Genomic DNA, 65,152 nt, shown 5'->3' on the forward strand with positions numbered 1-65,152 from the left:
CTCATGCACTTAAAGTAAGAAAAAGCCAATGTCATTGCAAGATTAAAGACATTGCAAGCATTATGCTAAGATCAATATTAGCATCCAAAGCCAAAGGAAGAAGTCAAAGGCAAATAAGCAAAATACAAAGAAAAGCAGCCCCATGCCCATTGTTCGAAAAGCAATAAACTAGCTGTCCAAATGGAAATTACAAATAAAATTAAAGGTGGAGTAAGGAAAGCAATCTTCTTCATGGTACGCTACTTCAACATCTCAAGGTTCATGCTTTGTTAAGAAAAAGAAGGGATGGTTAGAAAAATTCAAATAGTCATGCAAAGCGTGCAACTGAGGAAAGGTGAGGAGTTAAGCTCAAAACACCACCTCTTGGAGGAACTACTAAAGGTGCCAGCATGCAACTGATCCGCAACAAGTTGAAGGCATGCCACTATTTCCTTAGAGCTCTTACATACCAACTTCTTCAACTTGAGCTTTTAAACCTCTAGTTTCTTATGTTGCAGCTCAAGAGCATGCATCAACTTGTTGAATTTGATGAATGGGTCTAAGAAACCCTTCTCATTTTCAAGTCCAAACACGGTATCGTGCAACTCTCCCATCTTCTCACTAGAGAACCCACCGCCACACCCAAAGCAGCTACATCACTGATAATATCTCGCCAACATAACAGTTTGTGCTCGATGAGTTCTAATGGGGAAGTGTGCTCCATACCATAAAGTAGGAGCCCGAGTTCTTCGAAGATCACCCCACACATAAAAGGAGATAAACCTACCAAGCTCACATCTGCATCCCCAACACGCTCAAAGAACTAGCCAAGTGCCTCAGCTAGCCTGGAACGAACCTTCACTCCCCTAAAGTCAACCCTGGAAGAAAAAGCCTCGCTGGAAGGAATCAGTTCCTTAATCAAACTTAACACCCTGACTTTATTGGCAATATTATGCTTGAGCTTTTCGAGGGCTTCATGCCATGATGCCCATTCCTTAACCAAAGCCTACTTCTCAGGGGAAAGATCCTCTTCAAGAAAAACTGTATGCTTGGGAAGAACGCAACTAGGGGTTTGAACATTTTCTATAGCCTCTGCAGCACCATTTTTCACCTACAAGGAAAGCAAAGAAAGCACGCACAAGTAAGGAAACATATAAAAAAGCAAAGACGCATAGTATCACGGCTCACAAGAGGTATCCAAGGCAAAATTCCAACAGATCAACATGCTTATACATGCACATGCAAAAACAGGAAGTAAACATGCTAGAAGAAGTTTAGTTACTTCTTACAAACGCATGTAAGCTTAATCAAAATTTTCAAAGGCTTAAAAGGAAAGATGGCAATAGCAAATTCATGCAAGGTTAAGCATTAATATTGAATAGGAAGGCATACCTTTGTATTTAAAAACCCATAAACTTTATCGAGATCAACATCCTCTGCTACCTTGTTGCCATCCTTGCTGCTTGGTTCTCTACCGCAGTTTTCATCCTTCCCTAGGAAAGCTTGATGATGTTCCCCACTCCCAAGGTCAGACTTGGCACTTGTATTGCTACTTTCTTCGACGACTAAACCCCATCCAGTTGCCTCATCGCCTTTAATTTCCCCAGCACTCCGCTCTTCCTCATTTACCTCAGTAATATCAAGGAACTCAGGAGGCTTGGGAGTGCTGGAAGAGGCAGACGCTTGAGCACTTATGGTCATACGTGTAGAGCCAGCGGGAGCTACTTCCTTGGTAGGAGTTTTGACTATAATAAAATTTATAATCAGCACACAACCAAAAACAATGGAAGCAAGAAACAAGGGAATATGACTCATTACCAAGCTTTGGCTTCCCCGAGGAACTTTCACTCTTTGATTTCTTTGGAGTAAGGGAAGCATTAGGCTTATTGTTGGGAAGGTCGTCCTTTACCATGCAAGGCCTGAAGTGTTTCATTGCATCATCTGAGGCATAACATATAAAGTGCTTAGGAAAAACATGCAAAATGAAGATTGGCAAGAGAAGTGAAGATAAGAAATATACCCAAAGCTGCTTTCTTCCCATGACCTGCAAACTTTCCTTTGCCAAAACCTGACGACGTACTCTTCTTAGTGCTCTAGAAAGAGTCACTCGAAGCATTGCTTTCCTCAGCTGCAGTAGGGCATCGGCGCTTCGAACCAGAAGCAGCAGTCATACGCTCTAACACTAGCTTGGGATGGATGACAACGCTGAGAGACAATTGTTGCTGCTTGTCACCATGAAACTTGGCGATAACAGAGAAACACTTCAACCAATAAGCAGCATAGCCGTTAGAGATGCCACCCGAGTCGGTTGGTAATATACTGGAAAAGGCGAAAACATTCCGGAGGCGCATACACAAAACTCCAAAACAGATTGTTGAAAGAGGTCTTAGCTTTAATGGGGAAAGACATTGGCACACCTTGGTCAAAGCCCAGTTGCCGTCGCATCCGGAAAGGAGAGTAAAATGCACTCATTTCCTCACTATCTTCCCCCTAGAAATAAGAAGAATGAGCCAACATAGTCAATGGATTTTTAGTAAATGAAAAGAAATCTAGATTCTCGAAGAGAGGAATTGACATCACACTTAGATCATCATCATAAACAACATTGATAAAAAACATCACGGAGGCAAAACCTTCGGGGATTGACATGTATGGATGGAAAACAAAGCTGTTCATGTCATCTAAAAGCTCCAAGATGTCCTGCTTCTTTGCTGGAATCTTCCCAAACCAGCGACAAGCCAGATGGAGCTTCTCAGGTAAATAAGATGAGGAGTCAATAACAAAATGGTTTTTCACCGTCCGAGAGTGGTAATGAGTTATCTTTAAACCTTTGATACGCTCCTGCAAGAAAATTTGTAGGAAGCCAAAAAAAAAAACTTTTTAACAGGGCACTACCCGTGGCTTGCTCTACCAAAGTGTGAAGCTGGTCCAGTTCATGGTAGAAGAGCCCGAGAAACAGTGAAACCAGCGGAACCACTTGGCCGTATGAGATTGCCATGGCCTAAGGAATCACTTAACGACTGAAGGTATCCTTGTTATCACAGAAGACGAAGTGGCCTAGCCATAAACATAACATGGCCTCGAACTTGCAGTTCAGGTCTTGTTTGTTTTGCCAAAAGTATTTGATCCATTTGCTGAAGTGAAATGCCTTGCTCTGAGAGGTAGAAGCACCTTTCTTCAAAACATAAAAAATGTATGTGTCTGTAAAAGGAATGATGTAACGGAAGGGATTTATTTTACCCGCAATTGGAAGATGCATAATATTGGCAACATCTTCCAGGGTAGGGGTAAATTCTCCCTAAGCACAAACAAAAGTATGGGTCTTTGTACTCCACTGCCTAACCACGTGGCAAAGAAATTTAGGCTCGAGACGAACAACTTGCTTCTTGGTCATGAAGACAACGTTCAAAACCTTGGCCTTTGCTAAGTTTGCACACTGGTTTGCAAAGCTAGGCTTAGTATCCACCCAATTTGCCTAGCCAGTGGCCTCACCACAGAAGAACTCGAAATGGATAGGCACGGCGGGAAACAACCCACTCTCAATGTAGCACTGAGAAAAATGTTTGGGATCAATAGGAGGGACCGAATTTAAGGAAGGCAGCACTGCGAAAAACGTTTGGGATTAATAGGAGGGACTGAATCTAAGGAAGGCTCTTCCCCCTTGAAAGCCTTGCTTTGAGAACCAAGAGGAGGAGGCGGCTTGCCTTGTCAAAGTTGATCCTCAGTAGTAATGGACCCATCAACCGTAGTTAGGTACTTTGCTGACTCCGCAGCCATAATGCACCTATGGAAAACAAACGTCAAACCATAGATATCATAAGCCAGTGCAACATGCAAGAAGAAACGTGCAAGTATACAAGGTGAAACACGATAAGGAATCTACCCCAGGAAGGCAAAATGGTACGTGTATAAATTCAAAGCCCTTCATGCAAAAGTCTAGGACTTTAGTATGGGATTATTTTCCCTACATGATATCACACAAACACATGAATCTTTCCTTGCACATGCCATGCTATCAAAGTCCTAAAATATCTAGCCAGCGAAAGTGCTCAAGTGTGCACCAACATGTAAAGAGGCAAGGCAAAATGACAATTGCATAGCATACATGGAAAGTATGAGAGAAATCGCAGAGGCCAAACACACAGAATTTCGAAGTAGCAAGGCTACCCAAGAAGTTGAGTCTGAGTTCTCGAAGGAAAGATCCACACCCCTTCCACGTCCATGGAGAAACCCCAGAATCTTTGAAACACACAATCAAAAAAGGAAAGATGCATGCCTAATTTCTTCACATGGCAAACGCAAAAGACAAAAAGGAGAAGAAAAATCCGAAAGGGGGTCAAGGGAAGAATTTCCTTACCTGGATAAAGCCTTATCGCAAAACTCGAAGAAATATGAACGAGATGACACAACCCAGCGTAGAAAGCAAAGAAAAATTTGGAGAAAAAAAAAAGCAGTTATGAAAATTTGAAGGAGGAATGAGAATTCAAGGAGGAGAGGGAGAGCAAGGGCAAATTAAATACTTGTACTAGGTAGAAGAGCAGTTTGTAACAGTTACCAAGTGGATGCGGGGAGTACCCAGAGTTTCTCTGTATGATTGGACGTGCACGGGAAGCAAGGGAGCACAACGGCAAGGAGTGATCAGCTGCCAAGCAGGAAGAGGAAGAGTCCCATAACCCGCTCAAAGTATCTTATAGCCCAAATAATCAAGGGGGCTAATGTTGGGGCCCAAAAATGTCACACACCAATCCAATCAAGTCTCAAGGCCCAAATGTCATGCAAAGCCTACATTCAAGCCCAAGCACATGCCAAGGCATAGGATCGATGAAGAATATATTTACAAGCATGCCATGCCGTGGTGATTAAGTGGTGTAAACTTGCAAGTGCACAAGATAGTCGTAATATAGCGTTTGGCAAGTCCAAGTATCGTTCCCATGAGGATTCTAATTCAATCTCCAATTTGATAAACTAAACCAAATCTAATTATATTAAAGACGCCCAAACCTAAAAATATAAACCCAAACAACGAACTAGACTCGATCTTAATTATCAATTCAACCAAAGATGTGAAGAGTTTGTTGTGATGATCTTATAAGTGACAAAAAACATAACCTAAAATTAAAACTAAGATTAAAGAGAAGAAAACGTTGAGTTTTAAGGCAAGTGATGAAAATCTAGGGATTCAGAATCAACTACAACCAATCCAATTCAAGTTCAATTCATTCAATAGGAATATTTCATCTCTTAGATGACAATTCCTATATCTAAATCTGATTAAGGCACTATAGACCATGGTTCTCCATAGTATATGATTCTCTCCGATTAAGGCAGAGATATTATATCCTAACATGCAATCTATCTAGTTTGGGCATAAATTTAACATGTAGAACTCATTACGTACAAGTGAACCAAAGAATCATGCAAACCATAAAGCTAGTTCGAATTATATTGCAGTTATGCCTCAAATCCGCCTTCAAATTACTATATGCAAAGCCCTAAGGTGATCAATCGAAGAACTTCAATGCATTCAAGTCTTGAAGTGAATAAGAATTCATCAAATAAAACTAAATATCCATCAATAGTCATTGAAAACTATAAACATTCATGCTAGGGCATCATCCTAGCCATAGAAAAAGGGTTTAGTTATTCATAGAGTACCAAAACATAATGAAAAGTCTAGAAAAGAACATGAAAAACTTATGAACGATATTGAAATATAGAAGAACTGAACGATGGTAGATGGTTGCTGCTTCCCTCCTTAAAATGTCACAGAGAATCCCCCAAAAGAACGTCCCATGGCTTCATACAATCTCTCCTTGATATATTCGTCAAAATCCTAGCATGATTAGGTCTTTTACAATATTTTCCTCATTTGTATTGGATAACTAACGATGTGGTGAGCAAACTTCCCATGTAAATTACTCCAGACCCATTTGAAACAGGATTAAAGTCATCTCCAACATGTTTCAGTTGAATTGTGACTTGAAAAAAACCAACAGAGTTTGCAATTTCCACTTAGACTTGGCTCACCAACGTTTTGCATGAAATCTTCATAAAATTGTCTAGAAAACATGAAATCGGAGTTCGTAAAATTCCTCTGAAAGCTAACATAGATATCTTTCTAATGGTATAAAGCTCAACATCTCATGGCCCAATCAGAGTCGGGTGTGTAGAAAAAATGTTGTGGAGGAATAAGGGAGTTGTGGGTTGTTTTGATTTAAATTGTTAGCCTTAAATCTCATAGCCCAATCAGGGCCCTACTCCTTCTATTTCTTCCCAATCCCGTGAGACACACACACCTACACACGTGCTCCTTCTTCCCTAACTCTCTCATTTTCTCAAACTTTCTCTTTCTGTACAACCTGAGCTCATAGCTCTCAAAACCCTTCAAAAGCTTATAGATCAAGCGTAAGGATAACACTATTATGCTTCTCTTGACCTCAAGAGTTAAGCCGTACCCTTGGTTTGAAGGGAAGATTGGTAGAACTCGAGAAACCCGAGCTCCGGCAAGGAGTGTAATTTTCTCCAACGTGATCGTCGAGGTTTACTTTCTATTTAGACTTGGAAAGGTATTGTTACAACTCCTCTAGTGTTTTAGACTACTTTTGGTTAAGTTGGACATCAAAATAACCTCGGTAGTGGGTTACAGGTTTAGTTGGAATGTCAAGGGTTTTTCAGACAATTTCTTGCCGTATTTAGGACCCCAAATAGGTAAGATCGTGTTCTTCTAGCTCAGGGCTTCAATTTGATATAAAATTTGTGAAATTTGGTGTTGAACCGATGGAGATATTGAGATTCAAAGTTTTTCCAGAAACTGGCGAGTGCAGCGGCGAAAGCCGGTGAAGTATTTCGGCGAACCACAAGAGAAGACAGAGAATATTCCGTCAACTTTGACGGAATATTCTTAACGGCGTCAGGTATATTTATCGGAATATCCTATTATTTAACGAAATATTCCCCAACGAATTTAGGGTTACCGTCAGCATGCTAGGCACGTGACTGCGAGTGGCCGGCGCATGAGGGTTCGTGGGACGTCGAAATTTTTTTCTAAAAATATGAGGATGCTCGTGGTGTGGAGTAGGCCATGATGGTATATTCAAATACCTTAATTGAGCAACGTATGAGAAATTATTACACGATTTTGGTTATGTACTTAAAATTGACGTTAAAATAGTGGTTCCATATATAGGTAAGACGTTTTCGGAGGACGAGCGCAGCCAGGCGAGACTTGGGGGTTACGACCCAACTACATACCAGTGAGTGGGCTTTTGGTTTTCTATATATACGTATATATGCTTTACATTTTCCCAGAAATAGTTTTAAATGGTCTTTATGTTCAAAATGCCATGTCATAATTGCTTTATATGGGGATGCTCAGGTAAGCCTCAGGTAACCTTCACATGATCATTCACCTCCCACACCACACGCTCACCTTGGATCCAAGGCAAGTGTCAGCCTGTCGTACAGACCGCGTTTGGTGGTTGCAACTCGTAGGTGACTTGCGATACTTCGCACAGCCTTCACGTGATCGTAGCACTTGAGTGTATTCATTTACACCTAGCCTGTCGTATAGAACACATTTGGTGGTTCTGAATCGTGTGCCGGACTTGATTGATGAGTTATAGACTCAGCCGTACAGGTCACGTTAGGTGACTTCGGTTGACATGTTATTTTATATTGAGTTATTCAACCTAGCTTACTTATTCATGGTTGAGATGATTAACATGGGATATATCCGATTCTTGTTACTTTTGAGCAGGGTTATTATATACGTATATGGTACTATTTTCTGGGAAATTATATGGGGTTTTACGGTGAGGGGTTATTATATTTGAAAAGATAAATGGTTTTGTTTTTGCCCACACACACTTTCTATTTTGCGCCCCTCCAGGTTCTTGATGCGAACTAAGTAAGCACACAAATTAAAACCCTCTTGTGACAATTGTAGTAAAGATGCAAGTAGGGATCGTTCTAGACCGGGGATTAGGAGGGATTACTAAATCACTTGGAAACTGACTCAAAAACGTAAAACAAACGTTAAAAACACTAAACTAGACTCAAAGAATGTAAAACTAAACAATAAAATACTAAAACAAATCAAAAGACTCAAAGAATACAAAACGCTTATAAACACAAACTAAGACACTTTCTAACTAAATTGGACACTAAAGTAAAGGGGGATTGAGGTGTTGACGAAATTAAACTAAATGCAACGATTGTAATTTAAAGGCAGAATGTAAATATGAATGTGATGAAAATATGGATGAATGCTAGCTAGAAGGTCCTTCTCCACACATGTTACACTTGCATACAAAATGATTTTCAGTTGGTCTTTCGATAAATTATGAAACTCAACACTCCGGGTTAATTAGGTCCGCTTAAATTAACCGTCAAGTTCTCCTTAAGTTAACGAATTGGATGGGTTAGCGCAACGCAATTCAAAACATTCTCCAAAAGTCCTTTACGTGAAAAGCACAATAAAGATACAATCAAAGATCATTAAGCATCATGAAAACTATAAGTGTTGACGAGGCATTCGTTACTATGATGAGCATGAAACTAGTGCCAAGAATTCATTTAACGCGATTGTTTATAAGCAACCTCCACTACTTGTGAATATAAGTTCATAACTATTAGGTGAAATTCACTTATACTCTAGCATCATATTCATGCATGAAAATTAAGCGTGCACTCTCAATCAACATACATAAATAAGTTATCGAACAAGCAGTTAAACAAATTGAATTCACCATTCATGAAATTCCAACCAAAAATAATCAATTCATATTGCAAGCATACACATGGTTTCGAATCACCCCCTAGCTAACTAGGGGGATTTAGCCTCTCATGTTCACAAAAAGAGAATTACAAATGAATTTAAACATAAAGCATAAAGGATGGATTACACCTAGAACGCCCAACGAATCCACGTGAATTGGTGCGCGTCGAAGCTCCTCTTTCCTCTTCTCCTTCTGCGGCAGATTGGTTTTCTTGTGTTTTTGGTTTATTTTCTGGTTTAGGGATGGATCTATGGTGATAAGGTGGTGCGGCAATGGTGTGTGGAGGTGTGGAATGCAAGGAGAATGGATGGTAAGGCTGCGGACTGGAGGAAGGCTGCACAGTTTTGGGAAAATATGCGGCTGCCAGGTTTAGGGAAGTCACGGCTGGTTGATATTGGAATATGTTGGCTGTTTTTGAATGGAAGATGCGCTGGCTAGGGAAAGGATTTATTAGGGTGTATGGCTGCGTGAAAAATATATGTGAAGGGGGCTGGAAAATATGGGGAAAGGCACGGCAGAAAATGGGATTGTGGATGCTGCGGCAGATTTTGATAAATGGGAGAATGTGGCTGCGGCAGGATCAATCGTAAAATATGGGATAATGGCTGAATATTAAAATATGGCATGAATGGGTGCATGACGGCTAAAAAGGAAAAAGAATGGATGGTGGCTAGGGAAAAGAATAATGGGAATGAATGGATTGAATGGCTTACGAAAATAGGAAATTAAAACATAAATATAAAGGGGCGGCCAGGAAGGGAAATAGGGCTAGGGCCTTGGTTTTGTGTCCTAAAGTGCCTATAAGGCCGTCAAAGTGGCTAGAAAATACGGACGTTTAAGTTTAGGAAAGGTTACCAAAACGGGAAACTTAGGGTTAACTTTCCTAAAATAGGAAACCTTGTTTGAGTAGGATTCCTCGTTTTGGTAAGAATTCATCGTTGGAGTAGGATTTCGTCGTTTCTTCAAGTCTTCAACTCATTCGTTCCTCTTTCGCTCCAAAAGACTCCAATTTGCATCTTCTTGCACACTTTGGCCTTATAATCTGAAAATACACAAAAGTGGCCTTAAACACTAAAACAACTAAGTAAACACAACATAAATGCACGAGAACAAGCTAATTAAGTCGCATGAATATGCTCCTATCAGTTCTAGATAGAAGTTCATGTTGGTGGCTCACGAGGACTTCACCGCGGTTCTGATAGACATCCACTAGTGTAGGGTTTCTTTTATGATATGTATAATTAGGAATTATACTTCTGGACTGCATTCTGATACATGCGCTCTGGTTTTGTGTATGTACTTACACTCTAAGCACTTCCACTCGCACTAATATGCTAGCCTAGTGTCAATTAGCTAGTTGGTTTTTATTTACCTATACTTTTCTATCACTATCACTTCCGCACTGCGCACATGGCTACGTCAACCCCATGTGACGGCTAGCATGCCTCAATTTAGGTCGGGGTGTGTCAACTTAGTATCATAGCCTAGGTTTAGCAGTCCTACATATTTTGTGAGTATTCTAATTATTTTGATGTCTTATATCAGAACTATACCGCCTCATAGAGAGCTTTGCACTTCATCTGAGTCTAACTTCCCCGATATTACTCAACTTGGGAGGCTATTGCTAATGCCATTCAGTCGTCTTTTCGTCCTAACCAGTGGACTCCTTTGGAGACAGTATGTGATTTGAAGTTGAATAATTTTATTGGTACTAAAGGGCCCGAGGAAGCCGAGCGTTGGCTTAATCATGTTGATAAAACTTATCAAGTGATGTAGAGGCAGGGGAACTTCCCTGAGGATAGATGGGTACAGAAGACCACTTGGTTTTTAGGTGAGGAGTCTGCATCCTGGTGGAGGCAAGAATATTTTCAGTTGACACCAGAGGAAGCTGCAGACTGGGAGATTTTTAAGCAACTATTCCATAAGAGATTTCTCTAGAGTATATAGATCGTAAGAAGCCAGAATTCACGCATCTAAAGCAAGGGAAAATGTCAGCTAATGAGTACTAGAGAAAGTTCATTGATTTGTCTCGGGATTGTCCAGAGATTGGTGAGAACCCTACTGAGATGCTACGACAATTTAAATTGGGTACTAGGAAGAAATGGATTCTATGGCGACCATGACTCCCTACACTACCTATTAGGAGTTTAATAAGATTCTATTACGAATTGAGGATTCTGAAAACATGCCCAGTAATAGTGAAGGAGAAGCAGAAAAAGATAACAGCCAAGAGAAAAACGATAATAAAGATAAAGGGTAGTCATCACAGAGACCTCACATGATGCAGAGTTTTAAGAAAAGTGGTGCTAGTTCCAGTTCGTCTAGTGGAGGTTTGAGTTCCACCGCGCAACAGAGGGGGGGCCGTTCAGGCGGTTCTCGCTTCCAGGGTCAGAGAGGTTTTAGTGGTTATGGTGGTCCATTTTGCAGTAGATGTAACAGTCAACATTTTGGGGAGTGTAGGCAAGGTAACATAGGATGTTTTACTTGTGGCCGGATGGGACATCGGGCTATCCAGTGCCGACAGAATCAACAGAAATCCCAGCCATCTGCCTTGCCACCACCAGTTTCTATCCAGCAGATTCAGGGGTCCAGTGGTTATACCTAGATGGGTTATGGTGGAGCCTACCACCATCAGGGTGTTATAGCTCCATATTCTAGAGGACAATATCAGTATCTACATGACTTGTATCATCAGGGAAGTTATCCTCAATAGCTAGGAGGTTATACTCCATATCCTTCGTATTCAGTTGTGGACCACAGTGGTATCCCGGATGACAGTCTCAGAATGTTGAAGTTGCTTTTAGCAGTGCAGGATCATCGAGATAGCCTAACCAGCCTGGTCAGGGACGAGGTGCATAGGGATGTGGAAATCAAGCTAATAGAGGTCATAGAGGATGGCAACAGCAACAAGGCCGTGTTCACCATATCTCCTTACATGATGCTCAGAATAACCCCGATCTGATTACGAGGACGTTAAATCTCCTTGGCCATTTTACTAGAGTATTAATTGATTATAGGGTAACACACTCTGTTATTTCTCATACATTCGTTCAGACGACGCAACCCTACCCTACACCTCTTGGGTATGAGTTACAGTTTTCGATGCCTAGAGGTGAGACGTGTTATGTTAGTGGGGTATATCGGGGATGTCCTGTTTTGGTGGAGGACATCGTTATGCCGGCTAATTTAGTTCCATTAGATATAGTTGATTTTCATGTTATTCTGGGCATGGATTGGTTACACTACAATCGTGCCAAGCATGATTGTTATGAGAAGATAGTCGATTTTCATCGGCCAGGCTTGCCTGTGGTTACATTTGTGGGTGTACGTAGTGGATTAAAGCATGACATCATTTCTTCTGTGAGGGCTAAGCAGCTATTAAGGAAAGGTTGTCAATTTTATTTGGCTCATGTGGTATTGAATGAGGATACTCCTATTCGTGTGGAGGATGTTCGAGTAGTTAGACATTTCCCTAATGTTTTCCCTGACGATTTGCTTGGATTACCACCAGATAGAAAAGTGGAGTTCATTATTGAATTACTCCCAGGTACATATCCTATTTCCTTAACTCCTTATGGAATGGCTCCGCGGAGTTGCAGGAATTGAAAACTCAGTTGCAAGAATTGGTTGATAAGGGTTTCATTCAACCTAGTACTTCACCTTGGGGAGCTCCAGTTTAATTTGTATGGAAGAAAGACGGAACTTTGAGGTTGTGTATAGATTATCGACGGCTGAATCGGGTAACGATTAAAAACTGTTATCCATTACTGCGTATAGATGATCTAATTAATCAGCTTCGAGCGGCCTGCGTGTATTCCAAGATTGATTTGAGATTCGGGTACTATCAATTAATGATTAGAAGTGAAGATGTTCATAAGACAACTTTTAGGACTTGCTATGGTCATTATGAGTTCTTTGTGATGCCATTCGGGTTAACTAATGCACCAACAACTTTTATGGGCCTAATGAATCGAGTATTTAAGCCATACCTCGACATGTTTGTTATCGTTTTCATTGATGATATTTTGGTGTATTCTAAGTCTACAGCAGACCATACTTAACATCTCACTCTGGTTTTGAAGAAATTGAGGGAACACCAATTATATGCTAAGTTTAGCAAATGCCAGTTTTGATTAAATCAAGTGGCATTCTTGGCGCATGTAATATCAACCCAGGGTATATAGGTGGACTCGTAGAAATAGCTGTAGTTGAAAATTGGGAGCAGCCATGAACCGTCACTGAGGTACGAAGTTTTCTTGGTTTAGCGGGTTACTATCGATGGTTTGTTAAAGATTTCTCTACTATAGCTTTACCACTAACGAGGTTAACTAGAAAAGATGTCAGATTTGAGTGGGAGGATGATTGTGATGAAGTTTCCAGCAGCTAAAGTATTGTCTCACCCACACACCTGTTTTGGTGCTTCCAGACAACGGTGGTAATTTTGAGATTTACAATGATGCTTCCTTAAATAGCTTAGGCTGCGTATTAATGCAGCATGGTAGGGTGATTGCATATGCCTCACAATAGTTGAAGCCACACGAGATGAATTACCCTACCTATAATCTCAAGCTAGTAGCCATCATTTTCGCTCTAAAGATTTGGAGACATTACTTATATGGAGAAAAGTGCAAGATTTTCACAGATCATTAAAGCCTTCAGTACCTATTCACCATGAAAGATCTTAACCTTCAACAAAAGAGATGGATATAATTACTTAGTGATTATGATAGCATGATTGAGTATCACCTTGGTCATGCAAATGTGGTGGCAGATGCACTTAATAAGAAATGACACGGTTGACTTAATGCTTTATATGCTTGCCATATCCCTTTCCTTGTAGAATTGAGATCTACTAGAGTTGATTTGGGAGTAATAGATCGGGAAGAAGCCTTACTTGCCAGTTTCTAGGTCAAACCAATTTTAATTGGTCGTGTGCTAGAGGCTCAAGCAGAGGATAAGGAATCCCAGGAATTAGCAAAGGCAATGTCACGAGGGAAGAAGAAAGATATTAGAATTCGGGAATCAAATGGCATGCTTATGCAGGGAAGTAGAATGTACGTGCCGAATATTGCAGAACTAAAGAAAGATATTCTCAATGAAGCACATATATCGGCTTATGCGATGCATCCTGGGAGTACCAAGATGTATCATACCATTAGACCTTTCTATTATTAGCTGGGCATGAAAAGAGAGATTGTTGAATATGTGAGTAAGTATGCAATTTGCCAGCAAGTTAAAGCTGAAAGAAAGAAACCTTTTGGGTTGATGCAGCCACTTTCTGTTCCCCAGTGGAAATGGGAAAATATTACTATGGATTTCATGTACAAGCTTCCTCGTACACGAAATGGATATAATGGCATATGGGTGATAGTGGATCGACTTTCTAAGTCAACACATTTTATATCGGTTCAAGAGAACTATTCCTTAAGTCGATTAGCTGAGTTATTTATAATAGGGATTGTTAAATACCACGGGGTTCCAGTTAGTATTATTTCTGATCAGGATCTTAGGTTCACTTCTAAGTTTTGGGTGGCATTTCAGGAAGCTCTTGGTTCGAGATTGCTTTACAGTACGGCGTATCATCCGCAGACAGATGGGCAATCCGAGAGAACCATCCAAACATTAGAAGATATGTTGAGATCTTCAGTGCTACAGTTCGGCAACGCTTGGATAAGCGTTTAGATTTGATGGAGTTTGCCTACAATAATAGCTATCATTCTAGCATCGGGCTGTCACCTTTCGAGGGATTATACGGTAAATATTGTTGTACTCCTCTTTGTTGGTCAGAAGTTGGTGAGCGGGAATTAGTAGGCCAAGATATTGTGGATGAGACTACCCATAAAGTTCAGATAATTAAAGCTAACCTGAAAGCAGCCCAGGATCGATAGAAAAGTCTAGTTGATAAGCACGCTACTGATAAGGTGTATAATGTGGGAGATTGGGTATTTTTTAAATTATCTCCATGGAAAAGCGTACTGCGGTTTGCTAAGAAGGGTAAGTTGAGTCCTCGCTACATCGGACCTTACTAGATCACCGAGCGAGTCGGTGAAGTTGCTTACAGACTGGAGTTGCCTCCGAAACTGGCAAAAATACATGATGTTTTTATGTTTCTATGCTTCCCCATTATGTTTGTGATATGTCACACGTATTACCTCCTCAACCATTAGAAATTAATCCAGATTTGACTTATAACGAGGAGCTAGTGACGATTTTGGATTGGAAGGATAAAGTTCTAAAGAACAAAACTGTTCGCTTGGTGAAAGTTTTATGGAGAAACCATTCAGTGGAAGAGGCTACTTGGGTAATAGAGGATCGTATGCGAGATCTGTAACCACGTTTATTTTATGGATATTGATATGTTGTATGCTGGTGTAAGAAATTTCAGGGACGAAATTTTTCTTAAGGGTGTGACGACTCGTCCCAAATTAAAATATATTTTATCCTTGAATGTGTGGAAATGGTGAGTATACCCTTGAGTTGTAGTGATGTTGATATACGTTTTTAGTTTTAAATTATTTGTAGCGGGAGTGAGTAAATTATACGCGACGTTACAAGAGCGTGGATGCAAGTTTGGGCCAAGCCGGGTGTGTAGAGAAAATGTTGTGGAGGAATAAGGGAGTTGTGGGTTGTTTTGATTTAAATTCTTAGCCTAAAATCTCATGACCCAATCAGGGCCCTACTCCTTCTATTTCTTCCCAATCCTGTGAGACACACACACCTACACACGTGCTTCTTCTTCCTTAACTCTCTCTCTTTTTCTCGAACTCTGTCTTTCCGTACAACCCTAGCTTGTAGCTCTCAAAACCCTTCAAAACCTCATAGATTGAGTGTAAGGATAACACTATTGTGCTTCCCTCGACCTCACAAGTCAAGCCGTACCCTTGGTATGAAGGGCAGATTGGTAGAACTCGAGATAACCAAGCTCCGACAAGGGGTGTAATTTTCTCCGACGTGATCGTCGAGATTTACTTGCTATTGAGACTTAGAAAGGTATTGTTACAACTCCTTTAGTGTTTTAGACTACTTTGGTTAAGTTGGATGTCGAAATATGCTTGGTAGTGGGTTGCAGCTTTAGTTGGAATTTCAAGGGATTTTCTGACAATTTATCGTTGGATTTAGGACCCCAAATAGGTAAGATCGTGTTCTTCTAGTTCAAGGCTTCAATTTGATATAAAATTCGTGAGATTTGGTGTTGAACTGACGGAGATATTGAGATTCAAAGTTTTTCCAAAAACTGACGAGTGCAGCATCGACCAGCGAAGTATTCTTGCAACCCACTGGAAAAGACAAAGCATATTCCGTCAACTTTGACGAAATATTCTTAACAGTGTCAGGTATATTTATCAGAATATCCTATTATTTAACGGAGTATTCCTTAACGGCGTTAGGGTTACTGTCAGCTTGCCAGGCACATGCCTGCATGACACGCCCCGATCCTAATATTCCCCAAATACTAGGATAGGCACGCGTTGGCCGATACCCGAGGGTGACGAAAGCCATTTATTGAGTGCAAATGCTGAAAACAAGGGGTAGATAAGGCTTATAAATATAAAAGAATAATGAATATACGACTAAGTAAAACACTAAAAGAAATAATATAAAATTGAATGAATTAAAAAAATGGGTCCTACGACGAGAGGACTCGAAGATGCTGATGTGAAAGTCCTTTGACGCCGGGATTGTACGCCTCAATTCTAAGTCTTGAAAGGGGCGCAAAACGAACATGAGTGGACCAAGTTGATATATATATAATAATAGAACAGTTATCAACGTACTAACCCCCAGGTTTTATGAAAACACACATATCATGATAAATATAGGTTTTCCAAAACCTAGCATGTCGTGCAACGTCCCAAATCTTGTATATATACTAATCACTAGTGAATGTTCAATAACCCCCAGGCCTTATGCTGGCTCCCCGTCTCTAACCAGATAGTTAAAGGAAAATAAACTCCAGGCCCCATGCTGGCTCCCATCCTTGTGCTAATAGCCAAAGGAAACACACTCCAGGCCCTATGCCAACACCAAACCATCGCTCGGGATGGACCAGAATCTATCCCTACATCCCAAAGCGGAATAAGGACCACTAGGTAAGTACAATACATATATTGAAAAGCAACTTCATAGGATAAAGTCATCCATCATCTATACTATAAAGAGGTGTTCTATACATGTTCTAAATATCATATCGTCATCCATCAGATATTTTATAAGAACACAGGTTATAGGAAAAATAGTAATAATTCAAACTAGCCTTAGTAAGCATGTTATCTCATAAAACATAGTCATCAAATCATGCTTTTCATGCATGCATTTCTACTATCAAAACATGCATTTTTAGAAGGGCACTCACAGTACTTAGCTGCCAAAGAGCCACACAACTGGCAAAGACGGAAATGCCATAATTAATTGCCCCTAAGCACATAAAGGGTACATTTAGTCAAACTCTACTAAAAAGATTGAATTTCGGAAAAGGGACATCGGAAACAGGTTCAGGACATCGAAATTAGCCTAAGAAGGGTCCCACACGAAAACCCAAAAAGTCAACGGTCAAAGTCAACTCTGACAATTGACTGGGTTAACGGTCAGACCGGGTCAAAGTCAACGGATCCAGGTCAAGGGTATTGGGTTAGACCGGGTTGGGTCAAAGGGTTTGGACTTAGGTTTGGGTTTTGATGGGTTTAGGTTTTAAAAGGGATTGGGCTTGGGTCATAAAGGCCCAAGGTTTTGGTTTAAAAGGGACTTGGGTTTTGATGGGTTTGGAACCTGGGCTGGGCCTACGGCTTAGGTTCAGCCCTAAAGGCTTGGCCCAAGGGCTTGGGTAAAATGGCTGGGTAACCTGGCCCAAAGGCCTAGGTTGAGGGTAGTTTTCAGGCCACCATTTGGTCGATTTCTGGGCAAACTTCAAATGCCCATAACTTCTTCATTACTCAACCAAATCAAGTTATCCGAAAATGAAAGTCATAGTTCTCGAAGAAAGGAAAAGAATGGTACCTTGCATGATGGCTAACTCACGGTGGTTTGGCCAGAAAACACCTCGAAAGCCTCGGAGGTTGCTGGAAACTTGGTAAGATTCAAATGGATATAACTTCTTCAATACTTAATGAAATTAAGTGAAACAAAAAGTTGTAGTACTCCGCAAGACAAAGAGATTGATACCTTGCATGTCGGCCAACTTGTCGTGGTTTGGCCGAAAATTGGCTCGAAAGCTGTCAGACTCACTAGTAAAACTGGGAAAACACCCTTCGAGCTGTTCCTCACTACAAACCTTCACCAAAGCACCTAAAATGAGTCCTAACTAGAGTTTGATTGATCTAAGAGAAAGATTAGAGAGAGAGTCCCGAAACTTACCAAGGTCGAGGGTTCATCGTTGTGGTTCCCTAAGATTATGGGTTGGAAGACTGGTATCTGTTCCTTCCTCCGCTGAGATGGTGACTAGGTGTAACCATGTAAGTATGTATGTGTAGGTATGTGTGTATGTGTTGTTTTCAAAGGGGAGGGGGACAACGCAAAGAAGGGAGAGAGAGTTGTAGAGAGAGTTTTGGGGGAGAGAAAAGAGAGAAAAGTAAGGGAGAGAGATGAGTCCACGGGGAAAGGGGAAACCAAGGACATAAAACAGGGGTGGGCCCCTTGGGCACACCATTTAAGACCCAAAAACCATTTTTAAAAGGAAAATATCCCCCAAGCTTAGTGAAAATACAAAAATACCCTTTTTCTTCCGTAAATCCCAGGATGGGTTGTTACACTGCGCGTGGCCGCATGGGACGTCGGAAATTTTTTCTAAAAATATGGGGATGCTAGTGGTGTTGAGTAGGCCACGATGGTATATTCAAATACCTCAATTGAGCAACGTATGAGAAATTATTACAAGGTTTTGGTTATGTACTTAAAATTGACCTTAAAATAGTGGTTTCACATATAAGTGAGACGTTTCCAAAGGACACGCACAGCAAGGCGAGACTTGGGGATTACAACCCAGCTACATACCAGTGAGTGGGCTTTTGGTTTACTATATATAGGTATATATGCTTTACGTTTTCCCATAAATAGTTTTAAATGGTCTTTACATTTAAAATGTCATGTCATAATTGCTTTATATTTTAGCATATGAATTTAGTATAGCTTTGCATGATGTTGCATGATGCTGGGGACGCTCAGGTAAGCTTCAGGTGAGTATATATTGATGGTAGCGACGATAATGAGTATGATTATGATGAGTTGCATTAGTGATTAATATCCTGCATCTTGGTGTTAATGCTCCACCCGAGGCCAGGGCCTAGCCTTCATGTGATCATTCACCTTCCGCACCACACGCTCACCTTGGATCCAAGGTAGATGCCAGCCTGTCGTACAAACCACGTTAGGTGGTTCCAACTCGTAGGTGACTTACGATACTTCATACAGCCTTCACGTGATCGTAGCACTTAAGCGTATTCATTTACACCTAGCCTATCGTACAGACCACATTTGGTGGTTTCGACTCATATGCAAGACTTGATTGATGAGTTATAGACTCAGCCGTACAAGTCACGTTAGGTGACTCCGGCTGACATGTTATTTTATATTGAGTTATTCCACCTGGCTTACTTATTCATGGTTGAGATGATTGACATGGCATATATCTGATTCTTGTTACTTTTGAGCAGGGTTATTATATACGTATATGGTACTATTTTCTGGGAAATTATACAAGTTTTACGGTGAGGGGTGATTATATTTGAAAATATAAATGGTTTTGAAAAGTTTTTTTTTTCTGCCCACTCACATTTTTTGTTTTGCGCCCCTCCAGGTTCTAGATAGAAGTTCGTGTTGGTGGCTCACGAGGACTTCACGGCGGTTCTGACAGACATCCACCAATGTAGGGTTTCTTTTATGATATGTATAATTAGGAATTAGACTTCTAGATTGCATTCTGATACCTACGCTCTGGTTGTGTGTATGTACCTACACTCTAAGCATTTCCACTCGCACTGATATGCTAGTCTAGTGTCAATTAGCTAGTTGGTTTTTATTTACCTGTATTATCACTTCCGTACTGCGCAGTTGGCTACGTCACCCCCATGTGACAGCCATCATGCCTCGATTTAGGTCTGGGTGTGTCACAATACATGTAGCTACAAATGCCATGCAACCATGCCAACCTTCTCTGTCGTGTAAACTGATAATCTTGTAGCTTCCACACCACTTTTCACTTGAGCAAGTCATTATCTTGATCTTTCCTGCTATGTTCGAGCCGTTGATGTTACCAAGGTATTTCCTAAGACAAGCTATCACTTTCGAGATATCCCGGGACTTGTTGCGAACTCGTACCAAGGGAGATAAGAGGACATTCTCAAAGCTTAAGTCCAACTCGACCTAAAAGTCCTCTAACAAACAAAATCTTAACTCTTTCAACCAAGATTTTGTAGGATGGTGCGGGGAGAACATACAATAGATGTACATTTTCCGCATTCGTGTATAAATCTAAATACATTGTCACTAAACAGCCAAATACATGCACTATAGCATAAAACTGCACATGTACCGAATTGTACAAGTATGTATTTCAGGGCTAAACTACTGATTTCCATTGTATACATCGCAAATCGTATATCCTTGACCTTCACAATATGAACATTTTGCTCCCTCCTCCACCCAATCCAAGAACTTTTATCATTCAACCCAATGATTACTGTGTAAAATCATCTCACATGTTCTTCGATGTTTGGTTCGCCTGTTCCGTCACATTCTACACATGTAAACACTGCCACTTATTAAATGCCATTGTTGTTTAATTTTCTTTTAGAAAGTGAACGAAGATACACACGCGTATGAAGTAGGGTTGGATTGAGTGCAGTGAACTTGAATCGTGACAAAGTCAAAAGACAGGCAGGAAGTACCTGTACATAATATGTCGCCATCCCCTCGACATGTAAGGCACCCTGCTGAGGTACCTGCCATCTTGCCGTCACCACTTTTTTTTCTTGTTGGTTATAAGTCTAGTAGAATCTTCTCAGCGATTCTCTCTTAAGAGGAAAACTTGACGGCGGGATACCTCTACTTCTTACTGCCTTCTTCTTTCACTACTATTTGTTGGATCTCTGATATGTCAGTTGCAAAAGTAACTGTAGCTCCATTTGCATCTTCCTAAATAGCACAACCAACTCAACCATTAGAAGCATCATTACAATGTTTCAAGTTGCTAGCTAAAGCTCAACCACAAAACTTCGTTTCCAATTTAGCGGAATAGTTAGAGATTTATGTCAGTTTTGCAACTAAGTATGAGTGCTTGTTTTTCAAAAAGTACGATTGTTTATTTGGTATATGAAGGCACAATTTGCTTTAAGTTGAACAATCAGACGAGTTTTTGGTTCCTAACGATGCAAACTGTTATTTTTCACTGAAGTGAGGCATGCAAGTAAATGACTTATCAAACCATTATGTTAGTTCGAAGCATGATTCCGATGGATATATTGATACTGAAACTTAAAACATCAGTTGTTTCCTTTTAGTAAAGGTTGATGCAGTACATCCCGTAACTAATGTATGAATGCTGCTAGCCTAGAACCTTATGTTCCCAACATACCTTTGGTGTAGTCGCCCTTTTGTCATCTGCACCCTCAATTTGTTGATCTGCATACACAAGAAGTTATGCAACCACTATTCTGTCTTGAGGAACGTCTAAGGAGGCCTGTTGAACAAGTTATTACAAGTTCAGTAACCCACATAAAACTTTCCACTGCCATTGTTTTATTTAACCTTATTGTTCTGAAATTTCTCTCTTTACAAATGATGCGCAGTCACATACAACGAATCTGAAACTTACTTGCCAAGTCTTGACATCATGTTCTGTCCTGCTTGAGAAGCTGGAAAACTCCATGTCTTCCTCACCCGAATAAAACCCCAATTTTAGCAATGCTTCATGTCATCAACAATTCAAACAATCGAATATTGGAACATGTCTAAATGCAGAATAAGAAAGAGAAACCCAATTGCAAAATTTTTACACCTTTCTAGTTTCTACTATGAAAGAGTTAATGCATTTAGTTAATTGTAAGCTCAGGAATCGTAGAAACCAAAAAAATAAAACTCTCATTTCAAAAGTAAGATGCATTGCTTGAACCTCTTCACCTTCCAATCCTTTCTGCAAAGCACTTCTGCACCTTGTCATTTTCCTCTTAGTAATCACCTCCTCCTGAATCTCCTAAATTTCTTGATGATCCAATTCCACGGTTTTGGGACTCAACCCTGTATCCGCTATCAAATCCTTCTCCTTGAGCATCTGAAACAAACCGGTGACGCTGGCAATGGTGTCAAACTCCGACACCATAGAAGCCCCTCCTCTTAGTACTCTCAGGCGTTCGAGAGCCTGGATTTTGAGCTTAAGCTCAGCAATCTCATAGAGGAGTGTGTTGTGATCGCACAACCAACGTTGTTCCTCCTGGAGCCACTTTTGCTCCTCACAGAGCCATCATAGCTCTTTGCAGAGCCACTGGGCTTTTTGCTGTCGTTGTGAGAATAATTTGAAGAGAAGCAAATGATGTTGAGGGGTTTTAAGGATTTGAGAGAGAGAGAGAGAGAGAGAGAGTGGGGAGAAAGAGTAGTAGTGGTGGCACTTGGGGAGAAGAGGGGGAAGATGAGGTGAAGAAAGAGAGTGAGGGAGGAAGCTGCAGACATCTAAGAGAAATTACAAACAAAAATTGAAATAAAGAAGAAAAAAAAAAGAAGATATGAGCGGGTGAAGAGTGAAAGCAATGATATATTTGAGTGGATATCAATCAAGTGCTCTCCCAATTGTCACCATTTGGCAATTGCCATTGTAACCGTCCAACGGTCTTTTTTCCTCACGACTTTAGCTAGTTTTTTCGGGTCTATTTTTTGCTCACCATCCTTAAGTAGTGTATTAGAACCAAATTCAAGCACTGCTGCAGATGGAGGAAGTGAGCAAGTCCGACTACCTGTAAGTAAGCAAACAATCGAAGTCAGAGCAACAGTAGGTACCAGCCAAAGGCTCTCTAACGGTCAAGTTAGTAAGCAATATTGAGATTCGAGCAATGGGTAAGAGAATAATGAATGCATTATGGAAGTGTTACTAGAGATTTGCCCAAGATGAGGGTATTTATACTAGTCGGGACATAGGCCCTTTATGATTTGGAATTCGTATTAACTGAGAGAATCCAAGAGGAAATCTAGGGTTAGATATTGTTTCCTCATATGAGTGTGATTACTTGTGGCACACGTCAATTCCTAAATTTTAGGAATCTCCAAGAATATTGGAGACCTTTTTGATCCCTAATTGGATTAGGTTTTCATGTGTTGCAGAACAAGAATGGTTACTCTTAGCGAAATCGGTGGACTTCACCTACCTTTCCAGAGTATAGCAAGATTTGGTGGCATTACTAGTCCATTTGAGCAGCTCAACCTGATTTGGAGTTGTTGAGTCCATGACTGGACTTCAGAGATACGCATATTCTGATCTGCCTTATTCCGGCCCTGGAAAATCATGGTTCCACAATTGTCCTTAACTATACATCTGATAGAGCGTTCTACTTGATGATGGATATTTTTTACGACCCATGCCTAATTTTTTCTATTTTATTCTCCAAAGGTGGGAAATGACAAAAATGTCCCTTAGGCTAAGTGGAATCTTATTTGTAGCTCAATTTGTATTTTGTTTCCTTTCCTGTTGTATATTTGTAGAACTCGTCGATCGATACGAACGCGTGAACACAAGTGGATCCAAATTTGAAGCTAGAATGAAGATTTTACAAAATATCGAATGTCAAGGGCAATTTGGTAATTTTACAAAACATGGAATGTTAAGGGCAATTTGGTCTCAACAGCATTGAGAAGAGTGCGTATGGAGTCGCAAAGGGTGATGTCGTCAATGATGAGAAGATAGAAGAGTGTGAATGGTTTGGAGACTCTCGACTCTGGGAGAGAGGATGGGGTCCCGATGGACTAGGGTAGGGAGAATTAACGGTTGAAATTCCATTCATTACATTTAGAAACAGGTCGGTCCAACGTCACTTTATTCTAAATATTAGGACTCAGCCCACCCCTAAATATCAACGCCGTGTCTTGCCCCAATTATCCTCGAAAAAAATTGGACCTGTTCCGTACCCGCCCTAAACCTTGTCTACCCATCCTAACCTACGGTTCCTCTACCCGTTTGCCCACCCCCAATTTTAATGGAATAAGATAGAAAATCGAAGTCTTGACCCCATCTTGCAAATTACAAAAACTTGAAGGGGGTAAAATAGTATGCCGATGAAGTGTGGGTCGAGGCGCCCCCATTACCCGCCACTGAGATTTCTGTAACATCATCCCCCTCCCTGTCCGACTCTCAGATTTTATGCGAAATGGAAGACGATAAAACCCTAATCAAACAATACGATATGGAAGACGAGAAAACCCTGATCAAACAACAGCAGGAACAGCAAGAGGAGCTCGAAGACGAGGAATTCCGAAAAGAGTTTGAATGCTGCATTTGCCTGTCAGTTTCTGAATCTATTTATTCAATTTCTTCAATTCTTGCAATTTCATAATTTGTTTGTTTGTTTCACTGATTAGGTGTTTAATTTACAATCAGTTCGCTTGAAATTTCATTTATTTGTTTAATTTTTATAATTAGCTGCTGGCAAGTTTTGTTTGATGATTTAGCACTTTATGAATATTTTAGTGTATGAAGAATTATAGGCAGCTTCATCACATGTATTTTTTAAAACTGAGTAGAATAAAAGCATGATTCTGCTGTCGGTTAGTCTGATCGAGTGAGCTTAAATTGGCTATACTGGTTGCTTAATTTATAGTTGAATTAACTTTTTATTCTGCGGTTTTTCGTGATAAATCCCTAAAGGCGATTTCTTTTACTTTGCAGGGATCTTCTTTACAAGCCAGTTGTATTAGGTGATGAATCATGCCATTGAACAACATTTTGAAATATATGTTTCATTCCCTTTTCGATGACTTTATGATGTTTGCAGGTTGTGGCCACATTTCATGCTTCTGGTGTGTCTTTAACACCATGAATGCTTTTCATGAGTCCTATTGTCCCATTTGTCGGGACCCATTCAATCATTTTCCGAGTATCTGTCAGTTGATGCATTTCTTGCTCCAGAAGTTGTATCCTGGAGTGTACGAAAGAAGAGGAAAACAAGTGGAAGGTGTGCTTTACCGAATCTCTTGAACATTTACCGTCTTGAATCTCTTACCATTTTGTATGATTTACTATGCTCACTACTTTCTATCTCTACTTATAGACTCACTTTGCCTTTGAAATTGTCTTCATAAAAAGTAGTTTTTTTATGAGCACGAATCCTTTAGAGTCTACATTGGTTCCGCAGAGTGTTAAGTAATATGTAAGGGCTGCTTGTGATACCAGTAAAATGATGGAGAATATAAGTGAATTTTTAGGTCTTGGTTCACTATGTGGGCATCACACTGAAGTTCCCTTCAAAGGAACAAGTCCAAAAAACTTCTGATAGTAGTTGTATTCATTCATCAGCATTCTCCATTGAATTCAAGGGAAGAATTTATAAAATTAATAGGCGTAGTCCTGCTAGACAAGGGAATTTAATAAAGTAAATGAGAAACTAATGACAGAAATCTGCTCCACAGTCTAATCCAACCACAATGATAGGACTGAATAATGTAGCTTCTTCTTCCATCAATTTTGATGGTGTTCTGTTATCCTTTCAGGAGTATAAGTGATCATAAAAAGGAAACCTATTAGTTTTGCACCAAAGCTCTCAAAAATCCATGATTGCAACAAATGGTTTTTACCTCTATGCCTTGGAGAGTGGCAGCATGGCATGGGATTGACTGGGTTTTGGCATGGGATTGACTGGGTTTTCTGGAATATGGTACTTTGCAAGTGCAAAGTGGCCTTTCGTTAAACTCAAAATTGTGCATTTTTACTCCTTTTAGACTGCTGTAACGTATAATATGTGTATATCTTCGTAAGTAATCTCTGGAAACTGATATGGTTGTATCCAGATCCGTTGTATCCAATAAGACAAGACATCTCTATATTTTGTAGGAGTGGATAAAGGGTCACATAACCTTCAACAAATTATAGTATTTATAAATAAAATTCATATTAGAAGTGCAATAATGGTTTGGAAACCTTCAAACAATGGTTAGGCTATTTTAATGCGAATTGCTGGTGGATAGTAGATTTGGAAGTGTTACATTGTCTTTTCTGTATCATTTGGTTCTTCTGTTTGGGGTTGACACTTAAAGAATGATGTTCTTTATATTGATGGGTGTCCATATTATTTTGACATTCTGAATAATCATACTTTGTGCTGAAGCTTTAGTTGATTTGTATGGCAGTTGCAATCTCACAGAGTATGTGTTAAATAATTTATTGTATTTCTTCCTTGGCTCTACCAGAAGAAGAAAAGGAAGTTGGTTTCTTCTCGCCTCAATTTGATAATTCACTATCCGGGTCACATCGTATTGAGGAGTCAAATATTCTGGGCAATGTTCACTCAAAGAACTCTGAAAGTTGTTCTTCTGGGGTAGGACAATCTTCCTGACTTGTAAATTCTCCAGGAATAATGTTAGATTATGAAGTTAATATTTCAAGCCCTGCAACAGAATGAAGCTACTGGAAATGCAGCAATCCAAGAAGGCTGTTCACGTGATTGCAATCTTGGAAATGGAACTCACCAGAGAGTTTCTGTTTCTGATCTACTGTGTGCTGCATGCAAGAACCTGCTCTTTCAACCTGTTGTTCTCAATTGTGGTCATGGTAACCATATCATTTAACTGTATGTTGTAGTCAGAGTTATGTGCATGTGAATATATACTAATTTAGACTTTCTTTTGTGCAGTATATTGTGAGTCCTGTATCAACATTCCAGCTGATGGAATTTCTAAGTGTCAGATTTGTCAAAGCATGCATCCGAAGGGATTCCCTAGTGTTTGCAAAATTTTAGAGCACTTCTTGGAGGAGCAATATCCTGAAATTTATTTGCAGCGACAAGTATCATCACTAAAACGTGTGACAGTCTTAAGAATTTCTATTATTTTGATGCTTCTTTATTTTCCAATAGCATTATTATTATCTAGAATAGGAGCATTGATTATGTCTCGGAAATTGGTATTGTAACAAAACCGGACTGTTCTAAGCTATAACTGGAAACTAAATAAATAGTCAAATATCTTATTTAATAATCAGAGTTACAGATCGTTCTTGTTTTCCATTTTCTCCTAAAACCAAATTTCTGATGGTAAAATATTACTTGAAATTTTTAAAATTTTTGTTTATATCAGACATCTTATTTTAGTCTTATCTATAAATGGTATAAAACAGAGAGAAACATCATGTTGGAAGATCGTTCAGATTCAGGGTTTGAATTCAATATTTTAATGTTGCACTCAACTATGTCGATGATATAATTAGTCATAGACTCATACTGCAGTTATATTGATTTAGTACTACCGATGTTTCCAGTACTCTTTCCTTTTTCTTCTTAATTGCTTTTCCTGCATTTCTTATTTCCGTCTTGTTTCTGGCGCTCATATGAGATTACATTGATTTTACGTTCAGTGCATGTTCGTCAACGTGCTGACCAGTCATCTTCGACACTTTCTGATGATTACTTATCTTGCTGGGCTGGGCAGAAAGTTCATTACGGAGTTGGTTGTGATTGCTGTGGGGTAACGTCCTTTGTCCTTCTTTAATTCATATCAACTTTACATTTAGGAATAAGGGCCAGGGGCTTGCTTCATTTGTTGTTAACTTGATCTTAAAAGTCAATTGATCAAACTTAAATTTGTAGGTCCCAAGAGATTTTTCTAGCAATTACCCAATACTGTAGGAGATGGCTGTGGGGGATATCACCTGTTCGGAGGATATCATGTATTATGGTTCATTTTTGTGAAAAAAAAATAAAAAAACCACTTTTCTGTTAGGAATTGACTCGTCAATGGTTGTCCTATTTTATTTGGGATTGTATTAGGAAAGCTAAAGGTGCACATCTTCTTGTCCTACAAGGATTAAGAAAGAATTAAGTTTTCTTGTACAATTAGATTCGGAATCCTAGAAGCAGAAACGCTATAGGAATTTAAGTGGACTTCCTATTCCAAATAGAATGGGAGTCCTAATCAGTAAATAGGTGTGTAACCCGCACCCTATACTCATAAATAGGGTGCAGCAAGGGGCAAAGAAAACAAGACCAAGAGAAAGAGAGGGAAAGCACTGTTTACTCTCTATTAATTAAAGAAGCTGTCATTTCTCTATCCAGATAACCACAACTGGACATAGGCAAAAAGTTCTGCCGAACCAGATTAAATCTTGTGTGTTTGTAGTTATTCTCTATTCTCTGAGTTTAGTCTATTTCCGGATACATTAAAGAACAAGATCTAGAGTGGAGTTGAAAATTATAACATTTTCCCCTGCACTGCAAAATCCTATAAAGTTTTTCTTTTCCAAATTGTCACCAATATCAAATGATAAATTGATATTTCTGGTATAAGAGTGTTCATGATATGATGCAAGTTAAAGAGAGAAGACTTAACTGGACATTTTTGAGAAGCCGGCTGACCAGTGGAAAATTTGGAATGAATTTTTTGATAATCAAATAAATAATATGCTATGGATACTTTTTTCTTGTTTTGATTTCATGTATATAATCACTCAACTAGTTTGACCTGTGTCTACACTTCTACCACGTCTGTACTCCTTTCTGTAAGCAAATGGGGTGAACTTTTAAGCATTCAAATGATCAGAGTATGGGACACAGTTGGAAACAATTGATGTGTTGATAAAGTGTTGAGAAAAGAATAATTTAATAATAAAATAACTGGGAGTTCCCCGCAAATCATAGTAAGAAGTGCTGTTTATTTCTTGTCTTTTGACTTGTAAGGCACTATGCTCTTCTTTGCAGGTATCTCCAATTATTGGGGAGAGGTACAAATGCAAAGACTGCGTGGAGAAAATAGGTTTTGACTTATGTGGAGCATGCTACAATGAGCCTTCTAATATCCCTGGCCGATTCAATCAGCAACATAAACCAGAACACAAGCTTGAGCTTGTACCTCCAGGGAGACTACCTGTGATTCTCTATCAATTAGATGACGACAGGGCCGTGTTTCAGGAAGACCTAGAAACCGTCACTGCTGCTCCCATTCCAGAAGATCCAGAAAATGGCCCTAGCAATGTGCAAAATGGTTCTCCTGCTTTTGTATTCTCAGCTGATAGCTCTGTAGATCTGGATGATGATTCAGATGGCAGTGCTTTACCAGACTTAATGCAAGAATGAGAAGGTACCAACAAGCCTAAAGTCTAACCAAAACAGCAAATCATGTGTCCATTTTTTTATGTTTGACTTGTTGAATGAGAATTCCCTGTTTCGAAATTGTTTCTGCATGTTTATAATGTATGTTTACAGCCAAATTCAGCACAGAAACGCTGTTATAGTTTGATAGAAAAATATTTTCTTTGCTTTTTGTAAAAATGCAACTCCCATCTTCTTGAAGGCTGCTTTGGTTTTTGCTACCGTAATTGCTAAGGTGCTTTCTGGTAAGTCACCCTGATTTTGAAGTTTTAGTAATTCCTCCCTCCCTTGCTGCTATGTAGTATACAGTAGGATCTTGGGTTTAACTGTTTCTGCCAGAAACTAGTTTCAGATAAATTCTCGTCGTCCTTTTTAAGTTACTTTGATAGTACCACTTTCTTAAGAGTCTATTTGATAACCATTTTGAATTTTGTTTTGGGGTGGTTGATGTCAACTTTTCAAAATCATTAATTTGTTATTTTACTCTCCCTGTTAAATTTTTCATTCATGTCTTGCACATGATTTGGTTTCACAGTTATTTCGGACTTTTTAATATTATAAAAAGCAAACGAGGATATATATGTGAGTTGGGTTGAGTGAGATTTCAAGGAGCATGTGACTGCTCACGTGTGGGTTATACAATCGGTAACCCTAATTATGCAAGAAGATTGATGGGATTCGTGGGTAGGATTATTGGCTGTTGAGGAATTAAACAGCTTTTTTGATAAATCCTTTCCGTAGAAAGGAAGTTTTATTACAAAAGTTAATTACAAGACGAAGCCCACAAAAAAATATTAACAAGACAAAAAGGGGCCATCCAAATTTTGATATAGAGCTCCAGAACGTTCCAGATTGCTCCCACTACCGTAATAGTTCTTCCCGATCACCCAAAACCGATTTCCCAAATCGATGCCACAACTCCCACCAAGCAGCATCGTAGAGATGAAATGAAGTCACACCCCGTCTCCCTGCCACGAATGCTGCACCGGTCTCAGCCAAAAATTGAAAGAAGCCCGTTAGATTACAATGGACAACACCGCCAACAAAGGTAGATAGAGAGAAGGAGGTCGTGTTGTAAACACCCGACCCGGCATAACCGGAACTCTACCCACCTTCTCGAAAGAGCGCATCAAAATGCGTTGAAAGCCGATTGCAGACCAGATAGAAAAAGCTTGAAGAAGATGAATGCCCATAAGGTATAACAGACTCGTTAAAACGGGAAGGATAGATGGGGAGAGAGGAAGCAAAAGGAATGAAAGGAGGAAGAAGAAAGAAAGCAGCCAGATCTTCCACCGACCCTTGCCACGACTAGAGCCAGCGGCAATGAAATTGACGGGTTGGAAGCTACTCACACTAATGGTGGGAAGGACTCTCAAGAAGACAAAACCTCTCACACTCGGAGAGAATGAAATTAAACAACTTTGGTACCAAATAATATATGCATACTAGGAGAGAATGAAATTAATGCCTCTCGCATGCATGTGAGCGGGTGCGGAGAGGCTAGTATGCATAATATTATCTGGTACCAAAGCTGTTTAATTTAATTCTCCCAAAAGATGTGTTGTTTTAGCTATTCTTATATTTCTTAAGTGATTATTTTATAAATTGTGGGTGTGTCCCTCACAACAATTTCTTATTATTTTCAATCATCTAAGTTAGTACCAGTTTGGTACTACTTAAATTTTTTTAAAAGCAAGGATGAAAATAAGTTAAGCTCAATATTGTGTTTGGTAACTCAACAACAAAGCACTTATTTTCAAAATTGCTATGAGAAATAGCTAGAAAGTGGAAGCAACCATTTGCTGCTTTCAAAAACTAACTTTTTATCTTAGAAACACGGGTGAACAGTAATGTTTAATGAAAGTTTTCAAATGCCGATCCTACCCTCACCCCTCGTGTTGTCCTCTTCCTTGCTCTAGCATCTCACTAGTTCTTTCCCTCCCATCTCACTCATTCACACCCAACTCGTCGCCCCAAACCCAATCCCCAACCTGAAACTTCCTTCCTCCCAGCGATCTCTCTCGTTCTTCAGGTTGCGTTCTCCGACCCGGTGTCCTTCCTCTGGTAAGCTTCTCTTGTCTAAAATTTCGTTATTTATTTGTTTATATTTTTAAATTTGGGGATGGGAGAGTGAGTGAAAGAGGGGTGGGAAGAGCGAAGGGATGAGTGTATGGGTGTCGGGAAAAAAAAATGGGGATGGAGGGTCAGGAAAAAATTAATTGGGGAAAGGTGATATGGTTTGTGGAAAAAAATTAATTGGGGAAAAAATTAGGGTTTGTGGGGGAAACAAGAAAAATTGAGAGAGAAGTAAGAAAAATTGATTAATTCTCTATTCATTTTTTTAAAAGGTCTGGAGGAAACATGTTTATAGTTGTTGATTACATTTTTTAGATTAATTTCTTGTTTGTCATTATCTCAATTGCTCTATGAACTGCTCTGAATTGGTCTGTGAACTCTGCTTCTGATTTATCTTATGGTTTAGGTATATATTTTGTAGTGAAAAGGTGTGACCTTGAACCTCCCCTTAAGTGTATAAGCCTACCCATCCTTCAATTCTACAAATACATGTAATAGGACCACTCTGCCCGCAACAAAGCTTGTTGTTCAAGCCGCTAGAACTGAGTCCAAAGGGGTCTCTCTGGGGTTCCGAGCTCCCAATTTTGAGGCACCACATGTATACTTGTTCTTTTTAAATTGATCGTCTTGTTGAAGCTTATGAAACTAGGAGTTCTGCAGACTCATTGATGAGGCCGCTGCATATAGGCAGTAATATTTTGGAAGTGATAGCGACTATTGCACAATTGCCTGGTAATGAGCCACCGAGTTATGGTTGTTTGCTACATGTTTATTTTGTAGTGCAGAGAAGCGAGAGGTGTTTGCCACGATAAAAGATCCTGAAGTCTAGCTGACTTGGTTGAAATACATGTTCAACAAACAACAATAAGGAGCTAAAACTATGAATTAGGACTATCTGTGGTTTGTACTTTGCATTAAGGTTATGTGTTGAATGTTGCTTGTATGTTGTGTTTATTGAATGTTGGATTATGATTTCTTGTTAAACGTTGGATTATGACTTGTTCTTGAATGTTGGATTATGACTTCTTAGTGATTATTGGATTATGGCTTGTGGAATGTTGAATTATGTGTTAGGTTACAGGTGTATATTCAATATGAACACCTCTGATGATGATGTTGAGGATTTGGAGGATGGTCTAATTATATGTGCTGTACCGAAAGCTGTTGAAACATATTATTTAAAATATGTCCACAAAACTCCGTGTATGAATTCTTCCCAAACAGGTCCGTGTATGAATTCTTCCCAAACAGGTAATATTTGGTTGATGGAAGTACTACAAGGAATGATGTGCGATGCTATAGAATGTTTAGGATGAACAAAGATATCTTTTATAGATTATCCAATGACTTGTAAACTAATTATGGATTGAAAGGTTTAAGGAGAATGAGTGCAACTGAAATATTAGGAATGTTCTTGCATATGTTGGGACATGGTGTGAAAAATAGATTAGCGCAAGAGAGATTTCAACATTCTGGTGAGATTGTTGGTAGATATTTTGGTGCTATATTGGATATCGTATGTAAGATGGCAATAGATATTATCAAATCGTTGGATTCGGAGTTTTGTGGCATTCCCCAAGAAATAAGGAGAGATACAAGATACATGCCTCATTTTATGGTAAAGTTTGACTCGTCTTCTAACTTATTTGCAAACTATAAGTGTTTGCATACTATACGTGTAGGTTGATGGTTTTCGTCTATGTTATTATTTTTAGGATTGTATTGGCGCCATAGACGGAGTAAATGTTGAGGCTTCAATGCCACTTCCGGATCAAGTTCTATACATTGGTAAGAAAGGAATGTCGACTCAAACTTTTATGGTTGCATGTAATTTTGACATGCAATTCATATTTCCTTGTGCCAGATGGGAAAGCACTACACATGATACAGGGGTTTTTCTATCCGTGCTACTGACACACCCTGACCTAAATCGAGGCATGTTGGCTGTCACGTGAGGGTGACGTAGCCATGAGCGCAGCGCGGAAGTGATAATGATACGAAAATGTGAGTAATTAAAAACCAAAACTAACTAATTTACACAACGTAAGTATAGAAGTGCGAGTGAAGATGTTTAAAGCACAAATACACATTATCATAGCATGGATAACCTAAGTGCAGTCCAGCAGACAAAATATTAATTATACAGTATATGAAAAAAAAACCCTACATTAATTAGAGTCTATCAAAATTGCCGTAGAGTCCTCATGAGCCACCAACACGAACATCTAACTAGAACCTGGAGGGGCACAAAACAGAAAACGTGAGTGGGCAAAAAAAAAACTTTTAAAAACCTTTTCACTTTTCAAAAGTAATAACCCCTCACCATAAAACCCGTATAATTTCCCAAAAAATAATAATACATATGTATTTATAGAAATCAAGCTTGAGAGTAAAGAAAACCAAGTATATGCCATGTCACTATCTCAGCAGAAATATGTAAGCCAGGTGATATAAATCAATGTAAAAGTTATATGCTAGCCACAGTCACCTAATGTGACCTGTACGACTGATCCTATTGCTCATCAATCCAGCCGGAGTCACCTCATGTGACCTGTACGACACTAAACTTGCACATGAGTCGAAACCACCTAATGTGGTCTGTATGACAGGCTGGGTGTAAATAAGTACACTTAAGTGCTATGATCACGTGAAGGCTGCGATGAATCGCAAGTCACCTACGAGTCAGAACCACCTAATGTGGTCTGTACGACAGGCTGGCACCTGACTTGAATCCAAGTTGAGCGTGTGGTAAGGGAGGTGAACGATCACGTGAAGGCTAGGCCCTGGCCACGGGCGAAGCACTAACACTGGGGTACATGACAATGAGCTCTACGTGCATCAACTCATAATCAACTACCATGCGACCATACCGTCAATATATACTCACCTAAACTTACATGGGCCTCCGTAGCATCATGTAATATTATGCAAAGCTATACTAATGCATATGCTAAAATGTAAAGCAAATACGACATGGCATTTTAAATGAAATTCCATTTAAAGCAATTTATGGGAAACGCCTATGTGTGTGTGTGTGTGTGTGTGTGTGTGTGTGTGTGTAGATAGAAAACCAAAAGCCCACTCACTAGTATGTAGCAGGGTCTAAACCCCCAATTCTCGCCCGGCTGCGCTCGTCATCCAGAAACGTCTCACCTATATGTGAAACAACTATTTTAACATTAATTCTAAGCACATAATCAAAACGGTGTAACAACTTCTCATACTTGCTCAATTGGGTGCTTGAATATACCATCGTGGCCTACTCAACACCATGAGCATCCCTATATTTTTAGAATAATTTTCCAATGACCCACGCATCGGCCACGCGCAGCCACATGCCTGGCACATGGACGGAATATTTAACGCCGTTAGGGAATATTTCGTTAAATAGTAGCATATACCGTTAACTTTTACCTGACATCATTAGTATATTATGTCAAAGTTGATGGACTATTCTCCTTCCTTCTCCTATGGTTCGCCAGAATCCGGCGCCGGCCACCGCTGCATCGCCCAAAACTGGAAAATCGTAAAACTTCAATATCTTCTTTGTTTTTCAACCAAATTCCACAAATTTTATATCAATTTGAAACCCTGAACTAGTAGAACATGATCTTACCTCTTAGAGGTCCTAAAACTGACGAAAAATGGTCAGAAAATCCTTTGATATTCTGGCTAAATCTGCAACTCGTGGAACTAACCTATCCCGATGTCCAAATTTTCCCAAAAATTGGTCCCAGGTCTCTATGGAGTAATTTTGAGACTCCTTAAGCTTTAAAACTCCGTGAAATAACCACGATCATGAGGGACCAACAAAGCACCATGCCGGAGCTCTTAGGTTCTCGGGTTCCCGTGATCCGTTCTTTGATCCAATGGCACGGATGGGTTCGTGAACTCACCAAAAACACGTTGGTGCAAAGCTCAAGCTCAATCGATGAAGTTTGGAAGATGTTTGAGGGTTAAAGGCTTAGATTGTACAGACGAAAGAAAGAGTTCGAGAAAGAGGGAGAGGAAGAAGGAGGTTGGCATGTGTATATTTGTATGCCTCCGGATTGGGTAGAAATAAAGGAGTAGGGCCCTGATTGCTCCATAAGGTTTAGGGCTAGCAATTTAACTCAAAAAAAAAAAACCCATAATTCTAATTGGACCCAAGAAAGTAGGAGGTATGATGATTGGTCCATTTCCTTAGCCCGATTACACGATCGTTTATTCGTAAGATTTTTGTTACGAACCCAACTTGGCCCTAAATCATGTCAACACTCTCGTGACATCAAGTATGATTTAATTACGTCAACAGGAAAATAATTTAAAACCATATACATACGTCCACGTCACTACAACTCGAGGGTAAACTCGTCCTTTCCACACATTCGAGAATAAATATATATGTTACACTAGCATACAACATATCAATATCCATAAAACAATTGCGGATATAAATCTTGCATACGATCCTTCATCTCCCAAGTAGCCTCTTCTACTGAGTGGTTCCATCACAAAACTTTCACCATGCGCATAGTTTTATTTCTAAGAACCTTATCCTTCTAGTCTAAGATTGTCACTGGTTCTTCATCATATGTCAAGTCTGGATTAATTTCTAGTGGCTGAGGAGGTATCACATAGGATGGATCGGAGACATAATGACGAAGCATAGAAACATGAAAAACATCGCGCACCCGTGACAATTTTGGAGGTAACTCAAGTCTGTAGTCGACTTCACCAACTCGCTCGGTGATCTGGTATGGTCTAATGTAGCGAGGACTTAACTTACCTTTCTTACCAAACCGTAATACACCATTCCATGGAGATAACTTCAAAAATACCCAATCTCCAACTTTATACACCCTATCAATGGCGTGCTTGTCAGCAAGGCTTTTCTATCAATGCTGGGCCATTTTCAGGTCAGCTTTAATTACTTGAATATTCTGGGTAGTCTCATCAACAATCTCTGGGCCCACTAACACCCTTTCACCAACTTCTGACCAACATAAAGGAGTACGACAGGATTTACCATAGAGTGCCTCGAAAGCTGACATACCAATACTAGAATGGTAGCTATTTGATAGGAGCATATTTATGCGACTTAGTTGCTTGTTTTCGTGCATTTATGTTATTAGTTCTTAGTTATTTTAGTTCTTTAAGCTTCTTTTGTGTGTTTTCAGGTTCATAAGATGTATTTGGCAAAAGGATGCATTTTGGAGCCTTTTAGAGCAGTTTTGGGCTTATTATGGATAGCTTGTATATGGAGCAAGGTGGATGGACGAATTTGGAGTCAAAAGAGGTTAGAAACATGCTACAAATCAGAAAAGGAAAGTTCATGACAAAAAAGATAAGGAAAGTGCAAGAAAAGAGGAAACATTATCCAAAACCTTATCCAACCTTATCTTATCCAAACCTTATCCTATCTTGTCCTAACCTAATCTTGTTCCACCTTAATCCTAGCTACAAGTGGACCTAAAAACCTAATTTCTAGAGGCCCTATTTGACCCTAAAAGGGTGCCACACATTGCCCCCCTTTTATGCCTTCTAGAATACCCAAAATCAGCCATAAGACACTTAGTTTCTAGAAGGCCCAAATTTGGACGAAAATTCTTAAACCTATTTCTAATTGGATTCTGATTTTATTTGGCCCTTTTTCTCTTGGATTTGGATTGTTTAAGTCCATATCTGAAACCAATTGGGCTAGGACTTAAGTTCCAAACCAATGCCGCAACATAGGGGCCCAAAAACACTTATATCAGCTAGGTTAACCCTGAATCTGATTGCTAGGGTTTCGGCCATGCTATATATATATATATATCTATTAGTGTGCCGCACCCCCCAACACATAACCTAGGCAGCCATTCATCATTCATCACAGAAATTCGTCCAAAAACACCCTAAGGCAGAAAAACACCCCAAAACACCGTTCTAGCGTCGAGAAAATACAAGCAGCCGCTCCACCTTCTTCCACCTCTTTGCCAAGTTCTCCACCACCTTCCAACCATCAAACACCCATCCACACTCAACCTACACTTAAACACACTTAAACACAAGGACAATGTTTTAAGCTAAAAACCACACTTAAACACAAGCAAACACAAAAAACAGCAACTAAACTCATTAAACAGGGCAGAATGTAAATAACAAAGAGAAGAGTTTAGGGATGCAAATCTGGTTATGGAATGTAAATTCCATCTTCTCCTTGGTGGTTCCATTGAGGCTTGATCGTGAGTTTTTTCCACAGGCTAATCTTGAACTGGGCTGGAGGATTCTGACACATGGCAGGCAAGCACGAGGTGGAGGTGATGACCGGTTTCTTTGTTCAATCTTTCCAATTCGTATTAAAGAGGGTTAGAGGATAACTCAGCATATGCAATTGTTGCGTTTGCTGACTATCCATAAGATTGATGTTTCCTCGTCACTCGTCTTAGCTGTTCTTCAAGCAGATGTGGTCCCTTCTCTGGAAGTGTATCAACCTTTGAAGATGACTACTCGAGAGCAACACTAGGTAAGCAACCAGGGAATAGATTCCAGGTAGTCGGTTCCAGATCGAAAGACTGACTCCAAGTGCCGGCTGATTGCTCACCTTACTTTGCCATGCGAGTAATAACAAGGACAAAGGAAAGGACAGGGAAAGATCATGATATGAGATACCTTTGCTTTCGCCCTTGATGATATGAGATACTTTTGCTTTTGCAGAAGCAGCGAATGAATCAGCACATATATTTGTTGCGCTTGTCTCCACATGCTTCGATCCACCGTTTCCTCTTGCCTCATCTGTACTCCAGGCATCTGATATCTTCTTTGGGGGATACATCAATGGTTGAATATGTGTTCTCAAGAGAAGAAGAAAACTGAGCATGTTTGAGAGGTTTGATTGCAGCTACATTCTCGGCCGAGAAGGAAAGTCATGCGTTTTTGGGTGTATGCCTTGCCATGAATGTTGATGTATATAGGAATTGTAATGGCAAGTGGCAGTGCGGATGCGGCAATGTCCTCCACGCGTCTTCAGCTTTGTCAGAGAGCTTTTGACAAAGTGGCACGCGTTTTCAGAAAAGCCAGGATTTCGGCTTTGTCATCCACGCTTGTCGGCAAAAGTGTGTAGCTGCTTTCTCGGCCTCCACGCGTCTTCAACTTTGTCAGAAATCTTTTGTCAAAGTTACACGCTTTATCTGAAAAGCCGAGATTGCGTCTGAAGAGCTGGCGAACTTAACGCAGGAAAATCCGGCTTTGAAGAGTGGTGTCTCTTCAATTCTGAATCGGTGAGTGTGTCGCCGCTCCTTTTATAGAGGTGATCGATCACCTCTAACATGCACACTTTGAATATTGCCCATCTGTGAAAATCGTCTCCGGCCCGTTGAGATTTTACTCCATCCAACCCATCGAACATTTGCTTAGATTTGAGTCTCAGCAGTGATCCAGTCGCGCCACGTCAGGGTAAGGTATGGTGCCCGTCTTTCTTATCTTCTAATAGCCCTCTTACAGGTGAAGACTCCATGATGACGGATGCAACAACAGCTACGATAGTAGCTCGGAACCTCCTCACTCCTAAAGATAGTCAGCTGCTTTCAGGACGGTCCGATGAGTTGGCCGTTCAAGACTCCCTAGCTCTCAGTGTTCAGTGCGCGGGCTTTGTGTCCAACATGGGCCAACGCCTACTTGCTCGCTCCCGTCAGGTTGAATCATTGATGGCAGAGGTGGAAAATCTCAAGCAAGAGATCAAACAGCTTAAGCACGAGAATAGAAGTTTGCACGTGCTTGCAAATAATTACTCGACAGGCATGAAGAGGAAGCTTGATGAGATGCAAGAATCTCAAGGTCGAATTCAAAGTGACCATCAAAGGCTTGCGTCTTTCTTCCAGAGGCACCTTTTTCCTGCGTCATCTAGCGTTCCACCAAGGATTGGGGCCTTGAATGATCTATCTTCGGTGCCTCCCGCTCCTATGCCTCTCGCTCCGATGCCTCTCACTCCAATGCCTCCCGCTCCTAGAGTGTTGCCACGTAGTGGGGCTTCACGTACACAACCCTTGTGAAGGCTCCATCTTTCTTTGTTAGATACAAATATATATATATTTTTTTTCCACACTTGTAATTCTCGAAAATCAATGAACATGCTTTGTTTTATTCAGTGCATTGGGTTGCCTCCCAAGTAGCGCTTTCTTTTACGTCTTGCAGCCGGACGAAGAACTTCTTTTCTCACTTAGGACCCACGACATGGAATTGATCTTTGAATGGGGGGTGATACTTGAGATGATCCGGTAATGGTTTAAATTCTAGAGTGGGTGCCTGGATCATTAACAACATATTAGTATAAAACAAAATTGAAATTCAGGGAGGTGGCTTACCTGTGTGCTCCGACATAAACTCAAGAATAAACACCCCTTCGAAAGTTGTAGGACTAGAAAATTCAGCTAGATTTGGTGTTTTGAGAGTTATGACTTGTCCTGTGTTATGAAATTCAACTTCTTTGGGGTTGTTTGCCTCAAGAACATCCTCTTTGATGAATTCTTGATATTCCATACTTTGCACCTTTGGAAGGGCTTCCAAGATGTCTTTTTCACTTTCTTCTTCCTTGGAATTCATGAACCTGCAAGGAATAGGGACATTGGGTGGAATGGGGTTAGAAAGAATTAAAATTTGAACAACCTTACCTGAATTGGATGGCGTAGGTGCAATAGGTGCCTACGGCAAAGGTGTTTCCTCCCTTGCCGTGTGTTGGGTGTGTTCCTCTTCCTCAAATTGCAATCTTTCATCCTCCTTGTGATTTGATTTTAATGGTTGAGGGTCCGTTCCAACCTCCTTGCCACTTCTCAAGATGATTTCCTTGGCAGTTTCAAATCCTTCCTTCGGATTTGCCATGGTTGAAATAGGGAGTTTGCCTTGGTCTTGAAATTGTCCTATGAACTCCGCTATCTGCCCAATTTGCTTTTCCAAGTGGTCCAACCTTTTGTCTTGATTTTGCCTTGCTTTGTTTTGATCTTCTTGCCCCTGAGACAAATTGGTGAGTAACTTACTAACCGTATCATTATACAAAGACTCACTTGAATTTGTTTGGGCAGGTTGTGGTGGCTGCATAGGTGTTGTATAGAACTCCTCATATGGTTGCCAATATTCTCCTTGTTGAGCCTCCTTGAGTTGGTTTTGTGAGCCCTGCACCAAAGAAATTAATTCATTAAGAGCTTGATTATAATCTATTGACAAACCTGAGTTTGGTTGGGCATATTGTATATGAGGTTGTGGTGGATGCATAGACGTTGAATAGAACTCCTCATAGGGCTGCCAATATCCTTCTTGTTGAATATGTTGAGGTTCCCACCATATAGAGTTTGAATGATCACTCCAATCTGAATTGTAAGTATTGGAAAACACGTCATTCCTTGATTGATTATGATCAAATGTACCAACTCTTTGCATTTGGGACCTTTCCATAAGCTGTGACAAAAGAGAAGCACTATCAAGTGCCATGTCTTGCTTCTAAAATCAACAAAATAAAACTAAAAATATATACACACAAACGAAAATAAAACAATCCAAGAGATTAGCAAAGTTGCTAATCCCCGGCAACGGCGCCAAAATTTGATGCGAGAATTATACGCACACAAATTAAACCCTCTTTTTATCAATTGTAGTGAAGAATGTAAGTAGGGATCGTTCTGGACCGGGGATTAGGAGGGATTGTGAATCACTTGGATTTGACTCAAAAATGTAAAAACACAATATAAAACACTATACTGGACTCAAAGAATGCGAAACTAAACTTTAAAATACTAAAACAAACCAAAAGACTCAAACATCACCCAAAACACTCAAAACTGCCTTAAAATCACTTTCTGGGCAGTTTTGAGCACCTTGGTGAATTTGGACGAATTTGTCAACAAATTGAATCAAAACACTTATAAACACAAACTAAGACACTTTCTAACTAATTTGGACAATAAAGTAAAGGGGGATTGGTTTTGGATGAATTTGAAATTAAACCAGAAACTTGAAAACAAAACAGATTGTAAAACGAATTTGACGAAAATGAATGTGAAGGCATGTGAGTGGCATCTAGGGTGAATGATGATGAATGCATGTGGATTAAAGAGGGAGAATGTGGTGCAATGATGAAGTGAAATGCTGGAAATGAAAGGGAAAGCTGGAAAGGCAAGGGGAAACTCACGGCAAAGATGTGTTTTGGGTGCATGTGTGTGTGAATGGTGGTTTTGCATGGCTTTGATGGATTGTTTGATTGGGCTAGACCCTTTGTTTTATGTCCAAAGTGCATACAAGGCCTTCAAATTCGTCCAACACTTTGGCTCCAAACATAAGCTTTCCATTCTAAGCCCAATTTTGCTCCAAAATGCTCCGACATGCACCTTTTTGCCTCCTTAGCCATATTAACCTAAAAACACACGAAAATGGCATAAAGGACTAAAATAACTAAAGAAACACAACGTAAATGCACGAGAACAAGCCAATTAAGTCGCATAAATATGCTTCTATCACTCGGTGATCTGGTATGGTCTAATGTAGCGAGGACTTAACTTACCTTTCTTATCAAACCGTAATACACCATTCCATGGAGATAACTTCAAAAATACCCAATCTCCAACTTTATACACCCTATCAATGGCGTGCTTGTCAGCAAGGCTTTTCTATCAATGCTGGGCCATTTTCAGGTCAGCTTTAATTACCTGAATATTCTGGGTAGTCTCATCAACAATCTCTGGGCCCACTAACACCCTTTCACCAACTTCTGACCAACATAAAGGAGTACGACAGGATTTACCATAGAGTGCCTCGAAAGCTGACATACCAATACTAGAATGGTAGCTATTTGATAGGAGCATATTTATGCGACTTAGTTGCTTGTTTTCGTGCATTTATGTTATTAGTTCTTAGTTATTTTAGTTCTTTAAGCTTCTTTTGCGTGTTTTCAGGTTCATAAGACGTATTTGGCAAAAGGATGCATTTTGGAGCCTTTTAGAGCAGTTTTGGGCTTATTATGGATAGCTTGTATATGGAGCAAGGTGGATGGACGAATTTGGAGTCAAAAGAGGTTAGAAACATGCTACAAATTAGAAAAGGAAAGTTCAGGATAAAGAAGATAAGGAAAGTGCAAGAAAAGAGGAAACATTATCCAAAACCTTATCCAACCTTATCTTATCCAAACCTTATCCTATCTTGTCCTAACCTAATCTTGTTCCACCTTAATCCTAGCTATAAGTGGACCTAAAAACCTAATTTCTAGAGGCCCTATCTGACCCTAAAAGGGTGCCACACATTCCCCCCCCCCTTTTATGCCTTCTAGAATACCCAAAATCAGCCATAAGACACTTAGTTTCTAGAAGGCCCAAATTTGGACGAAAATTCTTAAACCTATTTCTAATTGGATTCTGATTTTATTTGGCCCTTTTTCTCTTGGATTTGGATTGTTTAAGTCCATATTTGAAACCAATTGGGCTAGGACTTAAGTTCCAAACCAATGCCGCAACATAGGGGCCCAAAAACACTTATATCAGCTAGGTTAACCCTAAATATGATTGCTAGGGTTTCGGCCATGCTATATATATATATATATATATCTATTAGTGTGCCGCACCCCCCAACACATAACCTAGGCAGCCATTCATCATTCATCACAGAAATTCGTCCAAAAACACCCTAGGGCAGAAAAACACCCCAAAACACCGTTCTAGCGTCGAGAAAATACAAGCAGCCGCTCCACCTTCTTCCACCTCTTTGCCAAGTTCTCCACCACCTTCCAACCATCAAACACCCATCCACACTCAACCTACACCCCTTGCCGTGCCTCTACACCACCCAAAATCCATTCTACATCATCAAAACAGCCCAGAAACCATCATCATCCAATTTGCCGCAAGCAAGGGAAATGAGACAGTTTCACACAATTGTTTGGCTCTTCATTCTGAGATGTTGAACAATGTTAGGTGCATTCTATCTTAAATTTCAATGTTTAATTCATGTAATCTTTGTTTTGCTTTGAGTATGATTGGCTAAATTCGTTTTGGCTAAGGGTGTATTCAAAACCATGATTATATATGTGAAATAAGTTGATTACTTCCAGTTATCGTTGCATAAGTCGTGAATACAATTTGCTTAACCGTTTGATTTAGAACTTATTTTTGTATGTTGATTGAGAGTGCACGCTTAATTTGCATGCTTGAATTTGGTGCTAGGATATAAGTTTGTTTCACCTAATTGTTATGAATTTATATTCGCAAGTAGTGAAGGTCGCTAGTCACGACCGTGTTAAGTAGATTCCTGGCAAGAGTATCATGCTTTTCATAGTTACAAATGCCTTGTCGATGCTTATGATTTCCAAAGAACGTAATGATTCTAACTTGTGTCTTTATCATGATGTTTATATAGAGAATTTGTTAGAAATAATTTGTTTGCGATGCATATTCATCCAATTCAATGATTCTAGGGAAATCTGAAGGTTAATTTAAGCGGACCTAATTAACTTGGAGTGTCGAGGTTCATAACTTATTGAATTGATAACTGGAAATTGACTTACGTTGCATATATTTCATGTGTGGAGAAGAACCCCTTAGCTATTCCATCATCCATTGATTCATCACAAATTTGTCTTACAATCTGTTTTCTTTACAATCTGCCCATTTAATTTAATTTCGTCCAAACATAATCCCCCTATATTTTGTTGAGTCTTAATCATTCAAATCTGTTTTATTTTCTGTTTTTAAGCATTTGGAGTCATAAACACTTTCAATTTCGTCCAAATCAAGTTCTAGTTTCTGTTTGAGTCAATTTGATTGTTTTAGGCAGTTTTGAGTGTTTCAAATCTGTTTTGAGTCATAGTAGTCTTGTTAAGAGTCTTTAAGTTTAGTTTTTGTGTTTTTAAGTCAATTTATATTAGATTAGCACCCTTAGTTAATCCCCGGTTAGAACGATCCCTACTTACATCATTACTACAATTGTCACAAATAGGGTTTAATTTGTGTGTTAACATAATTTTCACATCAAATTTTGGCGCCGTTGCCAGGGATTAGCAAAGTTTGCTAATCCCTTTTCTTGCGTCTTGTTTAAATTGTTTATTTTCTGTTTTGTGTTTAAATTTTGCACTGTGTGTGTGTGTGTTTTACTTTTGTGTTGTGTATAGGTATCTTATTTCTTTACTTGTGCCGAGTCTATTAAGTTGGTTACTAACCTTGTTTGCTCTTGTGTGCAGGTACTAATTTATGACTCGTAGCTCACAACCTGTTCGTGAGCATATCTTCGACTTTGACGGTGATTTCGAGAGGACTTTGAGAAGGAAAAAGAAATTGCAAGAGTCTAATCCTCCTAGTCCCAAACCTGAATTAGAAGAGCAAGAAGTTGCGGTTGAAGAGGAGGCCACGACAAGGTTTGAAGAGGAAGTACCAACCATGGCAGCAGACAATCGAACCATCAAGGAGCTTTCTGCCTCGGGTTTGGCCAATGCAGCCCCTCTTTGCATCCAATACCCTAGGGCAGCCCCTGAGAAGACCGATGAATTTGAGTTGAAGTCAAGTTTGCTACATCATATACCCAAGTTCCATGGGTTATCAATGGAGGACCCCAATAAGCATTTAAAGAAGTTCGAAGTCGTATGCTCAAGTATGACACCGGTGAACGTGGACAGCAACATATTAAAGATGAAGGCTTTTCCTTTTTCTTTGTTGGAGAAGGCCAAGGATTGGCTGTATGAGTTGGCTCCCGGAACTGTCACATCATGGGAGAGTATGAAGCGAGCCTTCTTAGAGAAGTTCTTTCTGACATCACGAGTCATTCTTCTTCGCAAGAAGATTAGTGGAATTCAGCAAAGCCAAGGTGAATCTTTTCCAACTTATTATGAACGTTTTAAAACTCTTGTTGCTTCATGTCCACAGCGCCAAATGAAGGAGGAGTTACTTCTTCAATATTTTTACGAAGGTCTTTTACCACTTGAACGACAAATGTTGGATGCATCCGTGGGAGGAGCTGTAGTGGACAAGACACCTAGGGATGCCAAAACTCTCATTGCTAATCGAGCACTCAATGCACAACAATATGAAGGTGTTGGGCAGAGAGACACCCCACGGCCACATCATGTAAATGAGGTAAGTTCTATTTTTGAGTTACAATCCCAAATGGCTAACCTTACGTCTATGTTATTGCAGTTTGTTGAAGGCCCCAAAATGCAAGGAACTACAATCTGTGGTGTATGCTCCATTCAAAGACACCAATCTGATCAATGCCCTCAATTAATTAAGAATGGAGGGTGGGAATCTGCCAATGCTGTGGGTTATGGGAACCAAAACCAACCAAGGGGTGATCCTTTCTCTAATACATACAATCAAGGATGGCGTGACCACCCCAATTTCAGATGGAGAGATGCACCGCAATATGCCTAACAAGGTGGATTCCGACAACCCCCGGGTTTCTTTCCAAGGCCAATGGCACCACAACCACCTCCTCAAGCACAACCATCCCAACCCAACCCAGGTACGTCTATGAATGATGATAAAACATATCAGTTACTAACCACAATGGCGCAGGGAATGCAGAACCAAGCAAAGGAGGTTAATGAGCTAAAGAAGCAAATGGGCCAAATGACAGAATTTTTGGGACAATTCCGTGAAAATGGTAAGTTACCAAGCACTACGGTGGTCAATCCCAAGGGTGGTTTCGAATCTACAAAAGCTATCACACTAAGAAGTGGAAAAGAAGTGGGAAACAAGGACGATGAAAAGATACAAATCGAAGAAGAGGAGCAAACTTACCCCACGGCAAGGGTGGCACCACCCATGCCGCAGCCATCTAAGACCTCCCATCCGTCCACCTCAGGTAAGGTTGTCCCAAATGTTGTGATTTCGAACACTAATCTGCCCAATGTTCATTTCCCTCGCAGATTTGCACAATCGAAGAAGGAAGAAAGCGAAAAGGACATTTTGGATACCTTTCGAAAAGTCCAAGTAAACATTCCTTTACTTGATGCTATTAAGCAAGTGCCCAGGTATGCAAAGTTTTTAAAAGAGTTATGCACAACTAGGAAAAGAATTTCAAACAAAGAAGTTGTGAAAGTAAGTGAAAATGTATCCGCGGTTTTGCAACGAAAGTTACCTCCAAAGTGTAAGGATCCAGGGAGCTTTACTATCCCATGCATAATTGGAAACACTAGATTTGAACAATGCATGTTAGATTTAGGTGCTTCTATTAATGTTATGCCATATTCCATTTATGCATCTATGAACCTTGGTGAGTTAAAACAAGATGGCGTTATAATTCAATTGGCCGATTATTCTAACGCTTATCCCAAGGGAGTCCTTGAGGATGTTTTAGTGCAGGTCAATCATCTTATCTTTCCTGCAGATTTTTATGTCTTAGAAATGGAGGATTCGAGCCATGCTCCATCATTGCCAATCTTGCTAGGCCGTCCATTCATGAAAACAGCGAGAACAAAGATAGACGTGTTTACGGGAACATTAACCATGGAATTTGATGGGGACATTATTCGTTTTAATCTTTCTGAAACCATTAGATATCCAATTGAGGACCATTCTTGTTTTGCTATTGACATTGTTGATTCTTTGGCACAGGTACATTTGAATCAAATGAACGAAGATGCACTTGAAGTAGCCTTAGTGCACGACATAGGAGCAAGAAATGAGGGTGGGGGAATCCTTGCAATCCACGGCATGGAATCTGACCATATTGCTGTGCCCCCTTGTAGTGAAGTGTTTGAAATGGTTGTGGCCCTCGAGTCATTGCCCTCACACTCTGGTAAGTCTCCACTCTCAATTTTAGATTCGGTTTTGACTAATAAGTTACTTCCATCAATTGTGCTGCCACCTACACTTGAGTTAAAGTCATTACCTAGTCACTTGAAGTATGTTTTCTTGGGAGAAGATCAGACACTACCTGTCATCATATCTAGCTCACTCACGGCCCAAGAAGAAGAAAAGTTGATAAGGGTGTTAAAGGAGCACAAATCTGCCATTGGATGGACCTTGGCGGATATCAAAGGCATTAGTCCCACCACATGCATGCATCGCATCCTTTTGGAGGAGGGAGCCAAGCCATCTCGGGAGGCTCAACGTCGCCTTAATCCACCCATGTTGGAAGTAGTAAAAAAGGAGGTTATAAAATTGCTTGATTGTGGTGTTATATATCCTATTTTTGATAGTCGTTGGGTGTCACCCGTGCAGGTTGTTCCAAAGAAGTCTAGAGTCACGGTGGTGAAGAATGAAGAACAAGAGCTTGTACCCACTCGTGTTGTGACCGGTTGGCGTGTTTGCATTGATTACAGGAAGTTAAATGCCAGGACAAGGAATGATCACTTTCCATTGCCATTCCTGGACCAAATGTTAGAAAGGTTAGCCAGTTATAAATTTTATTGCTTTCTTGATGGATATTCTGGATATAACCAAATTGTGATAGCTCCAGATGACCAAGAAAAGACAACCTTCATGTGCCCCTTTGGCACCTTTGCATATAGGCGCATGCCATTTGGTTTGTGCAATGCCCCTACGACATTTCAACGATGCATGGTGAGTATAATTTCTGATTATGTCGAGAAGATTATTGAGATATTCATGGATGATTTTAGCGTGTTTGGTAATTCATTCGATCATTGCTTGAATAATATGACCTTAATTTTGAAACGTTGTGTTGAAACGAATCTTGTGCTTAATTGGGAAAAATGTCACTTCATGGTTAAGCAAGGTATTGTTCTAGGACATATTATTTCTGAAAAAGGCATTGAAGTGGATAAATCTAAGGTAGACCTTGTTCGTCACTTACCCTCTCCAACTTCGGTTAGAGAGGTTCGTTCGTTTCTTGGTCACGCAGGTTTTTATAGGCGTTTCATAAAGGATTTCTCTAAGATTGCATAGCCACTATGCCGATTGCTTCAAAAAGAGGTGGCTTTCGAGTTTGATGATGCATGCTCCACGGCATTCAAGCACTTAAAGGAGGCTCTCACTTCGGCTCCCATTATCACACCTCCAGATTGGAGCCTTCCATTCGAGTTGATGTGCGATGCTTTGGACTATGCGATTGATGCTGTTTTGGGGTAGCGAAAGAACAAACAACCTCATGTTATTTATTATGCATCTAGGACACTAAATGATGCTCAATTAAATTACTTAACCACTGAAAAAGAATTACTTGATGTGGTATTTGCATTAGATAAGTTCCGATCATACTTACTTGGTACTAAAGTTATTATTTTTACTGATCATGCAGCTCTCAAGTATTTGCTCACGAAAAAGGAGGCCAAGCCTAGACTAATTCGATGGATGTTGCTTCTACAAGAGTTTGACATTGAGATTCGGGATAAGAAGGGCATGGAGAATGTGGTGGCTGACCACCTAAGTCGAATGGTGCATGAGGAAGCATCGCCAATTTCTGAAACCTTTCTCGATGAGCAATTAATGTCTATCCAGGTAAGTGAGCCTTGGTATGCAGATTTGGTGAACTTTTTGGTGGCTAAACATACCCCTAGCACACTTAATAGGAATCAACGTGATAAGCTTAAAAAGGATGCTAGGTTTTATGTTTGGGATGATCCGTACCTTTGGAAATTTTGTCCCGATCAGATTGTAAGACGTTGTGTGAATGAATTTGAATTTCAATCTATTTTAACATTCTATCATTCATATGCATGTGGGGGACATTTTGGCACCCAACGTACTGCCCTTAAAGTCTTAGAATGTGGGTTTTATTGGCCAACCATTTTTAGGGATGCTAGGACATTTTGCCTTACATGTGATCGTTGTCAACGAATGGGTAATATAAGTGTTAAGGATCAAATGCCACAAAACCCTATACTTTCTGTTGAAATATTTGATGTGTGGGGAATTGATTTTATGGGTCCTTTTCCTTCCTCACATGGTTTCCTCTATATCTTGTTGGTGGTAGATTATGTTTCCAAATGGGTGGAAGCAAAAGCCACCTGTACTAATGATTCCAAAGTGGTTGCAGATTTTGTGAAGTCTAACATTTTTGCTAGGTTTGGAATGCCTCGAGTCCTTATAAGTGATGGAGGTTCATATTTTTGTAATCGCACAATCGAGGCACTGCTCAAGAAGTACAACGTTACACATAGGGTTTCGACACCCTATCATCCTCAAACAAGCAGGCAAGCCGAGGTGTCGAATCGCGAGATAAAACAGATTCTTAAGAAGACGGTTGGCCCAACAAGAAAAGATTGGAGCTTGAGGTTAGAGGATGCATTGTGGGCTTATAGGACTGCCTACAAAACACCCATAGGAATGTCCCCCTTTCGGCTTGTGTATGGCAAACCATGTCACTTACCTGTGGAGTTGGAGCACAAGGCTCATTGGGCCGTGAGGAAGTTCAACATGGATGTAGATGAGGTGGGAATTCATCGTAAGCTTCAATTGAATGAACTTGAGGAAATACGGAATGAAGCTTACAAGAATGCTCGACTTTACAAGGAAAAGACAAAGGCCTTTCATGACAAGATGATTCGCACCAAGTCCTTCTCTGTTGGACAAAAAGTGTTGTTGTTTAATTCTCGTCTTCGTCTATTTCCGGGTAAGTTACATTCGCGTTGGATTGGACCCTTTGTTATTACTAATGTTTTTCCTCATGGTGCAGTCCAAGTTCGTAGTTTCAAAACAGGTCAAGAGTTCAAGGTGAATGGGCATCGCTTGAAGCCTTACTACGAGAGCTTTGTAGAACATGATGTGGAGGAGACAACCCACTATGCCGTGGGTTCCCATGAAGGTTGATCAATGTAGCATCGTCCAGCTGCAAGACGTAAAAGAAAGCGCTACTTGGGAGGCAACCCATGCAATCAACAAAGGAAGAACTTGGGAATTGCTCCACACTCAGATTTGCGTCCCTAAACCTTTTCCTTTGTTGCTTACTTTATGTTATGTGTGATGTGTTCATTTGTGTCTAAAACATTGAGGACAATGTTTAGTTTAAGTGTGGGGGGGGGGGGTAACATTCTGTTTTGAGATATTTTTGCATGAAATTCGTAGGGTATTACCACCTAACATGTCTAAACTTGTTTCCCACTGTTTTTAAGTGTTTTTAACATGTTTTGAAGTCTTTTTATGTGTTCCTTTGAAAAAATCCGAAAAACAGTCTGAAACAACTAAAAAGAGTCAGTTTTGTGTTTGTTTTTGTGTGTTTGTGTCTTAGGATACCTTCCAACACAATGATGAGGATTTGATTTTTATGTGCATGACTGTGAAAGAGAGTTATAAACATGGATGGAAGTTTGATATATTCTCGGGTTATACTTGGTTATAGTTGTTGTTTATGAATTCATGTTTAATCCCAAAGAAAAAAAAAAGTTTTTGTAATATGCTTGAAGGAAGGAACTTAGAATAACATTACAACCTTGAGAGACTTGAGCTTTAAACATTCTTTGGAGAGTATTAATCTGTGATTCTTGTTTTCAAACTCGTTGCATGATCTCATTATTCTTGCTTGGTTGCTAATTAGAAGGCGTTTCATCACTTAGTTCCAAATGCTAGAACTTGCGTCCATTCCATTCAAAGCATGATATTGATTGCATAATATATATCAAGATGAAGTGTGTAGTGAAGCCATCAACCAAACAGCCAACCCATGCACTATATATTGTAGGTCATAACCCCCATTGAGCCATTGTTAGCCTTTGTTCTTTGTTTACCCATATCATCCCCACCTAGCCTAGATTAGGACCACCCATACCCTTGTTCTTGAAGCATAGTAAGCATGACTTAGAGGGAATCCTTTCGATTATGCAAAACAACAAGTGTGGGGGAATTTGTGTGTGTGTGTTGATATGCCACGAAAAGAAATAAGGCATGAAAAAAAAAAAATCGTGGAAAAAGATAAAGAAAAGAAAAAGTTGTGAAAAGAAAGAAAAAAGTATGAAATAAGTGAAAATATGCTCACATGTTTGTGGTAGTTGAAGAAAGGGTCCAAAACGTGGAATATGGCCCTAAGAGTTGTTTGAATTTTTCCCCTTGTGTGTCTAAGTGAGTTTCTGCAATCATAAGTGATTCTAAGTGTCAAATTTCAATACTTTGCTTGCTATTGCTTAAAGAACGTTTGTTATCCTTACCTTTCATTGTTAGCCAATCACCCCTAACCTGTTACAACCCTTATGCTTTAATCTTGATCATTATGTTTTCAATAATGTGGAGTTTGGAATTGATGTAAGCATATGATGTCCCTGGTTCTCGCATCTAATTAGTAGTATTCCTTTCATGAGATCATATTCATATACATCCCAGAAAAGTGCTTTCCTTGTTATAAACATATGTGGGTGTTTAGTTTCATATTTACATCAATCTTCTCACATATACTTAGTGTAGGGTGTGTAACCAGAAATTCTGTGTGAAAATAAGAGAGTATCTTGTAAGGAATTAAGTGAATTCTCTAAGGCATATTACTACATTCAAATGTTGTTTTAAATTGATTAAATGAGAACTAGTAAGTAGTGATTATGATTACGTATGTGCCTAAGCGTAAGGATGACTAAAATCTATGTGAGTAATGATCTTGAACATGTCATGTGCATTAAGAATCCCTGAGACCATTGTTGGAAGGTTAAGGTTTTGTTTTGTTTTTCCGTTTTGCTCGAGGACTAGCAAAAGCTAAGTGTGGGGGAATTTGATAGGAGCATATTTATGCGACTTAGTTGCTTGTTTTCGTGCATTTATGTTATTAGTTCTTAGTTATTTTAGTTCTTTAAGCTTCTTTTGTGTGTTTTCAGGTTCATAAGATGTATTTGGCAAAAGGATGCATTTTGGAGCCTTTTAGAGCAGTTTTGGGCTTATTATGGATAGCTTGTATATGGAGCAAGGTGGATGGACGAATTTGGAGTCAAAAGAGGTTAGAAACATGCTACAAATTAGAAAAGGAAAGTTCAGGATAAAGAAGATAAGGAAAGTGCAAGAAAAGAGGAAACATTATCCAAAACCTTATCCAACCTTATCTTATCCAAACCTTATCCTATCTTGTCCTAACCTAATCTTGTTCCACCTTAATCCTAGCTATAAGTGGACCTAAAAACCTAATTTCTAGAGGCCCTATCTGACCCTAAAAGGGTGCCACACATTCCCCCCCCCCTTTTATGCCTTCTAGAATACCCAAAATCAGCCATAAGACACTTAGTTTCTAGAAGGCCCAAATTTGGACGAAAATTCTTAAACCTATTTCTAATTGGATTCTGATTTTATTTGGCCCTTTTTCTCTTGGATTTGGATTGTTTAAGTCCATATCTGAAACCAATTGGGCTAGGACTTAAGTTCCAAACCAATGCCGCAACATAGGGGCCCAAAAACACTTATATCAGCTAGGTTAACCCTAAATCTGATTGCTAGGGTTTCGGCCATGCTATATATATATATATATATATCTATTAGTGTGCCGCACCCCCCAACACATAACCTAGGCAACCATTCATCATTCATCACAGAAATTCGTCCAAAAACACCCTAGGGCAGAAAAACACCCCAAAACACCATTCTAGCGTCGAGAAAATACAAGCAGCCGCTCCACCTTCTTCCACCTCTTTGCCAAGTTCTCCACCACCTTCCAACCATCAAACACCCATCCACACTCAACCTACACCCCTTGCCGTGCCTCTACACCACCCAAAATCCATTCTACATCATCAAAACAGCCCAGAAACCATCATCATCCAATCTGCCGCAAGCAAAGGAAAGGTGACAGTTTCACACAATTGTTTGGCTCTTCATTCTGAGTTGTTGAACAATTTTAGGTGTATTCTATCTTAAATTTCAATGTTTAATTCATGTAATCTTTGTTTTGCTTTGAGTATGATTGGCTAAATTCGTTTTGGCTAAGGGTGTATTCAAAACCATGATTATATATGTGAAATAAGTTGATTACTTCCAGTTATCGTTGCATAAGTCGTGAATACAATTTGCTTAACCGTTAGATTTAGAACTTATTTTTGTATGTTGATTGAGAGTGCACGCTTAATTTGCATGCTTGAATTTGGTGCTAGGATATAAGTTTGTTTCACCTAATTGTTATGAATTTATATTTGCAATTAGTGAAGGTCGCTAGTCACGACCGTGTTAAGTAGATTCCTGGCAAGAGTATCATGCTTTTGATAGTTACAAATGCCTTGTCGATGCTTATGATTTCCAAAGAACGTAATGATTCTAACTTGTGTCTTTATCATGTTGTTCATATAGAGAATTTGTTAGGAATAATTTGTTTGCGATGCATATCCATCCAATTCAATGATTCTAGGGAAATCTGAAGGTTAATTTAAGCGGACCTAATTAACTTGGAGTGTCGAGGTTCATAACTTATTGAATTGATAACTGGAAATTGACTTACGTTGCATATATTTCATGTGTGGAGAAGAACCCCTTAGCTATTCCATCATCCATTGATTCATCACAAATTTGTCTTACAATCTGTTTTCTTTACAATCTGCCCATTTAATTTAATTTCGTCCAAACATAATCCCCCTATATTTTGTTGAGTCTTAATCATTCAAATCTGTTTTATTTTGTGTTTTTAAGCATTTGGAGTCATAAACACTTTCAATTTCGTCCAAATCAAGTTCTAGATTTTGTTTGAGTCAATTTGATTGTTTTAGGCAGTTTTGAGTGTTTCAAATCTGTTTTGAGTCATAGTAGTCTTGTTAAGAGTCTTTAAGTTTAGTTTTTGTGTTTTTAAGTCAATTTATATTAGATTAGCACCCCTAGTTAATCCCCGGTTAGAACGATCCCTACTTACATCATTACTACAATTGTCACAAATAGGGTTTAATTTGTGTGTTAACATAATTTTCACATAACTATTATTGTAGGCAAACTCCATCAAATCTAAACGCTTATGCCAAGCATCGTTGAACTGTAGCACTGAAGATCTTAACATATCTTCTAATGTCTAGATGGTTTTCTCGGATTGCCTATCTATCTATGGATGATACGCTATACTATAGAGCAATCTCGTACCAAGAGCTTCCTGAAATGCCTCCCAAAACTTAGAAGTGAACCTACGATCCCAATCAGAAATAATACTAACCAAAACCCCGTGGTATTTGACAATCCCTGCGATAAATAACTCAGCTAATTGGCTTAAGGAATAGTTCTCACTAACTAGTATAAAGTGTGCTAATTTAGTAAGCCGATCCACTATCACCCAGATGCCATCATAACCATTTTTCGTACGAGGAAGCTTGTACACGAAATCCATGGTAATATTTTCACATTTCCACTGGGGAACGGGAAGTGGCTGCATTAATCCAAAAGGTTTCTTCCTCTCAACTTTGACTTGCTGGCAAATTGCACATCAACTCACATATTCAGCAATCTCTCTTTTCATGCCAGGCCAGTAGTAGAAAGGTTGAATAGTGTGATACATCTTGGTACTCCCAGGATGCATCGCATAAGCCGATATATGTGCTTCATCAAGAATATCTTTCTTTAATTCTGCAATATTTGGCACGTACATTTGACTTCCCTGCATGAGCATGCCATCAGATTCCCGAATTCTGAGATCCTTCATTTTCCCTCATGGTACTGCCTCAATTAACTCCTGAGATTCCTCATCATTCATTTGAGCTTTTAGTATACGATCAATTAAAATTGGTCTAACTTGGAAACTAGCAAGTAAAGCTTCTTCCCAATCTACCAATCCCAAATCAACTTATGTAGATCTCAAATTTGTGAGAAGATGGATATGGCAAGCATATAAAGCATTAAGTCGGCCATGCGATTTCCTGCTAAGTGCATCTGCCACCACATTTGCACGACTAGGATGGTACTCAATCATGCAATCATAATCACTGAGTAATTTTATCCATCTTCGTTGTCAAAGGTTAATATCTTTCTGGGTGAATAGATACTAGAGGCTTTTATGATCTGTAAAAATCTTGCACCTTTCTCCATATAAGTAAAGTCTCTAAATCTTCAGGGCAAAAATAATGGCTGCAAGCTCGAGATCATGGGTAGGGTAGTTCATCTTACGTGCCTTTAACTATTGTGAGGCATATGCAATCACCCTACCATGCTGCATTAATACGTAGCCTAAGCCATTTAAGGAAGCATCACTGTAAATCTCAAAATTACCACTATCGTCTAGAAGCGCCAAACAGGTGCATGAGTCAAACAATATTTTAGTTGCTGGAAACTCCGCTCACAATCATCATCCTACTCGAATCTAACATCCTTTCTAGTCAATCTCGTCAGTGATAAAGCTATAGTAGAAAAATCTTTAACAAACCGTCAGTAATAACCTGCTAAGCCGAGAAAACTCCATACCTCGGTGATGGTTCGTGGCTGCTCCCAATTTTCAACTGCAGCTATTTTCTATGGATCTACCTGAATACCTTGAGCTGATATTACATGCCCAAAAAATGTCACTTGATCTAACCAAAACTGGCATTGCTAAACTTAGCATATAATTGGTGCTCCTTCAATTTCTTCAAAACCAAAGTGAGGTGTCGAGTATGCTATGCTTTAAACTTAGAATACACCAAAATGTCATCAATGAAGACGATAACAAACCTGTCGAGGTATCGCTTAAATACTCGATTCATCAGGTCTATAAAAGCTGCAGGTGCATTCGTTAGCCCGAATGGCTTTACAAGGAATTCGTAATGACCATATCGAGTCCTGAAAATCGTCTTCAGAACATCTTCACTTCTAATCTTCAATTGATAATACCCAGACCTTAAATCAATCTTGGAGAACATGTAGGCACCTCAAAGCTGATCAAATAAATCATCTATACGTGGCAACGAATAACGATTTTTTATCGTTACCCAATTCAGCTGTCGATAGTCGATACACAGCCTCAAAGTCCCGTTTTTCTTCTGTACAAACAAAACTAGAGAACCCTAAGGTGAAATACTAGGCTGAATGAAACCCTTATCAACCAATTCCTGCAATTGGGTTTTCAATTCCCTCAACTATGCGGGAGCCATTCGATAGGGAGTTAAGGAAATAGGATCTATACCTGGAAGTAAATCAATAGTGAACTCTACTTCTTTATCTGGTGGTAATCTAGGTAGATCGTCAGGGAAAACATCAGGGAAATGCCTAACTACCCGTACATCCTCCACACAGGTAGGCGTATCCTTATTCAATACGACGTGCACCAAATAACCCTTTCCTTAGTAACCTTTTAGCCCTTATGGCAGAGATAATGCCATGTCTTAGTCCACTACATACGCCCATAAATGTAACCACAGGTAAGCCCAGCCGATGAAAAGTAGCTGTGTTCTCATAACAAACCATCTTAGCATGATTGTAGTGTAACCAATCCATGCCTAGAATAACATCGAAATCAACAATATCTAATGGAACAAGATTAGCTAGCATAACGATGTCCTCCACTAGAACATGACATCCTTGATATACCCAGCTAACATAACATGTCTCACCTCTAGGAATCGAAAACTCTAACTCATAACCGAGAGGTGGGGTAGGGTTGCGTCGTCTAAACAAACATATGAGAAATAACAGAGTGTGTGGCATCATAATCAATTAATACTTTAGCAAAATGGCCAAGAATATTTAACGTACCCATAATTAGATCAGGATTGTTCTGGCATCCTGCAAGGTGATATGGTGAACATAGCCATATGGCTGCTGTCGTCCTCCATGACCCCTGTTACCTTGATTTCCACATCCTTGTGTACTCGTCCCTGACTAGGCTGGTTAGGCTGCCTCGATGATCCTGCATTGCTAGAAGTATCCTCAACGTTTTGGGACTGTCCTCCAGGATACCACTGTGATCCACCAGCTGGATATGACGGATATGGCAAGTAACCTCCTGAATATTGAGCGTAACCATTCTATTGATACGGATCATGTGGATACTGATACTGTCCTCCAGAATATGGAGCTATATCACCCTAATAATGATATGCTCCACCATAACCCGTCTGGGTATAACCAGTAGGCCCTAGAATCTGCTAAATAGGAACTGGTGGTGGCAAGGCAGATGGTTGGGGTTTCTGTTGGCTCTGTGGCACTAGATAGCCCGATGTCCCATCTGACCACAAACAAAGCATCCACCTATGTTGCCCTATCTACACTCTCCAAAATGTCAACTGTTATATCTGCGACAGAATGGACCACTAGAACCACCAAAATCTCTCTGTCTCTGAAAGCAGGAATCTCCTAAACGTCCGCCCATTCGCGGCGCAGTGTAACTCAAGTCCTCACTAGAAGAACCAGAACTAGTACCACTTTTCTTAAAACTCTGAGTCTTGCGAGGACCTTGCGATGACTGACCTTTATCTTTATTATTGTTTTTCTTTTGATTATTATATTTTTCTTCCTCTTCCTCACTGTCATTGGGCATGTTTTTAGAATCCTCAACTCGCAATAGAATCTCATAAAACTCCTGACATGTAGAGCAGGGAGTCGTGGTCACCATAGAATGCTACTTTTTTTTAGTACCCCACTTGAATCGTCGAAGCATCTCAGCAGGATTCTCAGCAATCTCTGAACAATACTTAGATAAATCAGTGAACCTTCTATAGTACTCATTAGCTGACATTTTCCCTTGCTTTAATTGTGTGAATTCTTGCCTACTACGATCCAAATACTCTGGGAGTACAAATCTCTTCTGGAATAACCGCTTAAAAACCACCCAATCTGCAGCTTCTTCCGGTGACAACTGAAAAGATTCTTGCCTCCACCAAGATGCAGCCTCCTTCCCCAAAAACCAAGTGGTCGTCTCTACCCATCTATCCTCAGGGAAATTCACCTTTCGCTGCATCACTCGATAGGTTTTCTCAACATGGTTAAGCCACTGCTCGGCTCCTTCGGGCCCCTCATTACCCACAAAATTATTCAACTTTAAATTATAAATTGTTTCCAGAGGAGCCTTCTGGGGAAGGTGCAATGAAGACTAAATGGCATTAGCAATGGCCACACCCAATTGCCCAATATTAGGAAAGTTAAATTCAAAGGAAGTACGTGGCTCTCTTCAAGGCGGCATGGTTCTGACATAAGACATCAAAAAGATTAGAATACTCACAAAAATATGCATGACCGCCAAACCTAGGATCTGATACCAACTGACACACCCTGACCTAAATCGAGGCATGTTAGCCGTCACGTGAGGGTGGTGTAGCCATGAGCGCAGTGCGGAAGTGATAACCATACGAAAACGTGAGTAATTAAAAACCAAAACTAATTAATTTACACTAGGTAAGTATAGAAGTGCGAGTGAAGATGTTTAAAGCACAGATACACATCATCAAAGCATAGATAACCTAAGTGCAGTCCAGCAGGCTAAATACTAATTATACAGGATACGAAAGAAAACCCTACATTAATTGGAGTCTGTTAGAACCGCCATAGAGTCCTCGTGAGCCACCAACACGAACATCTAACTAAAACCTGGAGGGGCGTAAAACAAAAGACGTGAGTCCGTAAAAACAAAGCTTTTAAAAACCTTTTCACTTTTTAAAAGTAATAACCCATAAAATCATACATCAGAATGAGACAAACAGATTGATACCCTTCTCAACGGCTAATTCGATGTGGTTCGGTTGAAAAAATGGTCTGAAAATCGCTGAGGTCGCTGGAAACTGGGGAAAGTTTTCCTCAAGGTGTTTCTGCGTCCAAAGGTCACCAAACTTCTCAAAACTACCCTAAAAGTACTCCAAAACAAGATCTACTAATTTCTAAGGCTTACCTTCATTAGGAACAATGAGAACTCGTAGAGAAACCTTGAATAGTGGTGGTGTCACTGTGTAGAGAGAGAAGGAATGAGGGACCTCGGCCTGGTCTGGGTTCATGATGGGAAGGTTCTAAGAGTGGTGGTGTTCACCAGAGTGCAAGCCAGTAAAGGAGGTGTTGTCGTTGTTGTTATGTGTTGGCTATGCTCTCGGAGAGAAAGAGAGTTACTGTGAGGGATGGGGGAGAAAAGAGAGTTTAAGAAAGTACGCTAAGGGAGAGAAAGAGAGTCACTAGGGAGAAGGAATCCGAGGGACAAGGAAACATATGTGGGCCCAAGTGGCTCACAAAATAAGGCCACTAAAAATGAAACATAAAATAACTCCCGAAACGTGAAATTACCAAATTACCTTTGACGTTCTGAAATTCGTAAAATCTTCGTTATAGCTTCGAATTTAGTTCCGCTTGCGTTCACATGATCATAATGGCGAGTACTACATGAATAGCTAAGAGAATGGGTCATACATCTCACAACACAAAAGTCAACATTTCTAGCCTCTAAGGGCATTTTGGTCAAAACACTCTTTTCGAAATAAAATATAGTAAAATTTGGGACAAGTCTTAACAATGTAAAGTTGCCATAGTGTTCCATGTTTGGATTATACAAGATTTCTTCACTATGTGTTATAAATTTAATATATAATGCTGATTAAATTGATTTTATGGATGCAGTTCCTTACACCACCTCACTCATTGAGACACTGATTGGTTCAAATTTCAAGAAATGGAAAAAAGACATAGAAATAGTGTTGGGCCTTATGGACTTGGACTTGGTACTAAAGGAGGACATGCTTGCAACTCTCACTGATGCAAGCACTACAACCCAGAGAAACAAGTTTGAAAAATGAGCGAGAGTCAACATGATGTCCATGCTCATAATGAAGAAAGCAATGGCACAATCAATGAAAGGAGGAATTCCAAAGCACACAAAATGCAAAGGATTTCCTTGAAGCGGTTGGAGAGCAGTTTAAAGAGTCTGAGGAGGCATAGATTGGAAATTTTCGTACTCAACTGACCTCCATGAAGTTTGATGGAGTTGGGAGTATGTGTGAACACATCCTCAAAATGGCAAACCTTGCTTAGAAGCTCAAAGACCTAGAAGTGCCCATGACTGACAAATTTTTGGTGCACACGGCACTGAATTCACTCCTACAAAATATGGACAGCTAAAGGTGTCTTACAACACTTTGAAAGATACATGGAGATTGATGTGGGGAATTGATGAGTTGATTTCAATGTGTCCTTATTTCTGGGACTATTGTCTGCCTAGCTAGGCAAAGGCGAATCCATTCAGGGACCAGGGTGGTCCCAGGACCACCTGACGGCCTGGAGTTGTGTAGAGGGGAAATATTTAGCAGCGACTATATGTGTAGACATGGAAAAGGAAGAAGAAGGTTGTTTTCTTGTTAAACTGAATTGGCCAAAACGCTCCGTTTGAGCTCAATACAATTAAAATGAACGTGTGAGCCCACTTCCCATTTTAATATTTTATATAGGACACCCTAATCAATAATCCCAATGCCCAATCCCTTTTTCCTCTCTCCCCAGTTTCTTTTTTTGTTCTAAACTTCTAACCCCATCTGACCAAGCCACCACCTGTTCACCTCTCTCCTCTCAACCACCACTTCATTTCTTAATTTTATTCTTGTTATTTTAATAGTGTCCTAATTTCAAAATTTAAATAAGTTTTCCAATTTTAGTCCAAAATAGAATGCTATTAAATTGATGTGTTAGATTCCTAATAGATACTAGTTAGTGCTTGGATTGTAATTTATGATTTTCTTATATTTATTTGATCATGTGATGCTTCATTTCTATTTATAATATATATATATATATATATATGTGTGTGTGTGTTTTGTTTTTGAGCAAATATATATATGATTTTAGCTCCATTAATTGATATGAATTTTTGTTTTTATAATTGAATGTGTAGAAATTAAGAACATGGAACGATATAATACATGAAATGTCACATCCCGGTCAGGGACGGATCAATTTCCGGGCCCGACGTCACCGTAGCACGATATTGTCCACTTTGGGCCCCGACCACGCCCTCACGGTTTTGTTTTTGGGAACTCATACGAGAACTTCCCGATGGGTCACCCATCTTGGGAATGTTCTCGCCCGCAACTCGCTTAACTTCGGAGTTCCTACGAAACCCGAAGCCAGTGAGCTCCCAAAAGGCCTCGTGCTAGGTAGGGATGGGAACATACATTTAAGGATCACTCCCCTGGGTGATGTGGGATGTCACATGAAAGTCATACTCGATTAGTTTAAACAATGTTATTTTGAATAGTACAACACCAATTTTGATGGGTTCACTCCGATTTCAAATAGTTCAACTCAGGAAGAGATCTGGTTTGGATCGCTCCCATCAAAGGCCCAGGATCAAGTGTTCTAAGCCATTAAAATTTAATCTAACGGCTACAATTTTTATAACTTTTAGAGGAGCTCCCTGTTTGTAGCCGTTTGATCAAATTTCAATGCCCCTGATCATTTGATCCTGGGCCTTTGATGGGAGAGATCCGGACTCTTCCCGTTCAACTCCAATGCTGGGACCACCCAATGATAAAAGTCTAGATCCACCACTGTAGCTAGGCCATCAAAGCACTTAGATTCGATAGGTTAGCTAACGGTTGTACTAGAGGTTTTGGTCTTTAATGGAATTATTTGCTCATAAAAAAAAATAATAATAATAATAAAAAAAATCTCTCTTCATCACCCATCTCCGTTGGACACTTCTTCCTGGTGGACGGAGAACCAAAAACAATCATGAATTCTAAAATTTTATGTTGGTTCTTGAACTCTTTATTCGAATAAATTTTGACTTTGTAATTTTTTTCAATAATTGATACACATGATAAAACTCTGCAATTTAAGAACAGAAAAAATCGGATAAAAAAATACAAAAAAACATTCACTTGATCCAAATAGTGGATCGGCAAGTGATGGTGATGAAGCATGACGAGGTAGCATATCAAGATTTCAGCTAAGTGGTCAAAGAGTTCCCTGTGTCTATAGTCATATTTTTAGTGTTTGGTGGTGGCGGCGATGAGGTCCATGTAGAAGTGAGAGATTCTTATGGTGGTGGTGGCGATCTGGTACATGTTAGAGTGAAAATGGAGTCTTGCTGCCAAGCAAGTGAGGTGGTCGGTGAGAGGGACTAGGCGGAGGGATAAGGGTCGGAGGTCGAAGACAAAGTAAAAACTTTTGAATTGCCTGTTCAATTTTTATTTTATTTTCTCATATTTTATTCAATTAATTCATTTAACTAGGACAGTTTCAGGAAGCGGGATACCACATGTGTGGAGTCTAGCCAAACTTACTTTTTAAGCAAGTCTTGTTAGCATTTCGCTTTGGAAGAATCTTCATCTTTTTGCATAAATTGTTGGGGATTCTCAAACTTTTTGGAAGCATCTTGGTCTTCATGGAATTTGAACAAATTCCTCAATTGGGATGCTTTACAATCCTCTTCTCTATGGGGTTCTTTTGTTCGGCAACGTTTTCCTCTTGCACCTTACAAAAAACAAGATATTTATTTACGATTTTTTGTATGGCACAATTTGAAACATTCTTTGCCTGTTCTGAATAATAATAGTCGTTGGATTATAGGTGATAGGAAGTTAGTTTCCTTTAGTTCGACAAATAGTTGGATGGCCCAATTATTGGCCCTTCATTAACTTCTTTCATGTCACTTACAGTTCCCCCTAGGGTTTCAAATGTTATTGAAGCTCAAAGTTGGTCTTTGCCAAATTATGTTGTAGATTTATTCCCTTCTGTGGTGCAGCAAATTCTACGTTTACCTTTTCTTTAAATGTAAAGAATGACAAATTGATTTGGGAGCCTAAGCCTATTGGAAAATTTTTCTTTTCTTGTGGCTATCATCTTATTCGACGAAAACATAGTGATTGTGCTTAGGCTAAAGTTATTTGGCAGCATTTTATTCCACCTCGACTGTTTATTTTGGCTTGGTGGAGTCTACATGATAAACTTCCTACTGAAGGTGCACTACATCGACGTGGTATTTCATTGGTATCCATTTGTTGGTTTTGTCATAATTCTGAGGAATCTACTGTTCCACTTTTCTTCAATTGTTGGATATCTAGGTAGTTGTGGAGGTGGTTAAGCCATCTCCAACCAAAGGGTCCAGAGGGCCAGAGGGCCGAAAATAGCCCGAAAACCGTCTCCAACCGAGGGCTAGGCCAGAGGGCCCGTGGCCCCCACGGAATCTGAAAGGGCCAAAGGGCTGGCCATATGCAACTAGCCAGCCAGCCCGAGGCTAGCCAAAAATTCAAAAATCATGTCGGTTATAACCAAAAGGAATGCTTAAACAAAAATTTGAATCCAACGGCTAGCTGACTAGCGGTTGTATTCAAATTTTTTTTTGTTTTTTTTTTTTTTGGATTTTTTACACTATTTTTTTTTAATTCTTAAAAATTCTATTTTTTTCCCCCTATAAATACCTAAATCATTCATTAAATTTAAGTTCTAATTTTTTTGGATTTTTGGGCCAGTTACCGTTGTAGTTTTTAAATTTAAGTTGTTGGATTTGAATTTAAGTTGTTGTAGTTTTTAAATTTAAATAATAAATTATGTTTGGCCCTATGGCCTTTTGGCCCTCGGTTGGAAACGGTTTTTTGTGACAAGGCTAAAACGAGCCCTATGGCCCTTTAGCTCTCAGTCGGAGACGGAGGAAAATATGGCCCTGTACTGTTCATTAAAATATTAATATCTTAGAGGGCCAGAGGACTAAAATGAGCCCTCTGGCTAACCCTCGGTTGGAGATGGCTTTAGCATGTTGATTTGGTACCTCTTTGTTTTTTTTTTTTTTTGCCACATTTTCTGGCTGTTTTTTGAGATGTCTAAATGCGTAATCCTTTTCCCAACAGTTGCACAGTCTCTGCATTTTGCAAGTCTTTCTACTATTTCGGCAATTTAAAAAGCTCGAAAGAAGTTTATTTTTCAGGGTCGCCAAATCTATTTTCATCATCTTTGCATGTCTATCAATTCTAGGATTGTTCATGGTTGGAAGTTTATTCCTAGTTATTCTCAGGGTTTTGACCCTCGTATCATTTCTTCTTTGGGTATCCAACCTATCCCTCGCAAGGCGTCATCTATTCTTCCTATAATTTATATTCTTCGTGGTTTCCTTGGATTAAACGTAATACAGATGGTTTGTCTAAAGGATATCCTGGTCTTGCTGCTTGTGGAGGAGTTTTCAAGGATTGCCATGGTCAATTTCTTGGTGATTTATGCCAAGGGATTAACCATCGCAACTCTTTGTTTGCAAAATTATCAGCAATTATTATTGGTGTAAAGTTTGCATATCAGCGAGGTTGTCATGTGGTAGGAAAGTACTCTTTTAGTGTAATTTTGCTCTCAATTCGGCTAATTTTTATCCTTCTTGGCCTCTTTGATGCAATTGTCTATCTATTTGGATTGCACTCGGAAGATGACTTTTTACGCTTCTCACATATCTCGCGAAGGAAATGTTGTTGCATACAATTTTGCTAACATGGGATTGTCTTCTCCAACTTTGGTATTGCATGATTCTCCTCTGTTGGCAGCTCATGCTGCTTTGTTTTAAACTATAATGGCTTTCCTACCTTCTGCTTCTCAACTTAATATGCATCTCAATATACAGGTTTGTCTCACTTTCTTATTTTATTTTATTTTATTTCTTAACCTTGTGATGTTACTCCATTTGTTTTGCAGGTTTATACCTTTAGGTTTGGCTTTTGAAGGGTTAAGTTTTGACACACCCCGACCCAGAATGTCCACTAGGACCCCAAATCGAGTTGTGCTGGCCGACACCTGGAAGGTGAAGAAGCCATAAAGTGTGATAGTGTATAAAATGTGAATAAATTAAAACCTAAAAGTGCTTAAATACACGTGTGCGTGATGAGCGGGTCTAGACCCATTTCACGTGTGATACAGAGCATAGGTATAGTACAGTAAGGTAAGATAATGATTATACCATCATAAGAAGACATCTGTACTGAAAAGTGCCATGAATCCTCGTCAATACGGAACTCTGCTGCTAGAACCTAGAGGGGTGCAAAAATAGAAAATGTGAGTAAGTGAAACAAAACTTTTCAACCCAATTTCAATTACCAAAGGTAGTAACCCCTCGCCGTAACACCTGTATAATTTCCTAGAAAATAACAGACGTGACTATAACTCTAAAGTTTAACCAAAATAACTGTCTCACAGTTATGCCATGTCATATATCTCAACAAGAATAAGTAATCCAGGTGAAATAAATCAAAATGAAATGGTATGTCAACCGGATCCAACTATTGTGGCCTGTACGGTTGAACTAATAGCTCATCAACATGCTAGCCGGAGTCACCTCACATGACCTGTACGGCTAAATCAGTAGCTTATCAATCAA

General features: G+C 39.7%; 2 protein-coding genes and 2 pseudogenes across 2 annotated transcripts; 2 read left to right on the forward strand and 2 right to left on the reverse strand.

The window, feature by feature from the left end:
- Window positions 1-299: 299 nt before the first annotated feature.
- On the reverse strand, window positions 300-1,680 carry LOC148691536 (uncharacterized; annotated as a pseudogene).
- An 18,632-nt stretch (window positions 1,681-20,312) lies between these two features.
- Window positions 20,313-23,240, reverse strand: LOC148691537 (protein disulfide isomerase pTAC5, chloroplastic-like; annotated as a pseudogene).
- Window positions 23,241-23,963: 723 nt separating this feature from the next.
- Window positions 23,964-29,244, forward strand: LOC137737757 (E3 ubiquitin-protein ligase PRT1). The gene is made up of 8 exons (XM_068477311.2): window positions 23,964-24,231; window positions 24,616-24,644; window positions 24,722-24,901; window positions 26,133-26,260; window positions 26,340-26,493; window positions 26,576-26,743; window positions 27,295-27,404; window positions 28,634-29,244. The coding sequence occupies exons 1-8, from the start codon at window positions 24,098-24,100 to the stop codon at window positions 29,006-29,008; spliced, it is 1,278 nt and encodes a 425-aa protein (XP_068333412.2). The 5' UTR covers window positions 23,964-24,097; the 3' UTR covers window positions 29,009-29,244.
- A 16,239-nt stretch (window positions 29,245-45,483) lies between these two features.
- Window positions 45,484-47,378, forward strand: LOC148691538 (uncharacterized). The gene is made up of 2 exons (XM_088682854.1): window positions 45,484-47,181; window positions 47,352-47,378. Exons 1-2 carry the CDS (start codon window positions 45,499-45,501, stop codon window positions 47,376-47,378), a joined length of 1,710 nt encoding a protein of 569 aa, XP_088538980.1. The 5' UTR covers window positions 45,484-45,498.
- The last annotated feature ends 17,774 nt before the right edge of the window (window positions 47,379-65,152 follow it).

The sequence above is a fragment of the Pyrus communis genome, chromosome 13 (genome assembly GCF_041283825.1).
Source record: "Pyrus communis isolate YQ-2024b chromosome 13, ASM4128382v1, whole genome shotgun sequence".
NCBI classification, from domain to species: domain Eukaryota; kingdom Viridiplantae; phylum Streptophyta; class Magnoliopsida; order Rosales; family Rosaceae; genus Pyrus; species Pyrus communis.

Bases quoted from the DNA above. Each gene is read 5' to 3' on its own strand.
- LOC137737757 (XM_068477311.2), top strand. From the start codon at position 24,098: ATGGAAGACGATAAAACCCTAATCAAACAATACGATATGGAAGACGAG. The intron at 24,232-24,615 runs GTCAGTTTCTGA...TTTACTTTGCAG, and splicing joins TTTGAATGCTGCATTTGCCT to GGATCTTCTTTACAAGCCAG. The intron at 26,261-26,339 runs GTAGGACAATCT...GCCCTGCAACAG, and splicing joins CTGAAAGTTGTTCTTCTGGG to AATGAAGCTACTGGAAATGC.
- LOC148691538 (XM_088682854.1), top strand. From the start codon at position 45,499: ATGGCACCACAACCACCTCCTCAAGCACAACCATCCCAACCCAACCCA. The intron at 47,182-47,351 runs GTTATAAAATTG...CATTGATTACAG, and splicing joins TGGAAGTAGTAAAAAAGGAG to GAAGTTAAATGCCAGGACAA.